The sequence below is a fragment of the Colletotrichum tamarilloi genome (genome assembly GCF_030869305.1).
Source record: "Colletotrichum tamarilloi strain Tom-12 chromosome Unknown Scaffold_94.1, whole genome shotgun sequence".
In the NCBI taxonomy this organism is placed as follows: Eukaryota; Fungi; Ascomycota; class Sordariomycetes; order Glomerellales; family Glomerellaceae; genus Colletotrichum; species Colletotrichum tamarilloi.
In genome coordinates, this window is record NW_026849477.1 from 1 (window position 1) to 68003 (window position 68003).

Below are 68003 nucleotides of genomic sequence, written 5' to 3' on the forward strand. Positions count from 1 at the left end.
TCCTCGAGAGCCTGACGAAGCTGATCTTCGGTATATTGAGGCATTATATATAGAAGAAGACATGTGCAAAAGATGAGCCCATTTGGACGCGAATTGAAAATGTTGTGATAAAAGGAGGTTGGGGGTGGGCATTGGGTTGTGGTGGATTTTCGCGTTTTTGTGGGTGCCAGAAACAGGGGGGTGCCAGGAAGTGGGTATGTTGACTTATGCACAAATTCATTTGAGTTTCGAACTTGCAGATCCCCGTTCCCTGACATCGCACCGCGACTCTTTGCAAGTTCAAGCCTTCCAAGCAGTTTCCAGGATTTCCTTCACAGTCCAAGCCTTAATGTCAGGGAAGATCTGGTTAAGTGTTCTCTTTCCAGCCGGGGGGATATTGAAGCTTCCATTTTCAAACCAGAGACCAAATACCGAGGCCATGCCCTGGTATGCTTCTTTGGGAAAGAATTGATATGCAGGCACTTGGCTGGGAAGTTCTGTCGTCTGGCCAGTCTTGAGTTTCTCAACGCTGTCATACGCAACGTTGAATTTGGTGCCTTTTTGTATCGTCAGTTAGCCTGGGACCGTGCCTCCTTGAGTTGTGCATCCAATATGAAAGTACCTTTGGCAGCTTCCGCAAGCTGAACAAACTGGTTGAAAGTAACCTTGTCGCCAACGATGAAAGTGTCAGGCTCCCACTTGTCCAAGTCCAGTGCAGCCGCTACAAACTTCCCCACATCTTTGGTGTGAGTGAAGGCTGAAGGCGTGTTTCCCGAGCCCGGGATAGCTGCGGCATTGCCTGGAATATCGATAAAGAGTGTAAAAGGGCTCATATACGAGGGGACAATAGGTGTCGCCCAGTAGTCAAGGAAGAAGCCGTTGTGGACGACGGTGTACTCGAGATCCTTGGTCTCTTTCAAGAGAGCGGCGGCGCGAAGTTTGTTGGGCACAGAACCCAGTTGGCTGCCTTGACTTCATTGACAGTTAGTATCAGTGTGCAATTCTGGAACTCTGGATATCATCCGCGTTCGATCTAAACTAACCTCTCGTTGTGAGGGACGCCCCATCCGCTAGAAATCATTCTCTTGGTCGACGCTGATGCGTCGGCGGCGCGAATTAGCTCAAACTCAAGGGGAGTCTCTCCTGGTGGCGGCATCATGTTGATAGCTGAAATGACCGTATGGACATTGTGCTCCTCCAAAATCTTGGTAGTAGCTCCTACATCGGCGTAGTCAACTACGACGATCGAAGCTCCGAGTTTCTTTTCCAACTCGGGGTTTGCCTAATGAAATAAATTAGTACCAATTCTAGTAGAACGACTATCCCTTAGCACTGTGGTCTACCTTTCTTGCGAGAATTTTGACCTCATGCTTGCCAGTGGCCACGATTGCCTCGACCAAAGTTCGGCCCACGTTTCCGGTGCCTCCGGCAACTGCAATGACTGCCATTTTGCGTGTGGTGCTTTCGGAACACAAGACTAGATGCAAGTTTTCACAATAATCATGCGAGTGAGTAAAGGTAGAGTTGCTGTCTAATTAATAGCTCTACGATAATAACCATGGCCGTGGTGGCACTGGCTCTTATAGAGGTCCATCATGTATTCTACGAGCACACAATTGCAGTCCCATCAATACCCCGCTAGTAGTTAGCGGAGTTTGTAGAGGTGTACCCCTATCCATATCCCCTCATTATCCTGGCGGCGGAAGCAAACAAGGTTTTCGGACTTTGCATTCGTAAAGGCGGATTCAATCGACACAGTTGTTAACTTATCGTGGACGTGGTGGAATTAAATATTCGTACTTCGTACCCCGTACTGAATCCCATCCAGATATCCCGGTAACAATTTGCTTCCGTGGAGCCATTGAAGGATCCATAAGTCTAGTGTGCAGACTCCAGAGTGCCCAAAGCGGTTGTGTCCCCATACGGCATAGATTACTTGCGGAAAGTTCCCTTTGCGGCGGTTCAACTGAGTCGGACCTGAGCAGCCTCCTTACCTAACCCTTTAGCACGGATGCATTTTACTTCCGGAAATTACGTGACCGGGCCAATCATGAAACTACTTCCTCTTCCTCTCTCATCTACTGTGAAAGTTTTCCTGCATTTTGTCCGATTCGATCCTGGAGCCTTAGTCGGATTCTCAATCTACTTCTCTTTTGCGGACTGCCGGCTGCTATTCGGAGCCGAGGTGTCGTTAGCATATCGTAACGCGCCGCCTGGCCGAGTGGGTCGCTCAGTCCGGACTCATTCCCGAAACAGCCGTCCGATTCTCAACTGAACCGTCCGGGGTGTTGGCGGTCCGGTATCCCCACACCCCCGCGCACCGGCGTGGCACACCAACATACATGCTTTGCCATGGACGCTATGGATACTGAGTCCGTCCAGAGCGGACGGACCCAAGACAAAGCTTCTCGCATTGCGAAGGTTTGTGAGACCCTGAGAAGTAAGGACGTTCAACGACAGACACTTACACGTGGAAACAAAGGCCTGTCTCCGATGCCAATCGAAGAAGATCAAATGCGATGGAAAGACGCCATCATGTACACCTTGCGTCAATCGCAGTCAGGAGTGCGTGTACCAGCAAGTACAGAGGCGCCGTGGACCTGGTCGAAGGTACGATCATCTCGTAGCCTGCACACTTACATGACTCTTGCCTTTCTCAATTGAATATTGAAATTGACTTGAATATTAAAGCAAAATGTACATCCAAGCTTTAGAGGAACGACTATCCAAAATGGAAGCCGTGCTCAATCAAGCTGGGCTTCCAAGACCAGGAGCACCGCCGACAAGAATATCGCCGTCAGAAACTGATGCCGCCTCCGTCTCCGTGTTTGCAGGCCCGGCCATACCAAACAGCACAGTCCCGATAACGAACCACCGACTTGATGCGCCGCAAGCTGCAGCCAGTCATGTTCCGTCAGATCACCCCATGGGTGATGAAGCGGTATTGTCGGCGCCTAATTCAAGAAGCAGTCAGACACCCGTCCCTCAGCCTCGAGAGATCCCCGAACCGCCGACACAACTTTCGGGGAAGATGCCAGTTTTTGCCGTAATTGCAAGCCGTATGAGAGAGGTCAATTCCGCCTCTTACTGCTCTACATTCAACAGACAAGTCTTCACTCCTCGACTCGAAAGGGAGGAAGCCATCACTATTTTGATGCCTCTCTACGACGACGTCATCAGCAATTACCCGCTTTTGAACTTTCATTACTTCGTGCGTCATTTCGAAACATTACCGGAAGCGGATGACACTTTCAATAGTACGTCGGGATGGGCATACATGAACGCCGTCATCTCTGTAGGGACGCGGTGGAAAACCATCAACAGCGCGTTCCAAGAAGTTTGTCAACTTGCCTGGCCTTTCTTCAAAAATGCATTTTCTGTCCTGACAGAGCTGATGGTGAAGGGTGGCGACTTGCTCTCTGTACAGGCCATTGTCGCCATGGCGGTTTTCATGCAAGGAACTACATGTACCAGAACTGCGACTCTGCTATCTTCTGCGGCAGTGAGACTGTCTCAAAACATCGGACTACATCGGCAGCCTTGTACAATGATGTCCATGTGTGCTCAGGATGTTGAAGCACGGAGTCGGGTGTTCTGGGCGGCCTACATACTGGATAAAGAAACGGGTCTCAACCATGGCCTGGATTCGATACAAGACGATGACGACATTGAGACTGAACTGCCCAGCGGTTGGGGAGAAGGTGTTGACATATTGAACCTCAGAGCGAAGCTTGCGATGGTAGAGTCTTCAATCCGAAGACGATTGTACACGGCGAAAGGACTCCGCCTTACCGACGCCGATCTGGTTAAGGCCATCATTGATTTAGATGCTCTCCTTGAAGAGTGGAGATCAAGTATGCCCGCAAACCTCCAGCCATCATATGAAGCCCCTGCATTGGGGTCAGACATTGCACCAGATATCCTCAACCTGCAGTTGGCATTCTATAGGTGCACAATGATGGTCCACTGGGCGGCTAGACGGCATGACCAATACTCGACTGTAGCTGTCCTCATGGGAACGCCCGCTGGTTTCGAAATGCCCTACATTCAGCTGTCCTTTTCGCAGAAGCGATGCCGCATGGCGGCGCACGCGACCTTGGGATTATTTAGGACCATTTCAACGCCCCAATATGCAGACCTATGGTAAGTCTCCGCGCATGAAGCTGTCACCCTTGGTCTGAGACACTCGACTCACATTTGCAGGCGAATCTTGTGTTACCCCCTTTGCGCAAGCATTACTCTTTTGACGGATGTGCTCGAGACTCCAGGCTCTGCTCGTGCTCGAGGGGACTTAGCAGCAACAAGGAATTTCGCCCATTTCCTTCAAAAGTTTGAAAAATCTGAAGGTTGCGACTTGAAGCGTGTCTTGACGGCGTGCGCCATGATGCAACGGACAGCGCAATATGCCGTCGATGATGCCCAGAATATAATGCGCGCCCAGAATTTGGTCGGCAACAACGGCGGTGGTGTGCCACTCATCCCGGGTTTTAGTCTCGGTGAAGATGCACAGGTGAGACATGATCTGAAGTGCGAGCTTTGAAGCCACGACCACAGACTAACGTTTCTTTTCTTTTGATACTCAGGTTTTGCAATCTTTGCTCGGCACGGCAACACATCCGATGTATCTCGTCCAAGGACTGATGGGGAATTTGCCCAACCGAGACCAGAATCTCACAATGAGGCTTGCGCAACTTCTTGGTACTCCCTTTGAGAGTGGCAAGCCTGGTAGTCCACTCGGATCTCAACCTTTACAACCGGAAACGTACGGTTTTGGGTTCGGTCAAGGCCAGGCTGGTAATGACCCGACGGCCAACTGGTCTTGAGATTGGTAGATTTCGCCCAGCAGACTGAAGCAGACCCATGCTGCACGAGTTTACCACATTGAACAATGGGAATTATCCGGAGCTATACGTGCTCGCTTCGGAAAATGAAAGGTGCCTGAGAGATGCCGAGACACTGTCGCACAACCATCAGGATTTGAGCTGAGCTAGTCTACCGGCGTTCCATCAGGTAAGGGTCCGGAATCTGGGATGGGAATTGAAGCCAAGATGTGGCTGTTATTTTATATACGTCCCGCGCCGCAGACTTGCTTAAGTGTGTGCCCGGGTACGAGCCTAATCTTGATCCTCAGTTGACTTCTAATCAGTACATATTCGCATTTTGCCCTCGAGTTGCGCTTCTTGCGAAACTTGCGACGTAAAGCTCTCAGTAGCTTTCTATTAGACAATGCATTTTATGATCATGTATTACTGCATAATTTGCAACAGTCATTAAGATAGCATGAAAAACAAGTTGACCAAGCCGTCTTAATCTCTTAGATAACCCAAAAGCCAAGTGTCTTGCCAAGTTGCGGGCTGTCGTCAGCCGCCACGGCATCCCAAGGTCGGGGTGTAAGGGCCTCTTCCGGTCAATGTGCGGCGTGCCTTATCGTCGACGGCCCATCATTTCTTCAATATCATACAAAAAGTCTGTCCAAGGCGAGCCAGAGCCCCTTGGCACACGATTTTCTCCTATGAGGAGGCGGATCGGCCACACAATTTCGGCTTCTTGCCGCCTCGGCTTGACTTATTTTAAGCCTAATCGCAGGGCAAACGCCACGTCACCTAAGCTTCGTAGGGAGCAAGCAATTCAGCAAGGAGTATCTGTGAATGAGATAAATTTCACTTTGCCTGATGTCTTGCATGCGTACTGTGTCAATGTCATATCAGACTGATCGCAACCCAGGTTGACTGGTTCGATAAAGAGGCCCCTCTTCTTCATTTCTCCCCATCAAGCGTTTAGTCCAGTTGCGTTATAATTGGCTCGGATTCTTTACACACTCTCTTTACACTTGCCTGGACTCTCGATCATTCCTAACATTCTTTACTCAGCAAGTATCCCGAAATGTCGGTCCTCAAGGATGTAGCATCTGGCATCATGGCGTGGACGAGGACGCCGCGCAACCAGACCTACAGAAAGCTCAACGCCGAGATTGATGCTGAAGCATTACGGTCCCCCAGGTCATATGATAAGCAAAGCTCCTCACATAGACTCCATAGGACGCCCCCTAAGGCTTTGGTAAAGCTTATTGTTCCTGTCATCCTTTTCTCTGGACTACTATTTGCCGTTGTTAGTATCCCTTTGCCTCGCCAGGTGACAGCACAAGCCCTGACACATACAGAGTCACACAGATAATAGATATCACACAATACATACCCGATTCGACCAGAGACACACTGTCATCGTTGCCTCCTGTGGAGAAAGTTGGTCAGCGACGTCTCAGAATCATCGTGCCGGCCGATGGCCCATCTCCAGGATTATGCAAGATGCTCATGTCGGGTATTGCATCCGGCTATCCCAGCTCGGTCATTGTGAACTGGGGCCGCGACTTTCGAAAGTCTCCTGGCTGGTTCGGAGGCTCTCATCTTGGCAAGATCGATGGCACCCTCGAGTTTCTTGATTCAATCACTTCTGAAGAAGCTCCAGACGATGAACGCCTTGGATCAGATGACCTCGTTCTCCTCGTCGACGCCTACGATGTCTGGTTTCAGCTGCCGCCATCCGTCCTCATTCGACGATATATGGCGCAGAATTACGCTGCAGACGAACGCATTCGAAAGGAGTGGATAGGAAGCCCTTCTTGGTTCTCGTCAAACTCAGGAAACAATCTCATACCGCGGCAGACTATCATCATCTCGACCCAGAAGAAATGCTGGCCCGATGCTAGTCTTGGCTCTGACCCCCACTGCGACGATCTTCCCGAGTCTAGTGCACGGGAGGACATGTACGGGACCCATACGGACGAAGATCCCAAGCAAATGCATGACCTCCGCCCACGGTATGTCAACAGCGGCAGTATTATGGGCCCCGTCGGAGATATGAAGCGTATGTTCCGTCGTGCCCAAGAGAAAGTCGATGAAAAACAGTCTGCCGGTGAAGGTATATTCAGCGACCAAGGTATTTTTGCGGAGATCTTCGGCGAGCAAGAGATTTGGCGGACTTCTAAGCGACAAAACCACGATGAATGGGTGAAACTCCAAGCTGATCAGCCTGAAAAGTCTGCTCAGGAACTTCAGCAAAATGACTTCAGTGTCGGTCTAGACTATATCCAAGACCTTTTCACCCCTACCGTTTTCGAAGAAGATGATGGGCTATACATTGCGTCGTCAGATGGTCCTGGACTCCGACAAGCCGCGGCCGATAGAGGCATTGATCCACCAAGGGTAGCTGGCATCCCAGGAGACATGCTTGGTTTACGCAGTCCTATCCAAGAGACTGCCATTGACAAGAATATGGGATGGCAAGATCTTCCGCTTTACACCGATTTCTGGAGTACTTCAGTGCCAGTTGTGGTACACCATAATGCCCATCGTAATGGCTTAAAAGGCCAGAGACTGCGCGATTGGTGGAAGAACAACTGGTTCTTTCCTTATCTCCGAAGTTTACTAGAGCTGCACTCAAAATCACGAGAGGCCCTGGAGCCGCTGCTCAGAGTTCCGGGTCGTAATGGAGTGGAAGACTTGGTTTACACAGCACCGGCATCAGATGCTCAGAAGAGGAAGCCCCGCATCTTCAAGAAACAGGATCTCAAAGAACAAGGGTTGGCAGAAGCAGACTGGGACAGTCTGTGTAAGTCTGAGGGTCATGACGAGTGGTGGAACGACGTTTTGCAGGACGGTGACGGACCTCTCTAGGTCAAAGGGTCGATGTGCTGTACGACATTACTTTCATTCCAATTACATTTTCCGATACAATTTCTTCAACGAATGTACATAGTTCCGAATCATTACACCTTGCTTTAGCATTCAATTGAGTTCGTGCTGTTCTCAGCAATGAATTGATCTGAGGGGGAAGACACATGGACAAGCAGGGATACTCAATCATCTTGATTGCTATTCTCTTACCTCTTCATCTCGTCACAGATATTTCGCCACACTTTCACTCCAATGATCGATGATACCATGTTGACTGACAAGCTGTGGACAACGAGATACACATGACGCCCTGACAGATTCATGTTCTATATGAATTGAGCTGGACTCGGGGAGAGGTTCAGCTTACAAAAATGATATCACGTTTTTGTTTTTCTTTTTTTTTTTTCTTTGCTTCACAGTCTTCAACTTACTTCATTGGCTCCAGTTTGTAATTTCAAATCAATCTCCACGGCATCAGGAGCGTTCCACTCCCATGCACGATTGATACGAGGAAGAAATACGTCTTGGCAGCATGTGTATGGCTTTAGGCTAGACCCGAAACACAGCCTGCATCCTCGGGCCCGAGGCCACGAGCCATGGCAGACCGTTAGAGGCCGCGTCAGCTCTCCCCATCAACAAAGAAATGGATCGATAAAGTAAAGAGCTAGGTCTGTCACTCTGACTTTGATTCTCATACCAGCGGCTAGCCTCTTTCAAGTTTGACAAGGCTACCTCCATCCACTGTCAGAAACTGTGTCTCGTCGAACCCCTTTCATATAGCATTTAAAAACAATGTTCTTACCCCAAACACTACTTGTACGTCTCTGTACTTCCTTGAGTACGTCAGGGTCCACTTTGTTAGACAATGCCTAGTAATCATTGTCACGAGGCCTCATGGCCACGGACCACAGACCCTCAAAAGCATCTCCAACCAGGGTTTTTGAAGTGCGGAGAGCCATATCCCAGGAATTCTGAATCCTCATTGATATCCAAGCCGGTTCAATCCACTAAATCATAGTTCCTGTATGGCTGTGGAACTGAAGACGGATTCGGCGATCGGCAGGGAGGGAACACGAGCTCTGGGTGCTATTTTGAGACGGCCAGGCAGCAGCATTTAGAGCGCTACATTTCCCCGAAGGATTCGACTGCCACAACGGGGAACGGGCTCATAGCAACGAATGAGGCAACTTCTTGGCACAGGTTTATTTTGCTGGCCAACAGTGTCTATTCCACGATGTAATTGGTTCTCAGTGACAATGCTGGACAACATGGCTGGTAGAGCCTTAACAACGACTTACAGCGATGCATTCGGCGATATGCAACTGACGTGTGGCAGACTGCAGATGGCAGGTTCCGTGTTTCATCAAAGGAACTATCACATAGATGCCGTGTTTATTGGTCAACGGGGTTGCTATCCGTTGGTTGCGTTCCATGTTATTCGAGTGTTTGGCCCATATCTATATGAATGCGGTCTTCCCAAGCCCTTAGTAACAACTTCCTCATCAGCTATCTCATCTGATCTCAACATAATACAACATTCGTTTTAGCTATAATCCAGGCATGATCAAAGGTGAATCCGGTAAGTTATGTCACCTCAAAGCGCTTTCCATGACTGTGGCTAATGTGTATCATGAGAAACGATGTCGAACGCTCCCGAAGATTTCAGTATCCGATCTCCAGTTCCTCAATACCAAGCAATGCATACTCCCGCGTCAACTGCCATCGGCAGCCATGATATCGCCGGACCTAATGTCAAATACTGTCACGTTGTCCACTGCAACCATGGCGAATCTCTTGGTGAAGGCTCCCGGGCAAACGTCGTGCCTGTTGCCCTCGTTGAGAGATGGCCTGCCTTGATCGAGTGCCCTGCTTGCAAGGGCGTCACTCCCACTACAACGGACCATACCATTGGCAAAGGAGCGCAGTACGTCGTCCCCATGCCGTGTATCTCATAATTACTCGAAACTTTTGACTGATACTTTTATTTCTGTAGCTGGATGGCCGTCATGCTGTTTTTCACCACTGGTGTTGGCGTATTCGCTCCGTATGCCATGAGGCCTTTCAAGGACGTCGTTCACAGCTGCCAGCGATGCGGACGAAAGGTAGCGACTCGGCGATTCGGCGGTGGCACTAAGGCGCACCTTATGTGAAGTGGAAATCATAAGCAGACGCAGGGACCATGATGCCATTATGTCATATCCTGCTACGACTTTTCCTTTTGTTTGGGCATACGGTGTAAATGAGACACGACTGGTTCGTTAAACACTATCTTCTACCTAAATAAATCTAAGCTTCATTCCATCCCGTTCCAAAGATGGACCCTTGTCATCGTCAAGTCTTAAGCGTCCCAATGAAAGTCCGCCTGGGGATTTATCCCATGCAGCCTTCTTATCGCGAGATGCAGGGTAGTTGACAACTGCCGCACGGCAGAAGGCAGACGAGGTTCTGAATTTGGGTCAGGATGCATTCACACGTTGCATCCTGGTATCAATGAACTGGCGGGGCAAATTCCGTTCGAACATCACTGATAAAGTAGGGTGACTTCAGATGGATGAAGAGTAGCTGATCCTGGTCCAGATTTGTTCAACTTCCTGAAATGGATTATGGGGCACGACCGTTGCAACCGCCCATGGCACCGTCCCGATATTCTGTGAGACTGGTTGCAGAAGATGTCAAGATAAGTTCGTAATCTTTAGGCATAAAAGGCCTAGGTAAGTACAGCATCTGGGTACATCACTTCGTCTCGTCTCAGTGGGTAGCGGACATTGCGGCTTTCATCCTCGGCTTGAGAGATCTAGTTCCAACATCAATACACCGCCAAAATGCATCGCGCAATTTTCGTCCTCCCTCTACTCTTTCTGGCCAATCCAGTATCGGCGGTGACCTGGTATTTCCTCCGTTACTACCCCGCTTCAGGTCAGAAGTTCACCTCTCTCTCGGGCGAGATGGTGATCCCGTCACTACCTCGCGCCGGCGTTTACTACCTCTGGCCGGGCTTGCAACCGACCGATAACAGCGGCGTATACCAAAACGTACTCGACGGCCGTAGCGGAACATGGTGGCTCGGCTCCGGGTGGTGCTGCTCCAACCCGAGTCTCCCTTGGGGCGGAGGCTTCAACACGTACGGCGGGGAGACGATTTCGTTCCAGAACATCCTGAAATCGGACAATTCGGCGTGGACCAGCACTGTGACGAGGCAAACTGGTGGCCAGGTTGTTACCAATGACTTCGCTTTGGGTAAGCCACCATTGGACGATGGGGGAGGCCGTGTAGTAATACTGACTTGAGGTGCCTACTCCAGCCGATAAATCTTTCAATCAAGTGCTCTTTGCCATTGAATTGTGAGCTTCACCCGATGTCAAACAACGGATTTTCGACTAATGTTCTTTAGGTACGACGTCTCATGGGACTTTGGTCCACTAGCATTCGACAACGTTGTAATTGTATGTCCAACTATATCCCAGCGTCAATCAGGGAACCCAATTGACAACCTTCAGACCTCCACTGGCAGTTCAGATTCAAGTTGGTGCACCAGCTTGCCGCAGAATTACAACTCCGCGACCAACTATACCATCACCGGCACGAGTGCAAGTGTCAGCGGCGACACAGTCACTTGCAGTATTCAGTCAGTTGTGCTCAATGCACCGGCGTGAGAGACGAGCCTAGGTATTGCGACCATAATTGGTAATATTATGTTAATCTAGGAGGGACGATCCTCTGCGCTCAACATAAGGGGATATCAAGAAAAACCAGCTCAACGCTACATATCAGCCCGCAGCCTCATCCATCTCTTTCTCTCTCATATCTGTCTTAGTCATGATTAGACGTTAATCAACGAATGTATGTGAATCAAAGGATTGATCTGACGGAAGACCCGCCGCGGTTCACATCATTGCGTGCCCAACAGAAGCAGTAAACGCCCAGTGGGACAAGCAGCGATGAAGCAGCTCAGGGGGCGGGAACCTGGGAGGGGTTCCACCAAGGGTAGAAGCGTTCGCCCTCGGCCAGGGACTTGAGAGTACATGCGGAACCCTCGCAGCCGGCGCCGATCTGAGAGGTGCCCCACCAGTTGACTTCCGCGCCGAGCCACTGCACAGTGAAGAGCATGAGAATGCCCGAAAGTGCAATGCCGGCGGAGAAAGAGGCCGACAGGACAAAGTTATACTTGGACCAGAAGGCCAAGTAACGGGTTCGGACGTAGATCCAGGACAGCCAGGCGATGGGGACGGCGGGCCAGGCGTAGGAGAAGCTGTACGGAGCCCAGTTGATGCCTCCGTAGAAGAGAGCAACAGGGTGGAACTGGCGGAGGTAGCGGTTCTTGGGGTAGAACTTGATGAGGTAGTAGAACAGGACCGGCAGAATGATGCCCAAGGGGAATCCGAGCAGAAGGTAGTTGTACTGTCCCTGGTGACCGAAGACTTTGATGGGCCCAATGGTACCCCAGAGCACGGCAGCGGTGAAGAAGGTGTTGGGACCGGGGCAGAAGAAACGCATGGGCGCATCGGGAGTGCAGACGTTGGGTATGTTGATCTGGAAGTTCATCACACCGGTGCAGACGAACGTGGAGATGAGAGTGGCGACCATCTGGCAGGCAAAGGTTTGACGGGGAGGAATCTTAAGGTAGTGAGCCACCTTTAAGTCGTTGGCGAAGTGGACGGCATGGGCGCATGTCACGTAACTAATCAAACGCTATTAGAATCAGGCGTAATCAAAAGGATTGAGAGACTTTTAGGACTTACCCGAAAGACTTGAAGAAGTTCATGGCCAGAGCATTGCCCTGTACCCACATACCACCGATGAACTCAGCCAGAACATTGAGGGTAACCTCAATACCTGTCATGGCCTTGATGATTCCGATAGGAATGACGAAGATAACAGCTAAGAAGATACCGTAGGGAACAACGCCTGGCGTGGTGTAGGTAGGCCACGCCGCAACACCCGCAAAACCGAAGCCCGCAGCGACGATGAGCGTGCCAAGGTACCACCACTCGGAAACTAGGGAAATAGTCAGTGTTTGCCGCATTTAGTTGCTGTGGGAAGCACTTGCCTTCGGGGTATGCAGCCATGAGACGGTTGTGGACATCCTTGTACTCGCCAGAGTCCTCGCCCTCGGCAACGGTCTTCTTCTGGCGGCGGATGCTCGCCCACATGTTCTTGAAGCCCATCACGATCTCGTAGCGGTGGAAAATCGCAACGTGGGTGACAGCAGCAGCGTATAGGGCAAAGAACGCGCCATAGACCAAGGTGTTGGCGGCTGCGAGGTAGGCAGCTGAGTAGTTCATGTACTTCTCGTGGTCATACATGCCGCGGTCATCGAGAGCGCGCGAGACGTTGTAGAGGTTTCCGAAATGGTCAAAGACACGGTTCGAGTTGATTGGGAGGTACGCGGTGTTCCAGGCGTTCGTGTAGTAGAGACCCATAATCACGAATCCAAGCAGCCACATGCCGAGGGTACGGTTGAAAGTGGAAAAGGCAGGGACCATCTATTCAATATCAGCCAAGTCCTGAGTAAGACGTCTTGAGAGTACAAAATAGCACTTACCAAGGGATCGACACTATCGAAAAGCCTATGCCGAGGGAATCAAGTCAGCGAGAAGTTCATTTGGATAAGAGTAGTGCATGGTGAGCCGAGAAGAGTCCACTCACATGACGTTCCAGTCAAAGGTAGGCCAGGGGTTGAACATTCCCAAGCCATTGCGGAAACCTGTCAAAATCTCCAAGTTGTGGTTGTCGGGCGAGATCCAAGTCATCCAGCTGAAGAAGGTGAGGACTTCAAAGATGTAATTGGGGAACCAGAAGTACACAAACATTGCGGCAAAGGACCACAGGAAGAACTTGTATCGAGTCATCGAGTACAGTCTCTTGAATGGTCCCGGGACCGCAATATTGTTTTCGTTGTGGAGCGCCGAGTTGAGGGCGATGGTGACTAGAGACGCCGGCCACACGCAGTACGAAGGGTACACGATGAACCGACGGGTGAGGCCTGCTCTGCTGTTAGCATAAAATATCCCTTAAAAGTACGCCGTTGCATCACTCACCAGCGAGACCGTAGCCAATGAAGTTTGTAGAGAGCGCAATCAGGATCTGGTAGGCAAAGCTCTTGGCGTACGGCTGGTTGAAGTACTGGGGCAAAACTTGAGTCCACACGATGTACTGGGTGTACGGCAGACTCTTGGCAGTGTTGGCCATAATGGCAATAAGCATGTGCTCCTTCTTATTGAATCGGCCTGGGTTGAGGGGGATCTTGTAGCCGAAGACGCTGAAGATAGTGTTCGGCATGAACTTCTCCCATGCCTTACCGAGGGGGAATGCGAGAAGTTGGGCAACGTTGGATTCGATGCTGATGAGGGGCTGACGGATACTGAATAGCTGTTTCTGTCGTTAGCACTGTGGTGCGGACTGGCGGAGCGGCAACTTACCTGGTTGATGAAGGCCAGGAAGACCGAGAAGAAGACGCCAATGGTCCACGCTCGGATCGTTCCACACGGAAGGGAAGGGTCGTCCTTGTTGTCAACGACGGCTCGCACCTCGGCGTAGGGGCTATTATTTGTGATCAAAGCAGCCTCGAGCTTCATCTCCCAAATCAATTGCTCGTGCTTCTCGGGTCTCTCGAAGACGTCCTGGTTGTCTGCCGCTGTGTCAGTCTCACTGGCGCCGAATGTCGCCATCGTTGCGCGTGCTTTACTCACCAAGGAACTCGTGGATTTTCATGAGAACACTGTGGGGAAAGTTCGGGTCTCGGTTATGGATTCTCAGGACAGTCTCCATCATCTGTGTCCTGTGTCAACGACTTCTTGGTGTTATTTAGGTCGTATCTAGACATACCTTGCGCACTCCCTCCAAGGAGAGGGTGGCAGCAACGGCCTTGGCCTCAATTAGATCGTCTTCTGTGACATTGAGGTGCCTTGAGAATTCGTCAGCTCTAGCTAGTTATGGGGATGATCAAGGCGTTTGTTGGGAAACTCACGATTCAAAGGCTTCTTCCTCGGAATTGAGACGGTGGAGCTCCTCGGTATGTGCGCCCTTCATAAGTTGGTTAACTTAATCCGCACTGTTTCTTGCTATTAGAACTTACAGCAGCAAGTTTCTCGTCAGTCAAGACGCCCTGGTCCCTCCCAATGTCAATGGGAGAGACCGACGAGTCGTTCTTCTCGTCGTTCGCCATCACGCTTTGGGCGGCTGTGAAGTTGGACCTGGGTGTAGAGCAAGAGGCCACGACACAAGACCCAAACCCGGCAGCGTGGGACGCAGCGATAAATAAACATTTTCGAGGAGACTGAAGACGGCCAGGTCGCTTATCAGCGGTACCACATGGTCGGCGCCCAGATGCCAACCGGGTACCTCACACATGATGGGCTGCCAAATCTGGATGATGCGAACAGGTCGGCAGGTGGCAAGGTATCCAAGATGATTTTCGGAGGCAGTCCCAGTCTAGGCCGGCTGGGCAACATCTTGGCTGTCTGGTCGAAAGGATCGACCTTCTCGGTCAGGCAGAGAACCGATGAGATGGGGTGGACAGCAGATATGCAAGAGAACGAGGATTGGTCCGTACCGCCAGACCACTGGTTTCCAGTCGCGAAGACGGCGACCACAAAGTCTCGGCGCGCGGTGCCACCAGACCAGGAGGCAGGGGAAGCATTTGGGTTGCCAGACGACAGCCCAACCATTGGTTCCTTTGATGGAACAGAGGGACAGGGAAGGGTGGTCGCAGAAGAAGCAGGGTCTTGGACGATATCCTTGCACAGTACTGTCGGATACGTGGGGGAGGGTCAAAATTGGTAGGTTAACGACAAGGCTGGTGGTACGCGGTTGTTGCTTGCCACGTTCTGCGCACACGGGGAAGGTAACGGGTCTAACCATGCTCTCGTACTTTGTAACCAAAGAGTGAAAGTGTGTTTAGTGTGACTTGGGCGGAATGTGTTGTTCAATTATAGATTCTTCTCAGAGACTTGCAGCAAGCAGGAGTACCAAAGACTGCATTTGTCGTGGTCAACCTCCGGCATCAACATCAGAAATCGAGGGTCTCTGACGACGGGTCACGGTGATGTTGAGTGAGAACCTGCTATGCCGTCATCATAGCAAAGAATGAGTCCATTCTAATGGGCCCAGTCTGCCTGGCAGAGGCAGAGGAGTAGGTTGACTTAGACGCCCAGTCGGTCGCGCTATCTTTCCTTGCCGAGCTCCAATTGCCCCTTACGTTGAACATTGTAAATAGGGAGGCCTTTGCAAGTCTGATGGTTCCCAGAGGAGCGTGTCAAGGTTCGAAATATGAGAGACGGGAAGGAGCCCAATGTTCAAATGGAGCAGGGATTCAGCCACAAGACGCAGAGAAGTGGTTAGCTCGAAAGGGTGCATGCTTGAAATAAGCTAAATGCAGTTCTGCCCAGCCTTACAAAAGGCCGACGGGTACTTTTGTCTTTCTTGGACAATCATATAAGCCGGAACGATATCCGTAGGTTGGGAGGAAATGGAAGAGAGCACTCACAGCACAATAGAGAAAGAAGAGGGAAAAGGGACGAGAAGCAGCCCCCAAGATGGGCACTGAGCATTGTCACGTGTGGCTGTGTGGGGGAAATTAAGGTTAAATTGGCGCTAGCACGGATCACCTACGAACCGATTCGGCTCTTTTCTGTGGCGTAGTGTTCATATGTGGCTGGTGCAGTCTACGTACCGATTGGTGACAGCCGTCGCCTTTTCCCAGCTGCATCCATCTCTACCTATGTCCACACTGCTCTTCTCCGTCCAGATTCACTGCTTGCGATAACACGACCAACTTGTCGGGATTCCGTCTCGATGCGAGACTTGTCCGCCGACGACGCTAATGATACGATCCTCCTCGCAATCCTCAATTAGGCGCCATGTCGGGAACTTTAGCCAGTCACTCACGAGCTTACTTTATCTAGGGAGGCCTTCCTCGCATCGCAATGACTGTGAAGAGCGGGGAATGAACATTGTATGACAGGCCAGTGCTGTCTTCATGGAAGGCAAGCCGCAAAAGGGTCTCGTTCTCGGTGGTTTTTCTTCTAGCGGCCGTTGCTGGACCCTGCTTCACACCCTGTCTCTCCCACTCCTCGAGACTCCTTGTCGGCAGTGCCCAGATCTCGCTCGGGGCCAGTCGAATCATCTCGTTGCGCGCAAGTTGTCCAGCCGTACCTTCAACGTCCCATTCAGGCAGGAGGATAACACCCGCTTTATATAAGAACGGCACCACCACTCTCTTGGCTTTCCTTGGTTTCTCTTGGAATTTGCTTGGAACAAAGCCACCGTCGGCGATTAATCCTCGTCCACTCTCGCTATCAGCATTTTCTTCGTCCTTGGCTCCTTGGCACGTTCTGCTATCATTCTCCTCTTCGCCAGAAACTCTCCTCTGCGCGATACCCCTCACGACTCACGAGCGGTGCACACGATCCCTCTTCCCACCCACTTCAAAGTCAAACACCATCAGCACCAACGGGAACAGGCACCAACTTGCGCCTCGCAGTTACATCGATCAACATCTCGGATAGCTGACGTCTCCCGTCTTGCCCTGCTGCAAGTGGCGTTTCTTAGCTTCTTCGCAGAAAAAGGAAGGTTTTCTGGAAGAATTCGAGGAGAGAGGCGAGTTCAGCTGACGTCGACCGCGGCTGTTGTATTATTCGTCAATCACCCCGGGCTTATCGCAATCTCTCGCCAAGCAATCAAGACCCCTGATGCTCCAGACTGAGCGGGTTTCTCTTTGTTGGAGTCGTCGTATCCCGGTTCACATTTGCCATAGTACGACCCAACCTCCGATGGCAACGAATTTGCGGTACGGTTGCTGCAGCTGATCTCAGTGGCCCCCTCCTGCTGTTCCACGAGCTTCCTACCTCAGGTAGCTCCATGCAGTCCAATCCTGGCGTCGACTTTGTCAGACTGTGAGCGCCAACTTCGAGAGTGTCGCCCCACATCCCGCGTCCTTGCGTGCCGGTTGAGGACGAATGCTCTTGGGTTCTGAAGCAGATACCTTGTAGATTACGAAAGGACACTTCTTGACCCACGCCAGACGGAGCCAATTCTCACGATGTGGACTGTCGAATTAGCATTTGCCCACCATCATCACAAATTTCGTGTGGACCACCTCTTCTTCTGCAGGCAGGAACATCCGAATAGTCCATTCGAGATGCAAAAGGACAGAGCTGTATTAGCCGACATGCTGTGGATGGTGGCGTCTTGATACCTTTTTCAATATTGCCACATCGATCTTCAATCAAAACGTTACGCGAGACGAAACGGCAATGATGGTATTGGCTGCAGTTGCGTCTACACAGAAGGTCGTCGCTTGAGTAGTCTCGCCGATTTCCACCTTTAAATCGTGTTGCGAACTGGCCAATCCGAACGACCTACCTACACGAGAGACGGGGCAGACTTCCTGTTCTAGCAGTCGTGGGATTCTAGTTCAGAGGCCACATCACGCAGACATTCAGCTGCGCCGCAGGTGCAGCGGTCTGCGTTCAATTTTCTCAACCAACGCTCTTCTCTTTGGACCTCGGTATCGTACAGCTGTACGGTGTCAATGCAGTCTGGTGGTGCCATAGTCAAAATCTACTAACATGTATAGATGATAACAGGATACCGTCGGCTCGAAACGCTCTGCAACACTCGGCCATTTGAATGGCGCCCCCAAGCTGATGCTTACACCAGCCAGCAAAGTCTCCACGGATGATGAACTCCTCATTGGTTGAAACGACAGATGAGACGAAGTCGTTGCCACCAGCTGTGTGGCTCCTTGCTCATGTATCACTGCAACGAGTTTGTGGTATACGAGAGCTCGATAAACGACACATGCTGCTTGGCTTTGATCAGGCGCCATGGCATCAGAGCTGCACGGCGAGTTCTGCCAGCGCCTATCAAGAGACTGTCACTGTCTCCTCTGGAAATGCACCAGCAAAAGAAGGTGAATCCAGGAAAGTAGACCCGGCTGGTTGGTACCATTGTGGCATTGCAGAGACAGACGCACATGACATCCACGTCCCTCCGAACCCCGCAGTCTCTTGCCTTCCTCGACCCTGACATACTGTGCCACTCTTGGATCGGCTCGGGTTACCGATGATAAGAGTGTATTCAGACCCAAACAAGTAGGTGAAGGGGTGGAAAGTCAAGTACGGTAACTAGACCGGTTCCAGAGGAACTTAACCGAGGACACGGGGGGCAAAACTCAAGATTGTCAAAACCGAAACAACCCGATGATTTTCGACGCAGTCCAACCGACTGGCACGATGTTCTTCTTCACGCGCCGAGGCTATGGCAAGTTTGTCTTCGCCGCTGCCTTTCACACAGATATACATGCTGCAGCCCGCAGCTCAATCCCCTTCAAGCCAAGAAGTAGTAGAATCAGTCGCTTACTCCAGTAGATGTGTGGATGCCACTGTCATTGCATGCGCGTCGTACGGTTGCTCTCGGAGATCCGCAATGTCGGAATATCGCTGGCGTTCGTCGTCAAGAATCAGAGACATCTCCCTTTTGTTCCTTATTATAGACGAGCTTGGCTTAGCAGCACACAGGACGGGATATGATATCAGATGTGCCGAGTTGAGCATGATTTCTCATTCTCTCGCCTCACAGCTACTCTCGTTTCAGTCACTTGAATTCTATGGCCGAATGGTAATGTCATCAATTCTAGCGCCACGTTGTCTTCTATCATCTTACTTTGGTGCCAAAATCTTCCGATCATTGATGATTCTTTCCAATATGAGGGTTCTACCAGCTGTACCGGTGGTTCACCTCTCCATGCCGTTCTCACTGACTTGGAAATCAGTCTTGTGTTACGTCTTATTGAACAGCATTTCACTCTATAGTCAGAGATCATTGTTCTAGTACTGTCATTCACTCCTCCGAATCTTCCTCTGCTATCTGACACTCTATTCTCAACTTATGTCAAGGACTATGAGGTCATCGTCTACGATTTCACTTTACGGATGACATTGCCTAGCCGTATGGAAATGAGAGTTTGTTGAGCAGGTCCCCCAAAAAGTACCAAAAGGCCACACTTACCTTCAACTTGAAAGAACAATAACAATATGTGAAATCCTATCTGACGACATTTGATCGCGGTCTCATGTTAACAACTCGCTGTTGCTGACCAGCTTTACGTGGAAATATGTGCAGAGGGCGCCTGGTGAGAGCAACCTCTCAAGTAATTGTCGTCATGCTTGCTTCCCATATCTAAATAGAAGGATGAAGACCCCATTGAGCCACGTCCTCCCTCTCGTCTCGTCTGATTCATTCTTCTCTTGCTAAGAAGTAGACAGAACGTGAGAACGGCTGTGAGGTAGTACCCTTCGAGAGCCATAAGAGTCATTCAACCGAAACGTTGAAAGTTCTACCGGTCGACGATAACTATTGAAGCTCCTTCGAAAGCATTAGCAAGCACTACCGTTTCCAATTGAGACGCATCTCTGCGACTGTCCATCGGGAATCCCGTCAACAAAGAAAGATCAATCACCAGTCTTTCTCTCGATATCATGACGTTGACAGGTCCCCCCAGAGCCCTCTTTAGACCTGCACTGGCCGTCATTGACGAAGTAGTAAGAGAGCTACAGCAGCGCAGCACTTCGCTTCCTCGGCTTGGGCCACGACAGTAACAACGTCACATTACGAATGCTGGCTCTCAGCTTCAGACGACGAGATATATCTGAGTGGCTGATATACTCAACCTTTCAAGGTCTGCCGCATGATGGAGTCAAGATCGCGGCCGTGCCTCATGCTGATGGGCCGATGAGGAGGTCTCGCAGGAATAATATATACTTGATGGGTGAAAGGCTGACTGCTGTCTCCGGCTGGATTTCCGGCGACCGGCGAGAGACGGATCCTTGGAAGGCTGGAGGGCCCGAAGCCACGCTATATGTTCATGGCACAGATGGATCCCTTGGGGGACATCACCATCACAGCGCTGTCGGTTTCCAAGAGAGAATCGGGAAGGAAGGCTTCGAACCCGACGTGGGCTCGACCGTGTGGCACGGAGTGGCAGACTTCGGGCTCATCTTACTCAGTCTCTGCACGCAGTCCTGGCTGTGATTGCCGAAATGCTTGCCTGATCAGAAGCTGAGGACCACAATAGCGTAAGGTGTTCCTGCCGGTCCCGCCCACCTGGGCGGGTTTCCGTAATGAGATGTAGTCTCATCGTACCTTGAAGGCCCGGACTTTGTCCTATCATTCTCGTCTCTGAAACCCGCTGTCTCAGTCTTTACCAGTAATAGACCTGACAGCCCTGCCGCCCTCCTTGCTGCATTGTATATTCAGAGACGGAGCAATTTCCGATGGGTGTAGTATTAGCAGAGCACAGTAGACATGGGGAAGCAAACAGGTGCCCAGGACATTCATCATCCAGTTGGAGTGACGATTATCTGGTCAACTACCAATTGATTCATGCTCTGTCACATCTAGAGAGAAGAGGTTCGGATCAGCTGAAGAGGAGGATGGCCAGGATCTCGCCGAGGAGGCCGTTTCGTATAACATTGACGAGGCACATGGTATTCGCACTCGCAAAGGATGTTGAGAAATGATGATGGGCCCATAGTACTCGGGGGCAGATCAAGAGCATACGACCGATGTAAGTGGTGTATGTGTCATGAGGGTTTACATCGTGTCATTGATTGACCAAACACTGCAATTCGGAAAGCTCGTCACGAACCTGAAGTACTTCTTCAGCCGGTACTCACCCTTCCAATGATGAGTGAAGTTACACACATAATATTCCGACAAGCTGAAGGCGCTTCTTGAATGCTGCGAGACCTAACTGCGATTAAGCTTGAAATCATTCCGTCCGTTGTACGCGCCGTGTGTTCCCAACTGCTGTGCTCCCACAGCTATGAGAAATGCCATTCATGTGAGTCTGTCTCAGCCCTTTCTTCATTCACGTTTCAGCGGTGGTTACGGTGTTGAGATCTTTGTCCTTGTAAAACCCTCATCTTTCACCAGCGCTGGGTGTTAGATGCCCCTGGAGATGTCGTCAAGTAGCCCATGTCGATAATTGAGGCTGCGCACGCCAGATCTCGTGACTGTCGCGAAGGGATGTGGCTGAGTTTCTTGTGTCACAGAGAAGTGTTTGAATACACACACCCGCGAGACAGTGACCATAGATTTTCCGGTGTCGCCGGGAACATGGACTTTGAGATTTGGGTGGATTGAATATAGGAACCCCCTTCCATTAGACTGCACACCTGAATCACGACCACGGATATGGTGGAGGAGCGCACACACACCACACACATCTGTCGCTCGGCCCAGTTCGTCCCGCAGATCGTCATCAAGGTCAGGGTCCCGGCCAACTAAGCTAGATCTCAAAAGTATTTTGTCGCACAGAATTCTTCAGTAGAAATAAATGACCTTTTGATTCAGATCTGCTGAATTCGTTCTCTGACTGGTGAGACACATGCATCAATTGGGAGAGTTGCCTTGTGAACCGGCTAGCTCAGGGCATGGGGAATGCAATATCTGGTTATTAATAGCATTGTATAAAAAAGAAGGAAGAATGAGAATGAGGCGCCTAAATTGATTGTTGTGCCATCCGCCAACCTAATCTTGCTCGACTTGCTTCCGCGACTTGTATGGAATGTTGGCCAGGCATGTCTCATATTCGATGTCATTATTGTCATTATCACCTGAGGAGAGCCGCACCTGAGAGGTTCTGGCAGTGCCGGTAGTACCATTCACTGTGGCCCTGGCGACGATGTCGCGACAGCTGACTGATAGCCTGACAATGTGACCAACACTGCGAGCTAGGATTGATGTCTAGATAACGTTAAACATCATTACTGGGTACGGCCATGAAGTAGGTCATCGACCAGGGCCAATAGTTATCAATGCTGATGCTGCGGGATACTCTGAAACACTTCAAACTGCTCTGGAATATGGCGAAGATGTAGGCTGATTCGTTGTTCACCAGAAACATAAGAGATGGGTTGAATTCCTCAACGAAGGCGCCGCTTCCTGCCAATGCAAGTTTCGGTGGCCGACTCTGACAGCTCGTGGTGATGTGTCTAGCCCATTGCCCTGCATGCATCAGCAACGTCACGGAGGACAGCTGGCATATGCAGCGAACGTGTCCCGCTAGTCGTTAGAGACGCCTTGAAATTCGCGTCTTGGGAGCTCGGTCGGTAGTGGTTTTCAGCCACCGCAATGCGAGAGACTTGAGAAACCAACACAATTTTCTTTTAAGCCTGATGGGGAAGCGCGATGCCGGCAGCTCTAGCGGCGATTTCCATAGAACCAAGTACGGATAAGCGCTGGCGGTCTGCAGTAACCCTTTCAACGGCGTTGCGCCTGGCTCGGGTTGGTGCAGCGCTTATCGACACCATTGAAGGCACTTGCCGAGAAGCTTGGGTACTGTCAGCATAGGTAGCTTTCATTCAACTGTTTCTGAGGAGGCTGGGGCCAGAACCCAGGAACTTCTGGAGCTTCAGAAACGTTGGTGTTGATGATGACCCCGAGGTCGCCGACAGCCATGTTCGCGGGTCTTCTCAGCATGTGCTAGGCCGTGCTTCATAATGTTTTGACCCTACGTTACCAAGAAAAGATAAGGGCGGGTGAGGATGACTCGGGTCATGAAGATGGGATGAAGGTGCTGCGGCTGGCTGGACGTCATTGTGCCCGGGACAGATGGCAAGAATAATCATGTGCCATTGCTTCGGATGACCAGAGCCAAGTGCACTGACACTGCAAAGATATACTGGAAGAGGTTGAGGACGAGAAGTTACCTTAACGAGAGTGAGCCGAGGAAATGATGCCGTCATGGCGATTGGTCGTGTTTGGTGCAGGCGCTTACTGAGGTCATCGCGGCGGTTACTTTATGCCCAAGGTCGTATCAGACGCGAATGAGTAGTCGATCCAGATGGACGATACCGATGGTGAGGGCAACCTACGTCTCGCGTTGCGGACTCACTGTTCGGATGAGATGAAATGCGGCAGCATTGAACAATTGTGAGAGGAAGAAGAAAAGAGGCGTGTTCGAGGAACCGTCACATCACAGGATAAGGTTAGTTGGATGATGTGCAATGACGGCAGGCCTCCAAAGTCCTCAGCGCAAGAAACAATCAGAAACGGCCGGGGCGTTTCAATTGACATGCCCTCCAGTTCGTGGTGAGTCTGACGGTGCTCGACCATCGTCTGAGGTTTTGTTAGGTAAGCACCCGAGAAGGGAGGAAGACGTGCATGAACTCAGTGTCATGTCACAGAGGTGTGGACTGTGAGTGACATGAGTGTGCGTGTGGCAGTGGCCAGTGAGTGAGAGTGTGGATGGGAGCGGCACTTGCGACGTGAGAGTAAGCAGTCACTCAGAGTCTCAGGTGCAGTGAGAGTGAGTGAGGGGACGGGAAATGACACTGGAGACGGGAGGAGAGTGGATCGGACCTCCGATGGGTCCGAGTGAGGCAGTGAGCGGGCGGTCGATAGTAAACCCGGGCCTGGTTCGACGCCGGGCCGTTGATCTCAGCTGAAGTGTGGTGACAATCACAGCTGGACAGGCGGCGATGGGCAGGGCGAGCAGGCAGGAACCCGACAGCTTTTTTGACGGTCGAGAGACTTGTGGGTGCCGTAAATGCGTTGTTACTGGTGCAAATGGTGTGCGTCTTGTCGCCTCTGGCGAGTGACTGAGTCGCGAGAGGTGGAGGTACACGGGGGGAGGTATCCTTGCGGACCCGAGCCAGATTGACGTGGGTGGAGTCCCCGGTGGGCGGTACTTGCGATCTTGTACCTAAGCGAGAATTACATCTGCAGCTGTGGGCGGATTTGGAGGTCTCGACTCATCTGGCCACTGTCTACGGAGTATAGCATTTCCTTTCCATTTCCTTTTGATTGTTGCCCTCTGCAGAGTGCAGACCGACAGTTGGATTGACGGCCTGCGCACAGCTGGCCAATTTTGGCAGTGCATATTCTCTCAATGTCAGAAGCTCGATCTCTCAGAGCTCACTCGAGTAAGGTAATCCTGGACGTCGGGCCAGACCACGGCTGCCGTCTGCATGCTGATATTTGACAATGTCCGGGTGGATCAAGGACATTGTCTCCCCGTTGCCATGGCGGCCTCTGAGTGGTTCAAGGTCCAGGATTAACCTCCCACCCTCCCATGCAACTTCACAGTGAGGTCGAGTGCTGGTGCGTGACTGTGTGTGTGTGTGTCCCCTGGCGGTGCCATGTTTCGCGCGAGGTTCTGCAGCCAGAGAGCCTGTTCTTTTCTTCGGTTTCCCAGCTGGATGGCTGCAGTGATGATCCAGGGCCAGCACACCCACTTTGACACAGCCTGCATTCGTCCAATCTGCCGCCTGCATAAACTGAGATCATGATTGCAACTCTTGTTTATCACGCTGGTGGGAGTCAGGATTTCTGGGATTCATGGAAGGAGTATTCTCTCATAGAACATGTTAGTGTTGTGTACATGCACCACGGACATTGCGCTCTGCAGTCGTTGTGACCACTAGCAGAGTACGTACCCGATGTGGAAATAGAACCTGTCGAGATACCTCACAGACAGTACCTCAAGGTAAGTACCTGCCGTACACAATACCTGGAAGGAGAGACCTTTGCATTACGGGAAGTGAGGAAGGAAGGGGGAGAAAAGGTACGTCCCCTCCAGGTACCGCCGACATCTCCGCCCCCAATCAGAAAGGGGAAGAAAATCTTCTCCACGTCCACCTCTCAGGCTCTCCCTCAACCGCGAGTCTCCGTGTCTCTTCAAACTCCTCCCATCCATGATCCCTATCCCGTCCCTCACTCTCTCTCTCTCCTTGATTCTTCCCCATTGGCATCTGCATCGGATCCTGTTTTCCCTCCCCCCCTTTTGCCCCGTTTTGCCCTGGTTTTTTCTTCGACAACACCGCCGGAAGGTTGTTCGTCCTGTCTCGTCCGCTGTCTTCCCTGTCCCTGCTCACTTCACTCTTGTCTGCTGTATGCATAGCTCAACTCATCGTTGATTTGCCGCTCATTTGCTTGCTCTCTCCAATCTGCCGTCATTTCGGCTCTACCCAATTGCCCATTGCGTCCTCACCCCTCCTCATCTCCCGTCATCTGTTTTTTTTTCCTCTCACTATCCTTTGCCATTTCGAAAGTCTTGGACTCGGCTCGTCATCTACCTACCTCGAGTCTCCTCTGGCATCCCATCCATCATCCCACGCTCGCTACTTTTACCTTGCCTTAGTATTCTTTTGCATCCCTTTCGTTTCACTCCCCTCCAGCCCTATCCCGTCCGTGCCTATCAATTGACACCTCTGCATTATTGTCTGGGTCTTCATACACTATTACATGCCGTCGCTCGCTACCTCACCTTGCCAACAACGCATCCATACCTTAGATTTCGACATACCGCACCAGTAACTGTTACCGCTCTTCTTACCGCTAGATTGTCGCCGTTCACGGACTTTACATCGCTGTTTCCTCTATCCGTATCCGTACATTCGTTCACTCGCCCGCACCGCACCAACAATCGCCAACACGCACATTCTTCCATCACGTATCATACTATACAACAAGTCCCGTATAATATCAATAACCGGACCCGAGGTCAACGCTTTCAGCTGCCATCATCCCATTTTGTCCTGATTAACGACGCATACTCTCATCACTGCGTGCTGTCCATACAACACGTCCTGTGACCTTGACAACCGGCCACCCCGCCGTCACTATCCCAGCCATTTCGAGACACTTCACCTGGGCTTTCGTACACGCTGAGCATCAAGGGGTCCCTCCCCACAGACAGTCTGCCTTCGTCTCGTCTCATCATCCCTCGTCAGAAAGACAAGACGACCAAGCACCAGCCAAGCCCTGAGCCAGGGATTGCCCGCTACGCATAATTGCGCCTTGCGAACCACCCGCGCAACCCGCAACCACTCTCCCACCTCAAGGTTCCAACGCCCAGATCCCAGCAATCATTACAGCATAGCCTGGTCCATTTCCCTTGCTCCACCAACCCGCACCCAGACCCAGGTCCCGACTCCCAAGCAACCTGCCCAAGGGGCCCTCCACCATCCACCCTATTCTGGACTGTTGCCCCGTCCTTCCAAGGCCTGGCCACGACAATCTCGACCAGAGATACCGCCAAACAAGCTTTTTGTCTTGTTTTCTCTTCCTCCCTTTCGTTTCCTTCCTTTTCCTTCTCCTCGATACTCGGCGATGCAATGATGATATACGGGCATCAAGACGTTGATCTCGCGGGTCCCAGTCCAGGTTCACCGCCAGGTATGACGTCCTCAAAGTCGTCAAAGTCCTCTTCCTTCAAGTCCTTCCATTCCGACGACAATAGCGTCCTGGACGACGTTAGCCATTTTGAAGAAATCGGTCTAGATGACGATGCTTCTCATTACGAGACACAACGCGTTCGCGAGTCCCATTCGAAGCCCTCTCAACCTTACTCGAGATCCTACGCCAACGACTTCCGCCCTCCGTCATGGAAACCACCCCATTCCCGCTCTCCGCCGGTGACACGAGACCTCGCGAAGCCTAGAAGCTCAGGTCCCACGGCAGACCTCGCTCCCCACTCTCGCGGTTCCTCTCGACCCCCTTTCTTGAGCTTGAAGACCGACAGCCACGTTCTCAACCGCCGCAGCCCAAGCGCTGGCCGCCTTCCCGATCCCCGTCGAAGCCCGGTGAACCCGGTAAACCCTCGAGGTTTCGCGAGCCACTCGACGACTTCCCTTCAATTCCCTCGCAAGAACCGCAGCCCGAGCCCGAACTTCTCGCTATTGCCGAGAGACCCCAATGTACCCCTGAAACCGCGTCGGGGCAGCTGGCAGTCGAACCAAGACAGAAAATCCACATTTGAGTTGGAAAAAGAGTGCGACGAGGATGACACGGACGACATTCCCGACGGCCTTATTCTCGACAATGTTCCCATCTCTCCTCGACCCAAGCTTGAGCGCACGCCGAGCAGGCCAACTTCCTCTGGAGCATCTCCTAACCGGCCGCCAAAGGAACGTGTTCGCAGTGTTGGCAACGGAACATCTCCAATCCCAGTTGAGACGGGATGCCTGCGTTCACCGTCGTGGAAGTCCGACACTGCTCTGTCCTCGATTGGCGAACGTGGCCCTGAACCACTCAAGACTCGGGCAAGAAGCTGGAATCTCGCACTGGCAGAACTCAATGCCGATGCCAAGGACTTGACGGAGAAGCTCGAGGAGCACTCGGATTATGTGCGTGAAAAGGCCGCTGAAAATGCCAACCCTACAGGACGTCACACATGGAATGGCAAATCTCTCGAACAACACGCTCAGAAGCCCCGCGTCAAGTCCGCTCTTCCCGAACTTCCTTCACTCCGGAGTCAAACCAACATTATGATCGACCCACTCCCAGTTTCCAAGGAAAAGGAGGCTGTGCTCAGTCGCACCAGACCATCATGGCTTCCTCCCAAGGATCCCGCGGAAGAGAAGCGTCATCTGCGTGAATATAAGAAGATGATGGCACGCAGCGCCGAGGCAGATCGCCGCCGTGAGGCTTCGCGTCTCGCGCGGAAATCTTCACGCGATCTGAAGGTCGACAGCTTGATGCATATTTGGGAGGACGACATCATTCCGAGATGGACCGACGCAATCCGCGAACGTCGCACCCGTGAGCTGTGGTGGAAGGGAATTGCTCCGCGCAGCAGAGGTCAGGTCTGGTCCAGGGCCATTGGCAACGAACTTGGCCTGTCGGAAAAGTCCTACAAGGCCGCCCTCGGCCGGTCCCAGGAGCTTGAGGAGCGAGTCAAGGCTGGCAAGGGCGATTCGGAGGATATCCAGAGAGCCGCATGGCTGTCAGCTATCCGCAAAGACGTGGCCGAACACACATGGCAGGATCTTCGAATTTTCCAAGTCGGCGGGCCACTTCACCAGAGCCTCGTTGACGTCCTGTTCGCCTATGCGCTGTACCGGAGCGATATCGGCTACGTCAAGGGCTGCAACGTAAGTCCATCTCAAGTCTCACAAACATCGTTTGGAGTGCTATCATGAACTAACTCCCTTCGCAGACCGTCGCCGCCCTTCTGTTACTGAACCTTCCCTCGCCGTCCGCAACATTTATCGCCCTGGCCAACGTCCTAAATCGCCCGTTGCCTCTGAGCTTTTACTCAGAAGATCCCGGTGCGAAGGCTTCAGCCTACAACCTCGTGATGCAGACTTTGAGCGTCAAGGCTCCACGTCTTCACGAGCACCTGACCAAAGATATTTCCGAGGGTGACGCAGATTTCTACCTCGGCAACTTCTTCATGGGACTCGGAACCACACATCTGGCTATGGACGAAGCCGCTCGCCTGTGGGACGTCTACGTCTTTGAGGGCGATGCGGTCTTGGTGCGAGCAGCTGTGGCCACGCTCATGCGTCACGAAATGGCACTCCTTGGCGCCAAGTCGGCTGGAGAAGCCAAGAAGCTGGTCGAAAGCAGCGCCAACAAGGATGGCCGTAAGGCTGTAGTTGGCGACGATGGTGCCGAAGACCAGTGGATGCGATCCGTTCGGGAAGCGGGCAAAGCCTAGTCTGTTCCGAACGGTCTCGTATTGAAAAGTCCTTTTACGCTTGATGAATATTTCGGCTTTGGAAAAATACGACATGATCCTAACTGTTTATATCTAATCTCCTGGGCCGGTGTCGTACCGGCCCTTCCATCGGAGGCAATCGCACATACAACGGAAAACCAACAGCACTCAACTCAGCTCGCATAAGGCAGTCGGCTGCAAGCTGTCTACTAGTGGGCGTGTATAAAGAGCAACCGGCGTCTGCGGCGCGATGGACATTACCTGTGGGAGCTGGTTTTTTGTAGCAACCCTTTTTTTTTTTTTTCGTCTCTTTACCTGTACGGGATATATACTATTCTCATCTGTCGCCTGGAAGTTTCGCAGTGCGCGAGCATCCTCATAGGCAAAGACAGACATTCTTATTGTGGCATGTAGATATACAGACGCTGGGCGCCGAGGAACTTGACCATGCGGAACGTGGCAGGCCCGGCTTTCCCTGCGGATAAAACAATGTTCATGTTTCTCCTGGGACGAGAGACGATCCCGGATAGAGGATGTAACCTGTATTGGTTCTACACCGGCGTCGTGTAGGGGCGCGTCGTTTACCCCGTAAGACAGACGACCCAGGGGTTGGATTTTAGCATCAAACATTTTCTGGCGTCGCTAGCGATCCGCATCTTGCTTTATTTTCTTGAACCGGGCGGGGTTCATGGCTTTATTTTTTCCCCCAGAGGTGTCGATCACCTCTTTGATATCCCATTCGTATCATAGTCGTATTGTAGAAGAACCCATGTGTGCTAGTATTACAACTTAAATCTGCGTCTATGGTCCATCATGACAGTGAGACAATCAATCGTGACAACTACTGTGACGTAGCTTTACACTATCAAGGTCTGTCGCAAGGCAAATATGACTTGTCAAAGACTTCATCTGAGCTAAGATCTACTTCGATGTTATGTGACGTTCGATTACCATTGGCTCTACAAGAGTATCGTCCATCTCGCATATCAAGCAGGATACCTTGGGCTGTATCGTCGTGTATGCCATCACCGAGATACCCCCAAGCATTTAGTCACGATAGACATCATGAACAGCTTGACTTCAGCTGCACTCACGAGCGTCATGCAATACGTGTGTCTTCAAATCCGTGAATTAACCTTCCTGTGCAGATGCCTCAACCTCACCTAACCGCCCAAATGGGAAAACAACTGGGAAAGGCTTGTTGTGACGGGCCCCCTTTAGACTTTTCACTCCTCATCATGGCCCCCTTTTTGGCTACTTTTTCCAGGAACTGCGACGACAACTTGTGGGCGGACGATGGCTGGTTTGCTTCCGTCCTCATCTAAAAAACACAACGAAAAAAATCACCCAACCTCTTCATGTGTCATCTCTTGCCTTAACTAACCCTTTTAGTTGACAATCTCCTCCGTCTCCTCGAGAACCTCCTCCACAATCTCCTCAATGATCTGCTCCTCGCCCTCGCTGGCCTGCGTCTTCTGGGAGAGGAGGTAGGCGACAATGTCCAAGGGCAGGCCGAGGTCCTTGCGCTCCTCGGCGACCTCCTCCTCGATGGACTCGCGCCAGGCGACCCACTCGGCGAGCTGGCGACGGCGGGCCTCGACGACCTCGCGGTCGGCAGAGGCGCCACGGTCCATATCCTCCTGCTCGAAGACGCGACTGTACTCGCGCAGGTTCTTGCGGATCTGCTTCTGCTCCTCCTTGGTGAGCAGCGTCGGGGGGCGAGGGCGCCACGCGAGCTGCTTGAACTTCTCGACGGGCTCCTCGCGGAGAGCCTCACCCTTGAAGTCGTAGATGTGGTATCCGTTTTCCATCTATAGTCCGTTTCGTTAGTACTTGCGTTCATTCGGTCAGGGAAAAAGCATGACCACATACAGAGTGCTTCCAGGCGGAGGCCCAGGTGGCGACGAAACGTCCTGAGGGGTCCCACTCAATGTCGGTGACACCGTAGTGGTCGCCGGTGTTCATGAGCTGGAGGTTGGCGGTCAGATCCTTGTCTGACTCGGGCTTCTCACCCTCAAAGTCGAGGTCGAAGAAGTCAAGGTCGGAGCTCTGCTGGTTGTGGACGGTGGCGATCACGACGAATCTACCGCGGGGGGACCAGTAGATGGCGTTGCTGTTCTTCTTCTCCAGGGTGCGGAGGTGCTTGAAGTTACCAACGACGTTGCCCTTGGCCTTCTCGGGGCAGAAGAAGGAGACGGAGGTCTTGGGGGCGACGGCGACAGCGCCGACGGGCTCCGTTGTCGTGATGATGACGAATCTGTCACCCTTGGGCTCCCAGGCAAAGTTAATGACTGTGTCCTTGATGGTGTCGACAACCTCGACGGGAACGCCCTTCTCCTTGATGCGGAAGATCTCGAGAGTGGTGGCCTGGGACTTCTTGGACTTGGAGTGACGATCGACCTTGACGCAGAGGTATGAGGCATCGGATTGCCAGTGGAGCTTAGCGTCAGAGACGCTGAAGAGGGGCAGTTGACGGACAACCTCCTTGCTGGGGATGCTCATAAGACCAACCTTGGCGGGGTTGCTGCCAATCTCGGGTGTCCAGTAGGTAAGAAGCTGCTCATATGTCTTGATACCATCTCTTTGGACGCTAGCCGGGGCCCAGTCGAACTCCATGATACCCTCGATCTTGATGGAAGTCTTGTCGAGGAGGTTCATGCGGGGGAGCTCGTAGACGGAGATACCGGTCTGGTAGTTGAGACGCGCGACGTACTTGTCATCGGCGGACCACTTGAAAGCGGGCCAGAGCAGCTTGCGCTGCTTCGCCTCGTCCATACCCTCCATATCCAGGTTGGCGAAGGAACGAATGGGCTTGCCAGACTCGACACTCCAGATAACGTAGTTCTTGCCATCATCATCGACAGACAAGGCCGGGTGGCCCTCGTCGGGGATGGAGATGGGGCGAGCAGACCATGTCACCAGGTACTTCTCGGAAGGAGACCAGTCGACAAAGGTGACAAAGGGGTGAGGGAAACGCTTCTGCCTTGACCATGACGGGCCACCCCAAGTCTGAACACCCTGGGCGTGGACCGAGGTGAGGTAGGTTCCCTGTGGTGACCAGCGGATGAAGCTGTCTGTCCAGTTTTGACGGTCAACAACGTTCTCGGGGACGTCCTTCTCGTTGTTCCAGAAGACGCCAACGGTGTCGCCGCGGTACATGGCGAACTGGTCTCTTCCACGTCCGCTAGGGTCCTTCATGAATGATCTCAGGTGCTCGGTCTCGGTGAACTCCTCAATGTGAGGCGGGGTGTACTCCTCGTGGACCTTGCCTTCGCGGCCGTAGCGGTCGACATCGGTGAGCTTGTTGACGCGGAGGGTGTGCTTCTTGTCGAGAGGGACCTGGTCGAGTCCACGAACGGCAGCGGCGGCTTCGCTGGGGGAGGAGTACTCGACAAAGGCAAATCTGAGCGGTCATCGTCAGCATCGCTGTCTTGTCTCGAGCGCGATCTCCATCTCTCTGGGTCAGATCCGAGACGGGGATCCACTAGACCAAACGTACCTCAGCGACTTTCCATTGTCGCCCATGGGCATGTAAATCAGATCCTCTCTCGTCTTTCCAACAGAGTTCAGCTTCTTCAGCAAGAACTTGACCAGCTTGGGCTTCTGGTCCTCATTGACTTCGGGAAGGCCATCGATGACCACGAAGGTGTCGTATCCCTGCTCCAGCTGAACCTCGTACTTCTCGCGCAGGTCGGAGATGTCGATCTCCTCCTCATCGTACTCGTCGTCGTCGAGATCTGCCTCGCGCAGATGGTCGAAAGAAGGCGCCATGATTGCGACGACTGGATCAGTCAACAGTCGAGGTGTGGCGGTTGTGAATTCTTCGGATCGGGGGACGGAAGGGGAAGGGGGTGCGTGTCTCTCGGCGAGGAAGCGTTGCGATGGCCTTTCTGTGGTGGGAAGGAAAAAAAGAGGTGCCAAATAGAGTGGGGTTGGGGTGGCTTTCCAGTGGTTGAAAAGTGCCCCGCGATTTTCTCGGTTTTTTTGTGAGGGTTTGCGGCTTGCGGAGCGCTTCAATGTGGCTCTGGGTGCAGGGCAAATTCGGTGCAAACTCTACGAAACGGCTCTGGAGATTTGGATGCTAGCGGCTTATCGACTGAATGGATTTCACGTCTTGAAGGGGAGTTCTACAGGGGTTGGTAAAGGGGACCAAACAACTATCGCGCACACAATTTGGACCTCGTTTTGGAAAGTTTTTGGTGATATGGCACATTCGTGTGTGCTGGATTATTCGGTTGTTCCGGTCCCGAGAAAGCCCCTCGCTACTGCCTGGGGCCTTGGGTAAGGTACTTCGATACCTCGTCGCAACGGCCATCTCTAGGAGAGTCACGTGTGGATTCTGCCGACCGTCACCGTCAGGTACACTTTCCCAATCGGACTGCTTCAGGGTCACGTCTCTCACCGCCCAGAGAAGCTCCCGCCATAAGATGTACCCCGCCAGGTGCCCAATTGCTGCCATGAGTGCGCACTGACCACTAGTAATTGCTACAGTGGAGGATGGACGTCTGTAGAAACACCACAGCAGCTCTGCTTCGCTGACCACACTGCCTGGAAGCTCCTGCCCAGCACACCCCACTTCGCCAGGCTGAACCCCCCCAAATTTTCTACGACGATTTTCTCGGTGAAGCTCTCCCAAGGCTGAGGATTGTACAACCCAGATACCTTTGCTTTCCCCCCACCCACCCAGTCACCGATTCGACTTTCGATACAGAGTGTCTGCATAATACACATTCACCATGGTTCGTCTCAAACACCCATACCCCCTTGGATGTGGCCCAAGATGCTAACAAATGGGTGCCCCTCCAGTCGTCCTTCAGCCCGACACAAATCTTCGAGGACGGAACTACCGAGGAGAAGGGAGAGAATGCCCGTCTCTCCGCCTTCGTTGGCGCCATCGCCGTCGGTGACCTCGTCAAGAGCACTCTCGGCCCCAAGGGTATGGACAAGATTCTGCAGTCTGCGTATGTTGAACCCCGCCAAATTCAATAACCCCCCATCTACCGCCTTGATCCACTGACATGGCTGACAAACGTCCAGATCGACTGGCGAGATCATGGTCACGAACGACGGCGCTACCATTCTGAAGTCCATTGCCCTCGACAACGCGGCGGCCAAGGTGCTGGTCAACATCTCCAAGGTCCAGGACGATGAAGTCGGTGATGGTACCACCTCCGTTGCCGTCCTTGCGGCGGAGCTTCTGCGCGAAGCTGAGAAGCTCGTCGACAAGAAGATCCACCCCCAGACCATTATCGAGGGATACCGGATAGCAAGCCAGGCCGCCCTCAAGGCCCTGAAGGAGTCAGCCGTCGACCGCAGCAACACTCCCGAGGCATTCAGAAAAGACCTACAGGCCATTGCCCGCACAACCCTCAGCTCCAAGGTCCTGGCCCAGGACCGCGACCATTTCTCCAAGCTCGCCTGCGATGCCGTGCTGCGACTCAAGAACTCCTCCGACCTGAGCCATATCCAAATCATCAAGAAGGCCGGTGGCAAGTTGAGCGACTCGTACCTCGACGAGGGTTTCATTCTCGACAAGAAAATTGGTGTCAACCAGCCCAAGCGCCTCGAGAAGGCCAAGATCCTGGTCGCCAACACCTCTATGGACACAGACAAGATCAAGATCTTTGGCGCTCGCGTCAAGGTGTCAACGACGAGCAAGCTGGCCGACCTCGAGAAGGCCGAGAAGGAGAAGATGAAGGCAAAGGTGGAGAAGATTAAGTCGCACGGCATCAACTGCTTCATCAACAGACAACTCATCTACAACTGGCCCGAGCAGCTTTTCACGGACGCCGGCATCATGTCTATCGAGCACGCCGATTTTGATGGCATTGAGAGATTGGCGTTGGTGACGGGCGGTGAGATTGCCTCAACTTTTGACCACCCCGACCAGGTCAAGTTGGGACAATGCGAGCTTATTGAGGAGGTCATCATTGGCGAGGACACCTTGATCAAGTTCTCTGGTGTCGCTGCTGGCGAGGCATGCACCATTGTGCTGCGTGGTGCCACAGATCAGCTTCTGGACGAGGCAGAGCGCAGTCTGCACGACGCGCTTGCCGTCCTGTCACAGACGGTGAAGGAGCCATGGACCACTCTGGGTGGTGGATGTGCTGAGATGGTTATGGCCAAGGCTGTCGAGGGTGCCGCCACTCGCGTTGAGGGCAAGAAGCAGATGGCTGTCAGCAGCTTTGCGACTGCGCTGCGCCAGCTGCCCACCATTTTGGCCGACAACGCAGGTCTCGACTCTGGCGAGCTTGTGGCCCGTCTGAGAAAGGCGATTTACGACGGCATGACGAATTATGGTTTGGACCTGCTGTCGCCCGGTGGTGGTATCACCGACATGCGCGACTTGGGTGTCGTTGAGAGTTACAAGCTGAAGAGAGCGGTTGTTTCGTCTGCCAGTGAGGCAGCAGAGGTACGTGCCATACCCGCCTAGCAACGCCTTTGGTGTTGATTGAGAGATGATGTCTGGGATGAATGACTAACACACAGTAGCTTCTTCTCCGCGTAGACGACATCATTCGCGCTGCTCCTAGACAACGGCAGCGCGCTTAAATGACATGCCAGTGATGGCAGCACATGAGGGTTTTCTCGGCAGGAATGGGAGGTCAAGAGAGAGCAAGAAAAAAGTCATATTTGCATGTTGACGTTGGGTCAAAAGACAAAAAGTGAATACCATAGACCGGAGGGGATCAATCTTGGGCTGAATGAATCAATGGCAGTGTCATGAATGATTTGAGCGTCCATTGGTGGATTTCGATGATTGCAGCGTGACTTGACAGGATGTCGACACTATTTGTGATGGCCGAATAAGGTGGTATTCACAGATTTGATGCTCCCGATGAGAGCAAGAGACCGGCATGGGACAAGACGAGGTCAGGAGCTGACATGTGGCTGAAATGTGAGGCTTCCTTCGTCTTACCGTATCGGACGGTAAGGTATGGTGTATATCTCACATGGGAAAGATGCGGCTTAGAATTGGACGACAATAAGCTTTGCGGTGCCGTTGGCTGGCGAGGAAGAGGAAGGTTTCCTTGTGCATGATCGACGCGGAAAGCCGATGACAGCTAGGGGTACCACGGTAATTGAAATAGGCAGAAGGATTAATGACTTGATTTCTCCGCACGACATTGGTTGAGAAGTTGAGTTTCTGGGTGTCCGTGCAAGTTGCAAAAGTACCAGGAACTCGTGTTTGTATCAGCAAATGAATGGTGAGTTCTTGGAGTTTCGTCCTTCCATCCTTTGCGCTCATGACATCCGAACTCTGGCCAACGTCGTTCATCTCAATCTTGCCAGCCGTACTAGCATTCCTTTCCGTCTCTTGTATTCTCCCGAAACTACGGCTCCGGATTTCTGGTCCAAAAAAGATGAGAAAAAGATGGCAGCATTAGAGGTCAGGTCCACCGGGCCCGCAGATCGGAATGTCGAGGGATGGAGCCGGAGGGCAAGCATTGTCCATGAGTCGCATTGATTCCGTTCTTTTTTCTCCACACACAACCACAGCCGCTTTCACCAAGGACCAATATGTGCGGTACGAGGTACACGTACGACTGTGGCCGTGCAGAAAGCATCCCTCCGGATCGAAGTCAGGAGTAAGGCGTACGAAGTAAGGATTCGACTCCTATTCCTATTCTCTCTGCCGGTTCCAATTACTTGGGCATGGCTTGATGAACCCGTCAGCTAAGGTAAGGTACGGACCTAAGTACTTACGCATCCCGTTCCCGGGAAAGCCACATCAACCGTTACAGAAAGCTGCGCCCATGACGCCATGCTTTCGTCTGTTTGTGTTTCCCGTTTTTTCCCCCTGGTACTCCATACTCCGTACGACTTCTTCGTGTTCTTCAACCCCAGTATACAAAGGGCCCCGTTTGTACGCAGTCTCTGTAGCGAAGCGACAACACAGGTCCAGGCCCAGGCCCAGGCCAAGGCCCATAAGCATCCCAACCCGTCGCGTCCAACGCCACGTTCCTTGGACGACCATTGACCATGGACCAGTGTCCAACACGATACGGGCCAGAGAGTCGGAGAGACTACTACCTACTCCGTACCAGACGGGGATTTGCAGCTTCCAACCAAGGTTCTTGGTGCACCCTCGTGTGTGGACCGGCTGTACGGCACAATGACGGTAGAATGCTACGCCGTACTGGACGGGAGGCCCGCTAGAACATGATTGGCCCGTACCTTGGTCAGAGATAGAAAGAAGGCACAGCAAACGCTGGATGGACTCTCCCAGCCCCTCCAAGTTCCCCGAGTTCTAACTAAAGGGTGGGAAAGAGGAAAGGTTTGGCACTTGGCAGTCGTCGTTGGTGCCATGGTGGTTGCTTGCTTCCCTTCCCGTCTGCTTGTTTGCCTCGTGTTACCTACCTTACCTACCTCTCTGTAATTACCTTACACAGCAATCATAGCAAGTAAGTGCCTCATTCGATACGTCTTGGGTGTGTGTAGCGACAGTAGCGACTGCAGCCAAGCAGGCCCCCCATTGCCCCAAGATACCAGATACCTTAGTATTACCTGATAGTCTCCGTATCGAAGTATCCCATCGGGTGGACGTCTCTGTTTGTCACTCGTGTGTGTGTCGGGCGTACGCTAGCCATTCTTCAGAAAGCACTATCCTCGAGCCGGCCTTGTCTTGCATGTTTCTTCTATTCCTTCTTCCCCCATTCCCCCCCGTCTTTGTCCTTGTTCCCTCTCTTCCATTTCTCTATTTCTGATCTTGGCTTGGTTCAGCTTTGACCTTGCTTTAGCCTTAAATCCCTCCGTCAGCTTACCTACCTACAAGTACTTACCTCCCCTTGGGTTGTCTTGTCACCTTGCCTGCCGCTTCCATCCTTTTCATAGGCGCGCGCCGCGACACCACACTAAAGCAAAGTCCTGTTTGCCTCGGAGTGTAGGGTGTAGACCAAGGAACGTCATGGTCGCATTGGACTTTGCTTACCTCACAGTAGCATGATCCTTTTGGTATTCTTCTTTGGTTCTTCTTCGCGCATCCCAGATCACTTCCCCGTCATCAATTTATCCCGTTACATCTGGAGTCGACGTCTCTCTGCTTGCCAAGCCGGCGCTGGGTAGGGCAAGTTGACAAAGGCCGATGGCGGCCCCGCTGAAGAGACATGGCATCTTGGCGGCTTGGTGAGTAAACGCCCTCATTCCTTGCTGCACTATGTGTACCTTCTACCTGCTATGCGGTCTCAGATGGCATCAGAAAAAGTCTCAAAACCTGCAGCTTTTTGACACAATTTCTCCCATGTCTCGCCTAATTGTATTTGGATTTGCGCCAGTGACATTGCTGACATTAACTCCGTTCCAAGTATTCTACTACTCGCATGCACAGCATGGATATCCTCACGGTTTAACAGCAGCGCTGCTTTTGGTCAGTAAACCCACGGACTCTCTCTACCTCGCCTTGCTTACAGATTGCGACATAACCATTGCATGGACGACAATTACTAACACCAAGCAGAGCGGCCAATACACTTCTCCATCTTGACGCTCCTCGAGTCCGGTCTACTCATTGCGATATGGTGCAGACAGATCTCGCCCTGGAAAAGTGCAACCAGCAGCGGGTATCAACTGGCAACCTTTTCAACCTCAAAAAATGACTGGCGAAAACGACTCCAAGCTGGCATCGATGTCGCGCGCAACCCTCGGTTCTTGTTGTCGCCCTATTTCTTCCTAGGATGCGCTATCGTACTGCGATCGCTGCTCTTTTGGCGCACTATCCGCACGATTCACTGCTCTTGGGAGAGCTTCGAGGTTCGTAGACCGAGAGCTGTTGCAATGCTGAAGAATTCCCATGGCCGCGAAGAACTAACACGCCGCGCACAGGTATTCCTCCCAGCTCTTGTCGTCCTTTACACAACGTTTTCTCCCTCCACCATACGACTCCAACAACACAACGGTGACCAAGCTCGATCTCGACGCTGCTGTAATGTTGCTCACTTGCGCTACTTCGTCATCGCCATCGCTTGGGCCTGCGCCACGAGGGCCACTCTCGCCCTGTCAACACAGTCGGCCGGCGCAATATGTCCAGCAGGCTTTCTTCGGTGGGAGAGACAGATCCCCATAGCCCAGGTCGTTACTGTCATTTTGGATGCGCTGCTGCTGTTTTACCTGTGGAAATGGCGGCAGGACACTGTGGATGATGCACCGCAGGCTTGGGGATTCGTGTCAAAACTGTTTCTAGGGTCCGCAGGTGTTCTGGCTTTGCTTGCCTGTTTCTCCCTCCATAACGCTCGAAACACCCGTTGGGCGTTTGGACTTCACTTTGTCGAAATCAGAGATCTACTGACGGACAGCACAGTGGCGTCGCTGGGGCTGATATTGGGATTTTATGTCATGAGTGACATGCATCCTAGCACGTTGGGCATGATTGTCACTGCTTCAGGCGTTTATGCCCATCAGCTCGTCCGCATGCTGCAAACCGCGCTACCCATGGACGGCTCTCTGCCCTACATGATAGCTAGTGGTCTTACGATAGTCGGCGTCGGCCTCCTTTTGCGATACGAGAAGGATATCGCCAGCGCTTCTGGATCTTCGTCGGGAGATCCACGGCTCATTAGGTTTCTCTTGATGTGGTACGTCGTCCTGGTTGGCGTCCTCTGCGGAACCTACCTTATCTTTTACCCGGACTTTAACTCCACCGATACTCTATCCTTCCCTGATCTTCTCTCTGCGGCCAATACCAAATCCGACGCCTGGATCGCGAGAGCGAATCAGAGCTCCACCCTCGAGGTCGCGGCGAAAGAATATCAACAGCGTTATGGTGTGGCACCACCTCCCAACTTTGATAAGTGGTACGAGTACGCTGTCGCCAACGGTTCGCCCATCATCGACGATTTCAGCCAGATAAACGACGATTTACTCCCGTTTTGGGGCGTTGAGCCGAAGGTCCTGCGAGATCGTACCAAGCATTCCTTGGAGATACCGTGGCTTGGCATTGGAGGCATTCGGATTCGTGGGGGAAAGGTCAACGTGGCTCCCGGTACGCCTGGATCCCACATGTGGATGATGACCTCTATGAAGAACATGATTGAGGACTTTGCCGAGCATCTCCCCGACATGGACCTTGCCATCAACCTGAACGACGAGCCTCGCGTGGCGATCCCTTTCGAAGACATGTCTGGACTTCACGGCGTTGGCTTGGAATCGAGGACGAAGCTCCTCAATTCGGAGGATCGAAAGACGTTTGACAGATCCAAGTCAGCAGTTTGGGGTGATGACGATGCTGTTAAGGGACCTGAGCAGCGGTCACCCTTCTTCGAAGACCGCATTCGAGATCAAAACTACTACGACTTTGTTGCTCCAACCTGTCCGCCCGACTCGGCCGCCCGGAACACGAGATGGTGGAGTCGTAAAGAGGCGTGCCGTGGATGTCTCCTGCCGCATGCTATCCGCGTCTTTGAGGCGCTCGAGAACCCCGTTGTGTCGAACTGGACCTCAGCTACAGACCTCTGCCACCAACCAGACTTGGCATACCTTCACGGATTTCTATTGTCTCCGGCGCCGGCCCTTTTCACCAGAGATGCGTTTCCCGTATTCAGTCAAAGCAGGACGTCAGGGTTTGCTGATATATTGGTGCCTTCGCCTTGGAATTACGACGACAAGGCCGCGTACGATGAGAACGAGGACATGGAATGGAGCAAGAAGAAGAACACCATGTTCTGGAGGGGGTCATCCTCGGATGGGTATGCAGCCTGGGGCTCGTGGCAGGGTTTCCTCAGGGCTCGGTTCGTCCAAGCTGCAAATTCGATTATGAGGGTTACGAAACTCCAACAGGATGGTCGGACACTGGTCTTGGGACCGGATGATCTGCCAAATTTTGATGTTGGCTTCGTGAGCAGATGGACCAAGTGTCACCGAGAGGACTGCCAAAGCGAAAAGGATACCTTCTGGGGCATCGGCCAGGACTCACCCGACAAGTCCCAGGTCCCCTTCACCGACCATTGGAAGTACGCACACCTGATGGACCTCGACGGCGCGGGATTCAGCGGGCGATTCATCCCCTTCCTCCGCAGCAAGAGTCTCGTATACCGCTCCGGCCTCTTCCGGACTTGGTTCAACGAGAGGGTCCACGGGTGGCGTCACTACGTCCCGGTCGATGTGCGACTCCACGAGCTGTGGGATCTCCTTTCCTACTTTGGAATTGACACGGAAGGCAAGAGGCGAGCAGAGGCCATTGCGGAAGAAGGCAGGGCGTGGAGCCGCAAAGCGCTCCGGAGAGAAGACATGCGTATCTACATGTTTCGGCTACTACTGGAATGGGGACGACTTGTGGACGATGAGCGAGATCAACTTGGTTTTGCGGTTTGATGAAATACCCCTTTTTTCTTGATCTTCATTGCAACACCGGTTCGATAGCATTGGATGCATGGCGTAACTTGGATAAGAACTGGGCATCCGGCGTTGGGTTGATCAGAAGGCTGGCTCATGCTTGACATCCCGTTGATAGAGCATCTAGGGATAACGAGGAACGAACACGATTACAGGTAGCGGCTTTTGGCCACCTTAGGTACATAAATGAGGACATCGCTGTCATGTGGCACTTCAAGTTGGTTCTGTTCAGATTCATCATTGTAAACTGCTAAGGTCTTCTCATCAGAGTTGTTATAATCGGCTTTCGCATTAATTCATTGTGCTGTGTATACCCACTTCAAGTATCGATAATAACCTCCCGGCCATCGATTCGCGACTATGAGTTTCGACTAAGCCATTCTCCGTGCACTCAGGCCGAGATACCGCTCATTCTATCCGCTGACATCCATCAACAAAACATATCTAATCTTCAGTGTGTCTCTAAGTTCTGATCGGAAGGTTAGGCTTGCCGCATCTGCAGGAGTGACAGGATAAGCGCCTGCCTTCACAATCTGCTTGGGCTTACCTTACTCCCATTGGCACCTTGCATTGAGGCAACCGCCGCAGCAGGCAAGAGGCTCGGCCGGCTCTTGACCGTATTCAATCATGCAACAGGCTGGTGTAATGACATAACCGCGACCCCAAAATGGCAAGTTACTGATTTCTCATCCACCGCGAAACTGCCTGATCACATTTTCTGGTCATCACCCTCAGGACGAGGCTCCTCCAGTGCTGCATGCCCTTGCCTCTTGTTCTGCCTTTTCAATCATGGGCAATAATCGCTAGTATCCTCGTTCCTCAAGTCTACCAAGTCTTCCGAAAACAACGACGGTCGCTCAGATTCTGGCACCGACTTTCGAAATGATAGTCCATCCTCCAAGGACACTGCAGGAACAGCAGACGACAAATTCTATGGCAATCTGGACGCGCCTGCGAGGGAAGAAACGACCTCCTCACGAAAGACAGGTAAATCTATTGCACGTACCGCTACAAAGAAACCAAATGCATCTCCTCACGGCATCAAGATCCTAGTCCCGCAACTGTCGGACAAGAGAGGCTGCTTAGACGTTGTGGCCATTCACGGGCTCAACGGTCATCGCGAAGAGACATGGACGGACTCCGAAACGGGATTGCAGTGGCTGAGCGACCCTTCATGTCTGCCGAAAGACATGCCCACGGCACGAGTGTTGACGTTTGGCTATAACTCCAAGACCTACTTTAGTCGATCTGAATCAGATATACCGGATTTTGCCTCAGACTTACTCTGGGCACTGAAAACCCAGCGTACAAGCGAAGAAGAACAAAAACGCCCCATTGTCTTCATTTGCCATAGTCTTGGGGGCCTGGTTTTTAAACAGGTACGCGCAGTGCCCTCTATTCCTGCTCATTTTCCTGCCTTGTCCTCTTTTCGCGTTTCCTCTGCAATCTTCCGCAGGACTTCGCTGCTTTGTGAAGCCACGAGGTACTTCTTGCTGACAGAGAGTCAGGCCGTAATCATGGCCCATGTGCAGGATCGCCACTACTCCTGTATCTTGGACCGTATTCACGGTGTGGTTTTCTTCGGCACCCCGCATCGTGGCTCAAGCCTAGCTACGTGAGACGAAATCGGCACTCGCATTGTCAAAGCTACTACACTCGGATACGCGACCAATAGCAAATTATCGAGCAACCTGAAAGTCGATTCAAAGTTTCTAAAAAGTATATCAGAGTCTTTCGCAGCCCGTGGGGAAGAGTTTGAAGTTAGAAGCTTCTATGAGACTGAGCGGATGAAGGGTCTAAATTGCAAGGCACCGTGGTCAGCTAGGCATTAGGATCCTCCTGAGCCATGTAGTATGTGTGGAAACTGACAACTAAAACTCCAGGTCGTCGAGAAAGAATCGGCCACGTTGAACTGGCCTAAAGAACTACCCATTGCCTCGAACGCCAACCACTCAGCCATCTGCAAGTTTCCGTCACCAGAAGACTCAAGATACCAGGCTGCTTCTCTAGCCATCCGCGAGGCGGTGGGAAAATTGGGATCAAGAAGTGATATTCGTGAGTAGAAGTAATGGCAAACGCTAGTGACCATCGACATTTCGACTAATGGGCCCCGGGGGTTCGATCCGGCGGCAATGGCTTGTCTAAGGGAATTAAACTCAGAATACGAATACCATCTTGACCAGATCGACGACCCGATACCCAAGACTTGCCAGTGGGTTACATCACATGAGATATGGACTCTATGGGACTCGGTACCAGGCTCAGCCCTCCTATGGATCTCAGCCGATGCTGGCTGTGGAAAGTCGGTAGTAGCGAAGTATCTCGTCGACTTTTTCCAGAAACGAACCTTCGGCGCACATCTCCACACCCATGTCTGCTACTTCTTCTTTAAGGAAGGACTAGAAAACCAGGACAATGCTTCGTCAGCCGTTTCGGCGGTCCTTCACCAGCTACTCTCCAAGCAAAGTCAGGTCATGCATCATGCCATGGCCAAATACCTCAGCATGCCGAAGAGTAGTCTCAATCGCTTTCCCACACTTTGGTCTATTCTACTAGCGACAATGGATGATAGAAACACAAAAAGCATGGTGTTTATACTAGATGGTCTAGATGAGTGCGAAGAGAAGTCCTTGGATGAGCTCGTCAAAGCTCTGGCGGACTTCTTCCAGTCTCGCAAAGAATTAACCGCCGAATCGAGACCAGCCTGTAAAATCGTTCTCCTAAGCCGACCGCTCAACTCAGTCGAACGCAGGTTTGGACTCCGGTCGGGTAATGGTAAGCTTAACATTGGCTCACAGGACAGGAAGAATGGTCGCAGTTTCAGGCTTAGTGCCGAAGAAGAGAGTGTCTCCGTTGCGAAGGATATCGCTCAATTCGTGATATCAAAAGTTTCGGATCTTGGTCAGCAATCAGAATTGTCTACCGAAATTCTTGATCGGCTGAAAAAACGGCTTATCAGCAATGCTGATTACACTTTCCTCTGGGTGTCTTTGGTCTTGAACATCGTAAAAGAAGCTGAAGTTGACGGAATTTCAATGGATCAGATCGAAGCCATCTTGGCCACTACCAAGCTCGAAGACGTTTACGAAAAGCTTTTGTCCGGTCGAGCATCACCTTTGAAGACCAGGAAGGTTTTACTACTCATCCTTGCCGCCGTTCGCCCATTAACTTTAGATGAATTATGCGGAACTGTGGAAGTCAATCAAGACTACCACCAACAGCCAGATGAAAAAGAGTCAAAACGAGCTTTGAACCACTCAGAATTGAGACTCTCTGAGGAACATCTCGGTAAGCAGACGAAGGTGTCAGAGCTCGAGGCCTTCCAAAAGCCCAGAACTGCCAGGGCCACGACGGTCTTATCACCAAACTCCTCATCTTCCGCAGTCAGACCAGTGAAGAAGAATACGGAACGAAGAGTCATCACTAGAAACGGAAGCATAATGGGATCAACAAACCTTACGCCGAAGCTGAGAAATATCGAAAGACGAGGTATGACGGCTGCTTCCCTCCGGCCTAAGGCGAATTATGGTACCATCAATCGACAGCCAGCAACGCAGATGCGAACGGTTTCTAATCTGCAAGAGCTGCAAAGTTTTGTGCACAGGCCGTTCATAAATCATCTACGCCAAATTTGCGGCCATTTTGTCAGGATTCGCAATCAGAGAATATATCTAGTCCACCAGACAGCTCGCCAATTCCTTCTGGATAGAGACAGCGAGCTGGACTTCAGGATGGTTTTTCGATGGAAAAGGTATTCTCTAGCCACAGACCAAGACAGGCAGAAACCAGGAAGCTCGGAGCTTGTCTCGCAATGGCAACATTCAATTAATCTGGCGGATGCAAACATGTACATGCTTCAACTTTGCGCTGATTACATCAATTTGATCCAGTCAGCGGAGCCATTCAATAAGACTGTCTTGGACCACCACGAAGCGAGCGTTTATCTCAAAGACTGTCGCAGCGATCCTCGTCGGGCATTTCTAAGATACGTTTCACGTCACTGGCTAGACCATTATCGACCTGTACGGGAAGATCTGAAGCGCCCCTACGACTACCTCCTTCAACCAAACACTTCTCACTTCAACGCATGGATTATCTCCCATGATTCTTGGGTGCCGGAAGAGCAACGGAGAGGTCTAGAAGCATCGGGTCTCTCCTACCAGACGGGCCTTGGCAGAGTCGAACTACGTCAGGATGATGCCAACGCCAGCCCTTCGGAGGAGAGAGAACGGGAACTCCAAGCGGCTCTGCAACATTTCAATCTCATGGGCAACGAGATTGATTTGTACGATGAAGAGTATATTCATGGGAAACGATACTGGAAAGCAAAGGACTACATGGATTCAGGCGATGCCAGCACCTCAGACGAAGATGAGGAACTTGACAAGGACGTGAAGGAATCGAAGGCAACAATTCCTGATCGTATGCAGTACTATCGCCAACAGCAGAGTCAGCGGGTGGTCGAAAGCATTGCTGAGGGTCGACGCGCAACCTCGGCTTCCATGGCAAACCCGACTTCGTCTCGATCCTGGCTGAGGTGACGATTCCATCGAACTCGGATGCTCACCACCAGACCAGTCGTGAATTAGCTGTAGATATTCAAGCTACTAGACGATGAATTAAGAGACATGACTTCTTCAAGTCAAAACTGATCATTCCGACGGCCGAACTCAAGCTGATGCCAGTTTACGAAACGTCGTAGGGAAGTTGTGAGGTAGGTGAAAGGATACGAGCAGATGAACGAAGGCGGTTCAGACACTCGTGATGCTCGCCATTTCCACACATGAACCAAGTCGTGATAGGATCAATGGAATGATTCATTATAGAGCACATTCATCACTCACGGCTGCGAATATGAATTTCACTTCATTAAGAGGCTGAGAGTACCTTTACAATCCATCTTTTGTTCAACTTTTGCCTGCAAAATATCACGACCTACGTGCGATACGTACCGTCTACCACAACAGCTCTGCTTCAATCGGGGTTGTACTCAACGGCTTTCCACCTGCCTACTTCAGAGCAACGCCTCCCGAGCTGCACATCTATCTCCCAGCGCCGGCAGTCATACGGAAGCACGGGGAGCTACACATGAACAGCAACTCCGCCTAACCCAGCACAAGGAGTGGAATACTACAACGCCCCAAGAGGTCCAAGATACCTTCACTTCCTGTCAGGCTCTCCTCTGTGACTCGGGGATGGCGTCTCTGAGACGCGGGGTCGGATTGTTGGGTGTCTCAGCCGCGACGGATGGGGCTGGCGCTGTCTGACAGGAGGCGCGACTCTGGGCGCTTCTGATAGGTAGGTGTACCGGTGACGCCTTGCAGAGGGTGTCAGGTAAGGTGGTAAGCCACAGATCGCAGTCCGGACCTGTGCTGAGGTCTCGTCTGCAGAAAGCCATGCAAATCTGGGTACTTGCGGAGCAAGCCGGGAGATATCAAGCGTATTGCAGCACCTGACGATGAAGCTGTTGAGAACGGCGGCATGTCAGGGTGACACGAGTGACATCAGAAACGTGATATTCGGGCATTTTTGGGGGAGGGAAGTGTATTTTCACATGTCTTTGATATGATCTGCGTTTCTTTCGAGAGGTAAGGCAGCCAAACAGCAACGCAGGTTAGTCGGGTACCGTGACATTGAGCCTGCGCTGGGTATCGTTCTGCAGGCTGTCACGAGGCCCTGGACGACAGGTATTCTTGATAAGGATATGAATGATAATAGGTGTCAAAGAGGGGCTTGTTTGTTATGCAGCAGGCTGTCTGGGTGAGAAATGGTATTCGTGTATCGTGTGATTGGCGGTCAGGGAAGCGTTGTTCCACGTCTCGGGACTGAGGCGGTGAATAGGAGGCCAAATATGGACCTGACTGAGACTTGGGGGGATCCTTCGTAGTGGTAATCTGTGACACGATTCGCTGTGATTTTGAACCGGTTTCAACAAGTTCGATTACCTACTTCAAGTGAAGACAGCATGTGAGTAATTAGTGGTAGGCAAGACTGAGAGAAGTATGAGTAAGGTAGGTATGCTCGAGGCTGTGGCTCTCGCGGATGTCTCATCGAAAACTCGCAACTCGTAAACTCTCCTCGAGTGACATGCTGGAGCTAGAGCTGTCAGTCATCCGGACTAGTACTGGGGTAACCGAGACAAAAGTGTCGTCAGCTGAAAGCCCTACGAGACATGGTCATCTATAACCGCAAGAAGCCAAATCTTTCATAAGCTACTGTTGATTGGTGCTACTACGAATCTTCTCCTCTTCTTCCTCGAAGAGACGATGCGAAGCAGATACGGAGTAGGTACACAACCCTGAATTTCCTCCAAAAAAAAGCTAGGGTGAGTAAACCTGCTTGAGCGTTAGCCCTCCGCGGCCAGACGGGACGAAGGGAATGTTCCGCCTCCAGCCAGTGGCACTGCTAGGCAAACGATCTCTCGCCTCCGAGTCGTGCTTGGTCCGTCAACTCGCAGGACACTTTGCCGAGATGGGGAGGTATCAGCAGAGTGCCAATACCATCGTTCCCTGATTCCTCTGCAAAGCTAACGGAACGGATAGAAGTGCTAGCAAGGGGTGAAAAGAAATGTCGTGACCTTTGGAGTAGGTTGTGGCGCCTGTCAGTGGTCACTGCCGCCTCTTCTCGCTATCCTATGGAGGGGAGCAAATCACATGTGAAGGAGGTCGACCCTGTGGTTCGTGAAAAAGGGCCCGGCCTCGGGTTCGTTAGGAATGAGAAGCGGACGGCACCACACCACAAGTCCACGACAGTAGGCGACGGTGGGCCCGACTTGCACGAGTGCCACGATGAGCAGTGCAGATTGCAGAAGCGTCGTGCGAATAGCCGTTGTCTGTGGGCCGTAGCCTCTGAGTGATGGATTGAGGAGGCATACTTTTGCCCCTGGCGTGCTCTTCGTCTACTGCCAGAACGGATATCATTCCAGGCTGGGCGGGAGACGGAGCAGGATCAATATCGAACAATTACCATGTGATAATTGAAATTTGGCTGTAAGCAGCAGAGAGACCTTACCAACAAGCTACTTGCCAGCTTGTCCCAATCCTTGTCCCCCGTGTAATTGAGTATGTTGGGATTGGTCCTTGGGGATCTCGATGGCCTCAGCGTTAGGTGGAACTGAAACCTCGATAGAAGGTCTCCACGATAATCGGGATTCTGAAAAGGCGATGGAGCATTGTTTCTCAATCCACTGAATATCATAATGGCCGGCATTGCTGTGTGCTTTCACCGCAAGGTATCCATCGGATGTGAAGATTCAAGGCTCAAGAAGGAATCAAGACTGGCGTGTGCTAAAGTTCCCGAGGTACGTATCCCTAGGAAGAGAGCAGGAAGTCACGACTTGTGAGAGCAAAGACCGGGGATTCATCCATCTGAGTGGGGTTCTGTCAGTACGTACCAATGAAGCTCTGCCATCGCGACAAGGCCCTGCCCTGGACTGCAACCATCTCAACAAATTTGAACCCCAACAGAAAATTTCAAGGGCAGCAAATGAAAAATAAAAATAAAAGAGTAATAGAGGGGGGGAAAGGGAGTGACTGATCTTCACAGCGCTACCTACAGAAGCGAAGCAGGCAAAAACCGGACCCTGGAATGCCATGATGCTTCCAGAAAACGGCGTTCCCACCCTTGTTTCAGGGTCTTTACGTCCTGTTCAAGCTGTGAGCTGTGGAGGTCGTCGAGCGACTCGATCCTGGGTCGTTTCATCCTCTGTCTCGCGGGTTTGCCCGAGGCAAGTCGAGTAGAGTCCAGTCCAATTGCCGTAGTGTCTATCATCGGTCTCCCCTTGTGAATTGCAAAATTCCGGTGTGGAATTTGGATGCCATGCGAAGCGATTCAGAAATGTTGCCAGCTGGTGAGAGGCTCATCTTTGGCCACTTTCTTTCCTTGGACGTCGTCGACGAAAGCGAGGGCGTCAATTCAAGATTCAAATCCCTTTCCCAGCTGCGGGCCCTTGATTGGCTAGCCGCGTCAGCAACTTGCTCTACTCCCGATTGGCTGGAGCAGGCTGAAGACGTTGCTGGCCAATCGTGAGGCTCCAGTCTGTCGCGTCTTCCCAGTCCGCTCTGCTTTCCGCTGCTTCGTTCGTGGGGTTGGAAGAATGGGAACAGAAAACATGGAGGACCACTTCCTTGCGTGGAGAGGTACGTATACTTTGCTCATCCCTGTCATCCCACCAAGAAGCGTGGGGAACCCGGGTACGTACTGCCGTCCCTGAAGGCTGAACGACGGCGGGCACCTTTTATCGATCGTATCCCCAATGATGCCTGGATCCTGTCAACATTTCGAAATCCAGCATGTTGGCCCTGGCCTACTGCGACGCAAGAGGAGTCTCCGCCGTGTACTTATATCAAGTCTCGCCCCAGAGACATCCCACAATGAAGTAAAATCTCCTGATCGCGAATTAGTTGGAGGAAGTCGGCGGAAAGGACTTCTCAACGCACGGCAACCAATGTACAGAGTGACTGCTGCGGTGCGGTTTTCAGGCATGTGGTGAGATCAAAACGGACCAGAATTGCTGTCGCTGGTCGAATGGTGCAGGGTCGGGGGCGGTTGTTGATCTGACTCGATATTGGCTAAGCTGCCACACCACCGCCGTCTACGACTGGAGGATTTTCCGATCTGAATCTTGCCCCGAACAAGCGCCATCTTCACATGCACGGACGAACGCCGGTTTGTGCCAAACGTAGGCGACATTTGCGTGGGTGACTGGTGGGCGCGCGGTGACTGCACCACCTTCAAGAACAAGGCCAATCGACAGTCTGCGTGTTGCATGTTTGCTACGAGACAAGACGTCAGAGAGCGCAAGTATGACCCGGGAGGAGGCATAACGGGAGCGGCAGGACGCCTGATGCATTTTGGGCGGCAAATCAGCTTCAACTTACATGGTTGTGTCTTGGATACTGCCAGCCCGTAGGTTGAAGGCCTGGGTACCACAGCAGTGACAGCATAGGCTGTCTTGCGCAAGATATGTCCAACTCGGGTCTCCAAAAGAGGCTGTCCTAGGATCTGCAGGCCTCCGATGGAAACGGTAGATACAGTAGGTATTGTGGTTGAGTCCGACGTCAAACTATCGAGGCCATCCGGGACCATTTGAGGGATCTGGCATTCTGGTGATGAACCAAATCGACTTTGCCACAGTCTGGCTCTGATCTGCCTCTCAAGCTCCAGAGTTCAGCCGGCTAGCTCGAAGGGCGGTGAAGTTGGAGCATGGCCAGAGTGGGCCACAGGTAAGGGTGCATCAGCATGAGCCAGGCGGTAGTGAAGCACGAGGAGGCAAGCCGCAAAGTGCCAGAGTGCTTGAGAAACGGAGGGCTGAGGGGGAGGCATGGGGCGAAGAGATACGGTTCAAAGTCTCGGTACTCCTAACCCCGTCGAGGTATGTCGGTGCCGAAAGGTACGGGTACCTGGTAAGAGCTTCAGAAGAGAGCTCCAAAGTCCAGACACCAGTGACCAAAGAGACAGCGGATATGGTGCCTGTCTCGCGTTGCAATGGAGCGGTCGATGTGTTGCCCTGCCAGGCATGAATTCGCCTCCCAATAGGGGTAGATTTGCTGCCGGGAGCTGGAACATGACCCAGATGCAAACAGTGGCAATGGCGGGGACGGCGAGAGGATCTAGACTGATGCAAATACCGTCGCGTGTCAATAGCGGCTCCAAGAGGAAGGGGAAGAGAAAGAGGGCGAAATTCAGCACGGTCAATGGAAGACTCAGAATGCCTTGCCTCGAGTCTGTGCGGTAAATGCAGCATTGCAGCGTGGGTGAGGAACGGTCAGTCAAAGGCACTTTTCCATTGCTTCAGGTCTCCAAGTACCTTACCGTACCTCGCTGCAAGCTGCGTCTGATGCAGGTGGACTGCATAGGTTGGGTTAGAAGGTAGCGGCTACAATGTGTCTAGGCAAAGGAAAGTCAGAATCTGGGCGGGAAGAATCTTGGTGGATGTAGATGTACATCAAAGCACGACTGATGCATTCCCAACTCCCATTCCTTCCTTCCTTTTCGCCTTATACTAGAGCCGGGTACGTACCGAACCAAGACCCTTCAGACCGCCGACTTCGTCCCAAAAATTCTTTTTCAGCCGATCTTTTGCCTTCCCCTCTGGCGCGGAAAGAGAAAAAAAAAAGGTGTGCCTTCTCCAAAAAGGTTTGGGAAAGCTGCAAGAATTTTGTTCGGCATCGCCAAGCTATTTATCCACCAAAAAAACGGTACGCCGGGTTTTGGCTTGTGAGTGTCGAGTTGTTGCTGCTGTGGGGAGGCGAGCAACTCCCGTTATCAAGAATAGCCGAGGAAGAGGAAGTATCTCACAAAGTATGCTGTGATCCATCGATATAATGAGTACTTGAATAAGGTAAGGTATTCAATGGCATTTGGCATAACCAAAGCCCGGTGTCTAAATGTCTGAACGCCGTCTAGATGCGCCCCTCCTGCCTTCTAGTGATATGAACTGCAATGCCTTCCTTACCTAATGATACTCCGTATGGGAAGGAATAGATCCAAATACTTGACCAGGCACAGCTTCCAGCTTCGGTCTTTCCTTCCGTCCGGCCTCTCATGGGATTCGGAAAGGCTACCTGAGGTAAGGTAAGGTGGTCGCATAGATGGAAGGTAGTGACTTTACGGAGTACCTTAGCCCATAGACGGAAGGAGGTGGAGAGGAAATATACCTCCCAACACATGATAATTGGTGCAACAATCTTGTATCTCGCCCAAATAGTGGATGTACGGGTTACTTGACTTAGGTTTCTTGCCTCCTCCCTCCACATCGTCCTCCTTTGGTGGGTAACTCAATCAACATCAAGGCCCAGCAGAAAAATCCAACAGCAATTGGGATTGGAAAGGAAGGAGAGCAACCGACCACCACACGGCACGACTTGACACGAACACATTTCGTTGCTTTCACACCCCCCGGTGCCTCGGTGGCCCCCCATCCCTCGTTCCCTGCCACGCATTTCGTCCCTCCCGTCCCTGGTCCTGCTCTTTCTCCCCTTGCACCGTGCCCTGCAAATCCCCGCAGGCCACAAGCAACGGAGCTACCTCTCTTTCCCTCTCCAGTTCGTCCCCAACAAAAACGGAACCGAGGCCAGACAGACAGCACACAGCGTACCTTACACGGTAAGGTAGAGCACAGAACACCACCACTACTCCGTACGGATACCAAGCAGACCTCACCTCAGTTTATTACAGATGGTCCAATTTACCTGCACACCACTCACTCCTCCGAAAAAAAGTCACAGGGATCTCCTTTCGCTCCATCCGTTACGGTACCTGACCGGCCACTTGTTACTACTCGGTACTAGCGAGCCAAGGCCCTGGAGAGACACAGTCGACAACGGGCCCCGTCCCGACCCATCGTTTGCTAACTATTTTGTCTTTTCGCCTCCGCCACGACCCGATACCGACCTGAGGTTTTTCCCAGAGTGCCTTCATTTATTACTCCCCTCCCTTCCTCCTTTTTCCCGCTTGTGATTCTTGATTCCTGTTCCCTCCCCGCGACCCAATTGGTATCCCTCTCTCTTCTCCCAAGGGCCATTGGAACTTGTCAACCGTTCCTCTGAGTGTATTGATCCAATACCGAGGCAACATCACCCAAGCTGCTCTCATAGTCCCTCTTCTCTTCCCTAGCAGCAGCAGCACAATAATACCAGCCGCTATGGCTTCTACCACTTCGTCTGCGCCGGCCGGCCAGAACCCCGTTCTCCGCCGCACCGTCACCAGTAACACCGCCGAGACCGACGCTTCGGTTCCTTCTACTGCCATGGCTTCGCCCGTGGATTCGCCCCGTCCTTCTGCTTCGTCGACGTCCTTGTCGTCTATGGCTTCTGACGATGCCGTCCTCGAAAAGAAGGCCAACTACACCAAGCTGTACGACACCTACGGCAACGAGTTCACCCCTCCCGATTTCACCATCAAGGACATCCACAACGCTATCCCCAAGCACTGCTTCGAGCGTTCTGCTCTCAAGGGATACGCCTATATCGCCCGCGATATCCTCTGCCTCACCACCACCTTCTTGATCTTCCACAACTTCGCTACCCCCGACTACGTGCCTTCCAAGGCTGCTCGTGTCGTTCTCTGGGCCGTCTACACCATTCTCCAGGGTCTCTTCGGAACCGGTCTTTGGGTCATTGCCCACGAGTGCGGTCACCAGGCCTTCTCTCCCTCCAAGACCATCAACCACGCCACCGGCTGGGTTCTTCACTCTGCTCTGCTCGTTCCCTACTTCAGCTGGCAGATCTCCCACAGCAAGCACCACAAGGCCACTGGCCATATGGAGCGTGACATGGTTTTCGTGCCCCGCACTCGCGAGCAGCAGGCCACCCGTGCTGGCCGCTTGGCCCACGAAGTCGGCGAGCTGGCTGAGGAGACCCCCATCTACACCCTCCTGATGCTTATCGCCCAGCAGCTCGTTGGCTGGCCCAACTACCTTATGACCAATGTCACCGGCCACAACTTCCACGAGCGCCAGCGTGAGGGCCGCGGCAAGGGCAAGCACAACGGTGCCGGCGGTGGTGTCAACCACTTCGACCCCAGCAGTCCCATCTTCGAGGCCAAGGACGCCAAGCTCATCATCGCTTCTGACATTGGTGTCGGCATCACCATGACCGTTCTCGCTCTCCTCGGCAACAAGTTCGGCTGGTCCAACCTTCTGGTCTGGTACTTCATTCCCTACCTCTGGGTTAACCACTGGCTCGGTAAGTGTCAAAAGGCTCGTTTCGATTCTGTGACTGTCAGCTAATTTTTCTTTTCAGTCGCCATCACCTTCCTCCAGCATACCGACCCTACTCTTCCTCACTACACCGCTGGTGAGTGGAACTTCGTCCGTGGCGCCGCTGCCACCATCGACCGCGAGATGGGCTTCATCGGACGCCACCTCCTCCACGGCATTATCGAGACCCACGTCCTTCATCACTACATCAGCACCATTCCCTTCTACAACGCCGACGAGGCCTCTGACGCCATCAAGCCCGTTATGGGCAAGCACTACCGTGCTGACGTCAAGGATGGCCCGGTTGGCTTCATCAAGGCCTTGTACAAGTCTGCGCGTATGTGCCAGTGGGTTGAGCCCAGTGCTGATGCCCAGGGCGAGGGCAAGGGTGTCTTGTTCTTCCGCAACCACAACGGTCTCGGTACCGCGCCTATCAAGGGTGCGGTGAACTAAGTTACGGAGTTGAGCGACTGGTGAAAAAAAGAAAGAAAGGTCGTGTCTTCTCATGAGCTGGTCCATGATGGCCCTCTCTACATATGCTAGTGTAGGATTTTGGTGATTCGTATCGCTGAGTGCTTCTGGCTCTGGGCCAGGCCGTCGAGTCCCCGTTTAATGTGCGATCTTCGAGGACGCCGTGGTAATGTCGAATCGAGCATGGGAGCTTAGGGTGGCCTGGAGACGGTACAGAAGATATAGTGCACATAACTGGCAAGGCGTTAGCATTTTAATACCTGCACCAAATGGATAGATCCATAGACACAGAAGTCAAAGAGAGAGAACAAGCAATAGAATGATAGCTTCCGAGCATTCCGATCACACCGCCACCTCTTGACAAGCGTGTCCAACGTGATGAGCATGGCAGCCGCATTCAGCGCCATCAACCGGGAGAAAGTCTAATCCGCGATCACTTCGTCTGTCACGAATCCTTGTGCCGGTGTTCTGCTGCTTTGGGGTTGCTTCTTCGAGGTGATGTGAATCTGGGAAATAGCCCAGGAGCTAAGAGAACACGCAAGGTTCGGTTCATTTCATCCTGATCGTGGAGAGAATGCGGGGTGCACACGCGACCTTGCGGACGCTGGGACGCCGGACGCCCTCAAACCCGGACGGACCAATGAGTGACCACCCGATGGTAACAAAAGGCAGGCAGACAAGACCTGGGGTCCCAGGCGGGAGGATGGTGCTCGTGGCTTGGGGGAGGAAGGGAATAGGGACCATGACCGCGCGTCTACGCGGTACTCGGCGTTAGTGCGCATGCGTGTAACTCGTGGAGATTTGCTAACCGAGATGACATTGTACCTCTGCCGTACTGCCGTTCCGACCGCTCCGGGTCGCGCGGATCCGAAGGTGGAGAGAAAAGAGGGGGCCGGAGTGCCGTTTAAGGATCCGAGGCCGGTGGTATGGGGGTGTTGTTATCTTGACGTCTTGCTTGACTTTTTGGCGTGCGCCGTATGTTTGCCGTTGTATTGGTACCGGCTTTGGGTAAAATCTGTTTCACGTATCGAATATGATGTATTGGTGTGATCAGTTTAGTTGTCGAGGCTCTTTGGGTGAATGTATGCACTACCCGTCACCTCGATGCTTGTATCTACCTACCTTATTAGCCTGAAAGTGCTCTTTGAGATTTAGACACCTTGATTATATGAAACGCTGCAGCAAAACTTAGAAACGCAGTCTATGCCGATCCACCTGAAGGAATGACATAAACTCGTTCCAGAGTGGAAAGGTTTCCATCTCGACATTTTATTCAAGAAGACGGTGCTTTGCTCGCGAGGGCCGGCATGGAACATTTTCGTAATAACTTGCCTCTCGCTACTTCATAGATCGGTCAATGTGAAGTCAAGATATGAGGCACCTTAGGCTTCAGTCGACTTTGCCGTGTCACGCGGTTTCAAGGTACAGGGGAACTTCCACAGTCCCGACTACCTTTCCCACATAGGGAGCACACATTGCATATGAATCACCGAGCATGGCTTCTCTCTCTGCTTTAGTAGTCTTCCTACCACTCATTTGCCCCCCGAGGCCCCTGAGCTCTAATCTTACGACGCCGACCTCTGATTCCACTCTGAATGCCCAATAACCCATCCTAAGGGCGATTTTTGCAAATTTCAACGCCGGTCTATTGATTGTATTACTTCAGCCGATGTGAATATACGTCAGTAGTCCCCCAATCATCTTGCCTCAAGCAGTGCATTCGTGACGGTACTAAACTGCCACAATGCGAGACAACGTCAGCTACCTTGATGAACAAGTCCTCTGCGATAATGGTCTCAAGACTGCATACAGAACACCAATATATGGAAGAATGTTCTTGAATATCGGAAGAGTACTGACATCCTACTTTACGTTTAATACTGAGAAACAGGTCAGCCTTGAAATCTGGATACGATATCTGAGTTGATCCCCTCGGTAATACTTGTCGTGGTTTCAAGATAGTATTTCGCAGCTGAGACTGAGATTGACTTGTTTCTGATAGCTGAGGATACGTTTAGACTTATAAGGCTATTGTGACTCTTCGCTTTGACAACATCAAGCAAGATTGGGAAGTTAAGAGAGGGGGCACAATCATTGTAGGTGGAGATATTGCTTCAGCAGAGGAAAGCTTTACGTGTATGAGCATTCGGCGCGAAACTTCAAGAGGTAATTCGAAGATTGAGAGGCTTGAAGACCGCTGGTCTGGTCTGGTCGTGATGGTGTGTGATCTGAACCTAGGTCTTGCAGGGCATTGATACTAATGGGTTCCGCGCTATCGTAACAGGTTCTACTAGATGCGACCGTAATAGTAATTGAGTGCTCGACTAGAAAAGGATACTGCAAAGAGACAAGTTCGAAGGAGACTAGGGGCTAGTTGGACGTACACCTGATAAATTTGAAATATACTGTAGTGCTAGTTACATTGAGTTGCTAACCGTCACACCTGACGAAAACAACCTGCAGCAAGACCTTGGACTCTCTGTTTAAACCCGCTACTCCACAAACTAGTGAACCCCGACTTCAAGCACATATCAAATGTAAGCAAGAGACTTCGTCATCAATGTTCTCGACTCTGGTCTGCGTGGTGTCTCAGTCACGGCAGTTGAAGCTGTGGACCGCGTGGACTTGTGCTGGAAGAAATTCTCCGTCTTCAACGATGCTCGTGGTCCTTTTGCGTGGGTCTAGCCTCGGAGCGCCGTGAACGTGGAAGACGCGTGAACGTGTTTGATGGATGCGGAAAGAGAGTACGTCTTGGGACAGCAGATCGTTTTTCTTTTCTAAAGTAACGGCCCTACTCTAGGGATGGGGCCAACGCCCGTCAAATCCACGGCACGTCGGAGTGGGTTCCGAATTCTCCAGGGTCCGGACCTACGTTCGACCTCTCTAGTCTGTGGAACCGTGATGGTCTTTTGATCAGTATTGAAGGGGGATGAAGGACACATTTGAACTGCATGCGGAAGTTGTAAAAGCCATGCTTACGACCCTCATGGCAGCAGAGAAAGAGGATGCCATTCGGAGAAAGCGTTTTCTCACGAGGGACTAACGTGGTCCACACGAGGCGGGACCGAGTCTCGACCGTCCCATTGCTGACAGCGATGTGGCGAGAAGAGCCAGGGCTCTTTGGTATTAGCAGTCTACCAACAGAAGAGAACGGCGGATGGGCAGTGTGGGCGGGGGCATGAACGACAGCACCGAGACATTGGGGCCGGCGGGCTTCCAGTCTCGAGGCCGCCGATTTGTTAGATTGGCCGCTTTGTCCGAAGAGGCAACGTCTCTACGGGCTCTAAATGTTCGGTAGTTGTTTGGCGCCTTGTTGATATTGCCTCTACAGGTGCTAAAGTCGACTACTGGAGTGTTGTCGTCCACGATCCACGGGAATCGGAGCGGGATACCTAGTTGTTGGCGGTGATCTGAGACTATCTTCCCGTCCACCCCGGGCATCGGCTGATGTGACTTAGATTGAAGCCGAAATCCTGCTCCCGAGAGTCGGCAAGGAGAGGAAGGACAAGATGAAGGGCACACGGGCGCGAGGACTCTAGCCCAGCCTCAAAGAAGAGAAATGGGGTTAGGTACCTCCCGATCCTAGAAGAGTTAGAGCTAGCTAGTCCGAACACGGCATATTCCTCTGAGACATCCTGACTTGGACGTTTCCTATGCTTACTTACACAGGCCCTTCCGGAACAATGTGATTTGCCTCGTCGTCACATTCAGCTGGTCGGCCAGGTTCCCCCGTAGACCATGCCCAGGCCACGTTTTCGAGACACGTTATTTTTGACGTTTGCAAAGAAGCTCTCGCGTGACAGGGTGCCTGGATTTGACAAACGGACGTATGATTAGGACCAGGTCACGATAGGAATGTCATACTGAATCAGATAGGGAGGAAGGAGGAGGTGAATCGACAGTTTGCAATAGTTTGACAGGTGGTGTAACGAGGAAACGAGAAAATATCGATTTCGTGTGACTTGACTAACTTGTCGAGATGTCCTAACCAATCGTGACATCGATCGTCTCACTTTCAAATTCACCCGTCAAGACCCCTTCGCCAAACTGCAACTTCTCGAGCGTTGCCTGGCTAAGCTTGTCCGCCGTCGTGGGCCAAACAACCTGCCACTTGCCCTTGACAGCCACCCGTGCCGTCTTGCCGAGCGAATCGAGCGCCACGATGGGCTCCTTGAGGACAATCTCCTGCTCCTGGCTCTCACCGGGCTGGAGGGTGACGAGGTCCTCTGGGCGCGGCGGCATGATCCGGCGGAGCTGAACAGTGTGGACCTCGATAGGCTCGCTCTTACCCTCGGGCGTGATGGAGACGAGGCCTACCTGGATGGCGAGGGGGTCGAGGGGCGTGTTCCAACGGAGGATGGTCAGCGGGGCGTCGTGCTTGTTTTCCACGGAGAAGGATAGGGTGGGAGGTTTTTCCGACGTCTGACGGATGCGGAGGGCGAGCTTGGATAGCGCGCCGGCGTGCTGGTTCTCTTCCGCCATGGTGTCTCGGGAGGAACCGCTGCGATTCCAGGTTGAGAGTACGAAGATGAGGGCTACGATGAGGACGATGGGCCGAAAGAGCGAGCGGGCTTGGAGGTTACTCATCGATCTTGGCGGCTGGCTGGTGAGATGGTGTAGAAGATGGCGGTAAGATGGCGGTAGGTGAAGGCGTGAGCGAGTATCGGGGGTTTGTTGCAAGGACTTTTTCTTTTCTCTCAAAAGGTGTGTTATGTGGGATGGAGAGAAATAAGGCTACCCTTCCCAAGGCAGGCGAAGTGGACGTGGTCAGCAGGATGCGCCTGAAGCGGAACAGCTTCCTAAGGCGGGCAAGTGGCATGGAAGATTCCGGCTGACGTCAATTGATCAAATGCGGCCGCCTACCGGTGCCGCTGGGAGGATGGCTTTTGTTGTTTGAATGTCTGGTAAAACCAAGAGGCAACGTGGGTGAATTGGAATTGGTTTTGTCGCGAGAACGCGCGCACTAAGCTTGAAATAGGAGAAGAAGCCGTCTGCCGAGGAATGCCCAGCGGCTTCAGCCACGCAAGTTTGGTTCCGTTCCTTTGGGACGGACGAAATGCCACGCTTGCCACGATCCATGGCTTGAAGCTACGAATTGCCATAGCCTTCTTGCGATGGTGTCAGCGGCGTAGTTGAAGTGTTCTACGGGAGAGTTCCGATGTAGGCGGCGATGCGATTCATGGTGGACCAAGCTCCCATCTAGAGAACCCGGCAGATCGGGTTTGCGCTTCTATCCGCGACGGAGGCTACCCTATCGCCAGCTAAACTTGCCTACTTGCGATGGACTACCTTAACTAGATGACAGATTCGGCCGGACGGCGGGAGACCCCGCACTCTGCAGGGTATCGAAGGAAGAGATGCGCCTTACTATCCCCTGCTCTTACACCCCTCTTAGAGACCACCTACCTAGACTCTAAATCGGTTAAGCTGGCGGCACAACTTCAGACGACGCTACATTGGCATGATGGATACGCAATCCTTCAGCTCCAAGCTTGGTGCAGGAAAAACTTCGCGCTGGTCTACGGACGAAAGAGGAAGGTCGCCAAAATGCTGCAGGTAAGCAGTGATACGGGGACACGGCGCCGGTGACCCATAATTTCGGCAGACCCACTCCGAACGGCAGTTGCCTGCGCGACCACCGGTCTCAGGGTCGAGACTCTTCGGTGATGTTTCCGTTCTGCTGCCGACGTCATCTCGAACGAGGAAAACGTGAAGACCGTTTCTAGACTCCAACCCATCACAGCTTGTCTCAGTTGATTTGCCGGCATTTCGGGACACACTTCAATTGATAAGAGTAGGTACTTTGCTTGCTGCTAGGTCGGTGGACTGCCCCCCGGGCACGGAGAATTCCTGTCTTACTCGTCAGCCAGCCCCTGTCTCGCAGCGGCCTAGGGCAAACCTTTGGTGCCAGCCATGTCTCACTCTCGCTCCTTGTCTCTAGGAGACATACAGTAAGGTGCGGTGCGGTTAGCATCTACAGAATAGGCTACGGCTCCCCGGGCTCCTTGCACGGGTCTTTATCCCCACGATCCCGGAGGCCGTTTGCGGATAGTGGAACTGCTGGCCTGGACAGAGACTCATGGAGCCCGCTTCGACCGCAGGATTGGGTCTGCTGGAAATCTTTCATCCAAGGGGCACGGCAGTTGAAGACTCGTGGTCCTCGTGGCGACTTGCTGATCACTTGCTGATCGGCAAGAGCGTGTCTTTGCTCGGTCGTTAGGTCTCCTCCCCTCCTGGTCTCCTAGCACAATCACACGCGTGGTGCTTTCACCAACTTCCAAAGAAATTGGAAGACAACATAGCACACATGTCTAGTGGCGCCAGATGTCTCGTCCATCACCTCAATGAAGTTTCCGCATCTGCTCTTCGTGGCTTACACCAGCCAGGCTTACCCATCGAGTTGGAACCCATAGGTTTCCTCTGCTAGACCGCTTGAGTCCGACGCCTTTGCCGATTCTAGGCACTGCCCAACTTGTCGTGGAGGATGTAGGTCCGCAGCCTCGCTCCAGCCTGCTATGCTTTGGGATCATGATACACTCACCCTCCTTCTTGGGGTTCTCCTGTTGATCACAACTCAGGTGTGTCTGTCAATTCTTTAGCTCCTACAATGGGCAGAAGCGCCTCCCGCCCCATGGACTCTTCTTAGCCATCGGACCATCCTCTGGAGCCTCCAATTCCTTCTAGACAGCGATTCTCCGTGGCTTGAACCACGGCCGCTCTGCTCCCTAGACCGGATCGGGAAGAGAAGTCCAGGTTTCATGTCACCTCGGAGTGACATCGTGGGCTGAACGGTGAGATCCGTTGAAGCCTTGATTTCCTGTATAAAGACGATGAGAATTCCATCGACTGAATGGCTTTCTGTTTTGGATCATCACTCTCAACTCCAAACAGCCCTCTCTCAACTTCTCGACTCCTCAGCTTCAACAACCGAGACTCTCTCCACTTTGCAAAAGTCAAGATGAAGTTCTTCACCGGTCTCACTCTCCTGGCCTCCCTCGTGAGCGCCTCTCCCATCGAGCTCGCACAGAGGGACACTGCGACTCCGCTACAAGCCAACATCACCAAGAACGGCAACACAGCAGTCAAGATCGCCTTGAAGAACATTGGCAAGACCGATCTCAAGCTCTTCACTCCGGGTACCGTTTTGGACACGGCAGCCGTTGAGAAAGTCGCCGTCTTCAATGGAGGTGAGTAGTAGTACTCTCCCACAATTCAATATCAAAGTGCTGACTCAACCTACAAGACGACCGCCTCCCCTTCGATGGCGTCCGCCTGCGCATGGCACCTCAAAACCTCCTCACCGACGCCTCCTTCCGAACAATCAAGGCCGGCGAGACAATCGAATCGGCAGTCGACTTTGCCGAGCTGCACGACCTGGGTGAGGCCGACGCCTTCAAAGTGAGAGTCAACGGCGGCATCCCCTACGCCCAGGCCGGCTCGACCACCATTGCCGGCGTCTTCAGCATCGCCAGCAACACGCTCAACATCAACAACGTCAACGTCACAAAGGCCGCCATCGTCCGCACCTCGTACAAGCAGATGATCAAGCGCACCATTGTCCAGTCCGACTGCAAGGGCACCCAGAACACCACCGTCACCAACGCCCTCGCCAGCTGCTCCAAGCTCGCCCGCGCCGCCGCCGACTACGTCTCCAAGGACGACAAGCGCCTGAACGAGTACTTCAAGTCGACGACCGCCGCCAGCAAGAAGATTGTCGTCGACACCTTCAACAAGGTCGCTTCCGAATGCGGTAGCCGCAACACGGGCGTCTCCAAGCAGTACTGCAGCGACGTCTACAAGTCTTGCTCGCCTGGTGTCTTGGCTTACACCGTCCCGGCTTACAAGTACATGGTTAACTGCCCCTTGTACTTCACCGCGCTTCCTCTGCTCACCACTGGTTGCCACAACCAGGACCAGTCGACCACCACTCTTGTAAGTACAGCACTTTACTGAAGATCATCGAGTTTGAGCTAATCAGTTGGACTTTTTCAGCACGAGATGACCCACTTGCTCGAGGTCAAGGGAACACTGGATTATGGCATCTACGGCTACACTGCCTTGAAGACTCTCACGAGCGCTCAGAACCTCAACCACGCTGACACCTATGCGGTCTATGCCAATGGTAAGTCGATTCAACTCTCAAGACACAATAAGGAAAGCCATGGCTAACAATGAGATTTCCAGCTGTCAACCAGGGCAAGACTTGCTAGTCGCAATAAGGAGTTGAGAGTTTTCGTACATATCCACCACAAAGACTATCCAGTTCTTCTGTGCATATTCAACGGGACCGACTACGCTAGGAGTTTACACTGCTCCATGTATGGGCGCCGGTTCCTCTTAATGGTTAATTACTAGTATCACGGTTTGGGATCGCGAATTAGAGGGCATTTAGATCTGCCATTTTCAATCTTTTCCATAGAAACGAAATCACGATTCATTCAGCTTTAACAAGTGCCCGATTAAATGATTAATGATTCCAATGCGATAGGGATTATTGAAAGACTCTGTAACTATTCGCAGATGGCCTCAAATTGAAGCAGAAGAGCTAGGCAGGGCGTTTGTTTGCTCTAAAGCCTCCCAAGGCGACACAAGATAGTTTCGTTTTACGAAGCAATGCGGACCGAAAGGTCTGTGGCTCATTCTTTGCAGTACACACATAATAGACATTATCTTATCAGGGACTCTATACTAACCATAAACGAGGTTGATGAATCGTTTAAACAAGGTCTTTGGAGAAGAGTAGTAGGAATAGAGCTACACACAACAAGACCACCGATTAGTGCCTGTCTGGATTTCTCCGTCAGTTACGTTCCATGTAAACCGTTCCGTTGGGGAAGGAAACGAGCAGAGACAAGTCTTTGCCAGAGACATGTAAGCCGGTATATACTTAGGTGTTGCACCAAACATGACTGACCATGGTCTCACTTGGTAACTCGCTGTGTTGCATTCCAAAGTCCCAACGTTCAACCAACGACAAGTCTGACACACAGCCCTGGGCCCTCGTACCCGTTGGAACCGAGACCTTTAGCGACCCAGGGGGTGCCCATCCGATTTTGGGGGTTAGGGGCGGCACTTGGACACAGATAACACGTCCGACAGGGCAGAGACAGTGACGTGCAGAACGACCCGATCCTCGCCTGTTGGGAATGGAAGCTTTGGAAGCTCGTCCCTGTTTGTGAGCCGCAGTTTTTGCAAATTCCAACCGGGGGGCCGGCTCTACAGGATGCTCCGGGCGGCGGTCGGGTTGGGCATACGTGTAGTCCCCGGGCGCTAACGGCAAGGCGCAGTAGCACAGTAGATGCAAGCTTGACATTTGTTGTAAGATGTCTTCTTCTACGGAAGTACGGATACCTTAGAATGAGATGAAGTCCCGTTCTTAGCTCCTCAATTTTGAATATCAAAGGCGGGCCCGGCCTTGGGGGCCGAGAGGGGCGAAGCTCAATAATTCACTCGACAATTTCACATGGAATTGAATAATTGGAAACAAGCTCGGAGTCCGGGCTGGAAACTCGCAAAGACTCGAAATAACATCGTATCAATCCCGACCCGCTGGGACATTGGACCGGGGGTCGCCGGAGCCAGCCGTTGGCCTGAACCTGAGATCCAAATCACACAATATTGAGCCCCGCTGAGTGGGATCGTCGACCGTTTGTTCGCACTCGGGCCCATCAGCGGGTGCCGGCAATCGAACCTTCGAATGACTCCTCAATGCTCACAGTGTCGCACTTTGTACTCAGGAATCCGTAAGTGGATATTGCGAGATGCGTACGCATCGATCTATGGGCATTCGGGTGCCACTACTGTTTGCTCTGCTCGCCTTGGATGCGCAAAAGCCACAGACGCAAGATAGGTACGAGGTCTGCAGACTTAAGGCTGTCGTCGTGGGGGTCTTTTGATACGTGCTAGTCCTGCAGGACGAAAAGTATGCCGAGTCGTGGGCTGCATCTTGTCCGTGCATTATTACACGCGCGGGCGTCAGAGCCTCGAAAGGTGAAGGAGCAGAGGCAAGGTTTGCTGGAATGTTCCGTGAGCCTGTTTGGTCTTTTTGGTGCGTTTGGTACAATCCCTTTTATTAGGTATCATTGCGGCGGACCGAGGAACGGCGCAGGGCACCCGCGTAGAGTTTTGGGCCGTTCGGACTGGGAAAAGTGTAAAGCTTGCGAAGAAAGCACCGAAGCAAGGGATATGGGATGAGCTTGCGTTGCAGGTCGGCACGTTGCGAAGGGAGACGGTCGCAGTGGGAGGAAGGGCCAAGACGAAAGGGATGGCGGGATGTCTGGGATGTCGCGTCTTGTCACTTGTCAAGTTCCAGATGGAGGAAAGATTCCGTACGAAGGCGAAGGCTGAGGGGTTGATCAAATTTGGGAAGATTTCGTCGGCTGAAAGTGAGAGAGCATGACAGTTCTTGTCGCGATTTGAGCCCAAATACCAGCAGAAAAGATGGTTACAGATGTTCAAGCCATCAAGACTCGACAATCCATCCAGTCAGTCTCTGTATCCATACTGTATGCCGTGCAAAACACCTTGGGGGATAGCAACATGTTTGTTTGCGTGCGTTCTTGTCGTGATTTGGGAGGTGGGCTGTGGACAAGTATCAGGGGGTGGCGAGTTACGTAGTGGGGTGGTCTTCCATGTGCCGACAGGATATATCTTCTTGTGTGTCTTGCGAAAAAGGTACGAATGAATGCTGTAGCTCTGGGGCGATGCCGACACAGTGTGATAGGGCCGGTTCGGCTATTCTCCCGTGGCATGCCGCACCGAATTCTGGGTGTCCGTCGTCGTCGCTTGCTTCCCGCACCTCCATCCGCTCCTATTTTGCCAACCAGTGACGACAAAGCTGCAGGAACAGCCGGCGTCGAATGACGACGATCAGATAGCGGCGGTGCTAAAGAGAAGCATCCCTTGAGGACACTGTGTCTGACACACCTGATCTGCTGGATCAGCGATTCCGTCAATCAAGAATCCAAGATGGTCCTCCGCATCGACAGACTCGGCGAGTGATCCGTTGCTCGACGGGCTCGACGGGCTTGAGGGCGGCGTTGGATAGGTTCCGATTCGGCAGCCAACCATGGAAACGAATGGGGGAAACCCACCACTGACCTCAGACAGCCACGATCTCCCCAAGACACTGAAGACAGTGACGGGACCACCTGGCGCCGTGTACACTGGAGACCGGGCCTTTGAGTGTCTGTGCTGCGTGGTGCGTGTGTACTATGTATTCGTATGCAGCACAGTGGACAGCAGCAGGTTGGCCAGCAGCTAGCTCCCGGGAGCGGTGGAGAGTCGAGGTCGCAGTCCAGTCGGGTCTTGTGGATCGTCGTCTTCAAGAACGCAGGTCCAGCCACATTCGCAGGCTCGCAACCCGTCACAGAAGTTCCCCGGTGGTAAGGTACGGCGTAATGGTGGAGGACTCGATGGCGACGGGCATTTTTGCTTGGTGAGGAAGTGTGGAATGCCGGTACTGAGTATCCGTACGGAGTTCAGCAGTGCACTGTGCTGAGCTGACCTCATCCCTTTGCAGCGAGCGGGCGAAACCTTGTAACAGAAAGCCTGGCAACTGCAGGATTGCGACACCGGCCACTAGGCAACTCGGGTCAAGACCGGAAAGCCATGTCGATTCGGACTGGGCCGCGGCTAGGGGGGCTGGCACAAGGGTTCGGAACGCGGAGCCCTAACAAGGACCCTGAATTCTCTGTGTTGAATATCGGGAGGTTATGGTAGCATTGGTGGTATTGGTGATGGCTGAATCTAGGTATGTAGTCAAAGGCTCGAAGCTACACTGCGTGTCTGGTTAGTAGATGGGGCGGTAGCACAGAGACTAAGGTAAGGTATGGAGGTTTGTTGGACGAACCTGATCACCAAGCCGGTGTTCCGCTTTTCCACCGGTTGTTATGGAGTTTGGCAGATCATGCTGTTTGGGTTAGAAAACTTGGGAAATCCCCGCGATTTCAGTTTGCCACGGTTTGAGGCTTCCAAGGGGTGGTTCTGGTGTCGCGAGAGTCTACCACGAAGTATTCGTAGCGGGAGGAGGAGAAGTTAGGTGGATGTACGTACTCCGTACTCCGTCGAGGAATACAAGTGGTGGTGGTGGTGGTGGCAGGTGAAGGCAGTGGTGCAGTGGTACGCTCTTTCCCCTCCCTTTTGAAACTGGGGGAGAAGTTGCGAGCCCTGAGTGGCTGAGGTGAGGCGATGGGTGGGGCTCGCTTGACGGGAATGGCGGGGCTGGACAGTGCCAAAGCCCTTCAACGTGTCTAGCACAGTATACATGGCATCTCCGGTGGTTTGTCTGCCCAGTGCTGTGCGAGTAGCCCGTGGTGTTTCCTCTCTCTCATCTCCTGGCCTTGCACAAGCCTGCAAAGGCCCCAAGGCCCCCCTTTCGGTCAAAGGTGATCCCAGTCAGCCGGGCGCTGCCCTGGTCGTACGACGGACGCCCACAAACTGTTTCTGTACTGCACTGTGTGCTTGCAATACCCCCAAGAGCTTCCCTTGCCTTCCATCTAGAACCCGCCTGTCGCCAGTTCGACCGGGTCTTTCTGACTTCCCATTCATTGGCATGGGGCAAGGTACGGATTGCGGGCACTGGGCTGACTGACAGAGACCCCAACTTCCTCCCTCCTTCCTCGAGGAACCGACCTTCGAGACTCAAAGTGACTTCCATACTTGGCTTACCCCCGGTGCGTGTGCGTGTACCTTTGCTTCACCCCCCCCAAAAACCCAAAGCTGACAGGGTCAAAAAAAGAAGAGAAGGTGAGCAAGAGCATTCAAACCATCTGCTCCTGCTCCCTCTTCCCGAACGAACCACCACTTCTTCCCCCCATCTTCAACTCCATCTTCATCTTCATCTTCACTTCCGTCCAACGAATTCTCCCATTCATCAACAAACCTTTGGTTGATACCCCAGACGCATCCACCGCTGCATTCATCCCACTTGTTGTGTGTGTACCTACTCTTCCTCGTTGTGGGCTCCGATTTACTTCGCTAGCCCAACCCACATTCACATGGTCCTCTGCCGCCGTCGGACCATCGACACCACCATCTCGAACACGACCTCGCCGACGCCCTCAGCTGCTCCTATGTCTCGCCTGCTCTGTAAACAACACTGGGAAGCGTTGATGTAAATCCCTTCCGCATAAAACACACACAGATCATGCTGCGACGGCCTCCAGGCGACGGGAGGCGCGTTGCTCGTCAGCGAACCTACCTCCTTGCTCTCGCTGTACTCGCCATCTCATGCCTCCCACTCGCCGATGCTCAACAACAGCAAAAACCCATCGAGCCGGTAGCCCAGATACATAGAATCCATCAACACCAAACCCCTGCTGGAAGCAGTCAACACGAAGCTGTTCGTGATGCCCTCCCCGACGCTGCCGCCCGCAACTGGGCCGCTACCAACATCAAGGCCGAC

At 52.5% G+C, this 68003-nt stretch overlaps 18 protein-coding genes across 18 annotated transcripts in view; 11 read left to right on the forward strand and 7 right to left on the reverse strand.

The window, feature by feature from the left end:
- Window positions 1-279: 279 nt before the first annotated feature.
- On the reverse strand, window positions 280-1427 carry CTAM01_13365 (uncharacterized protein; the record flags this gene model as incomplete). The annotated part of the gene is made up of 4 exons (XM_060529369.1): window positions 280-536; window positions 602-951; window positions 1023-1261; window positions 1323-1427. 4 exons carry the CDS (start codon window positions 1425-1427, stop codon window positions 280-282), a joined length of 951 nt encoding a protein of 316 aa, XP_060376014.1.
- Window positions 1428-2710: 1283 nt separating this feature from the next.
- Window positions 2711-4802, forward strand: CTAM01_13366 (uncharacterized protein; the record flags this gene model as incomplete). Its single annotated transcript, XM_060529370.1, has 3 exons — window positions 2711-4122; window positions 4183-4489; window positions 4563-4802. The coding sequence occupies 3 exons, from the start codon at window positions 2711-2713 to the stop codon at window positions 4800-4802; spliced, it is 1959 nt and encodes a 652-aa protein (XP_060376015.1).
- A 1060-nt stretch (window positions 4803-5862) lies between these two features.
- Window positions 5863-7652, forward strand: CTAM01_13367 (uncharacterized protein; the record flags this gene model as incomplete). Its single annotated transcript, XM_060529371.1, has 2 exons — window positions 5863-6036; window positions 6150-7652. 2 exons carry the CDS (start codon window positions 5863-5865, stop codon window positions 7650-7652), a joined length of 1677 nt encoding a protein of 558 aa, XP_060376016.1.
- A 1640-nt stretch (window positions 7653-9292) lies between these two features.
- CTAM01_13368 (uncharacterized protein) lies at window positions 9293-9802 on the forward strand (the record flags this gene model as incomplete). The annotated part of the gene is made up of 2 exons (XM_060529372.1): window positions 9293-9576; window positions 9646-9802. The coding sequence occupies 2 exons, from the start codon at window positions 9293-9295 to the stop codon at window positions 9800-9802; spliced, it is 441 nt and encodes a 146-aa protein (XP_060376017.1).
- Window positions 9803-10474: 672 nt separating this feature from the next.
- CTAM01_13369 (uncharacterized protein) lies at window positions 10475-11305 on the forward strand (the record flags this gene model as incomplete). The annotated part of the gene is made up of 4 exons (XM_060529373.1): window positions 10475-10889; window positions 10954-10993; window positions 11044-11095; window positions 11150-11305. 4 exons carry the CDS (start codon window positions 10475-10477, stop codon window positions 11303-11305), a joined length of 663 nt encoding a protein of 220 aa, XP_060376018.1.
- A 295-nt stretch (window positions 11306-11600) lies between these two features.
- Window positions 11601-14817, reverse strand: CTAM01_13370 (OPT oligopeptide transporter; the record flags this gene model as incomplete). Its single annotated transcript, XM_060529374.1, has 11 exons — window positions 11601-12330; window positions 12392-12647; window positions 12724-13135; window positions 13195-13219; window positions 13299-13635; window positions 13691-14021; window positions 14072-14280; window positions 14342-14423; window positions 14478-14556; window positions 14620-14675; window positions 14728-14817. The coding sequence occupies 11 exons, from the start codon at window positions 14815-14817 to the stop codon at window positions 11601-11603; spliced, it is 2607 nt and encodes an 868-aa protein (XP_060376019.1).
- Window positions 14818-26776: 11959 nt separating this feature from the next.
- On the forward strand, window positions 26777-29100 carry CTAM01_13371 (TBC domain-containing protein; the record flags this gene model as incomplete). Its single annotated transcript, XM_060529375.1, has 2 exons — window positions 26777-28531; window positions 28597-29100. 2 exons carry the CDS (start codon window positions 26777-26779, stop codon window positions 29098-29100), a joined length of 2259 nt encoding a protein of 752 aa, XP_060376020.1.
- A 1388-nt stretch (window positions 29101-30488) lies between these two features.
- Window positions 30489-32871, reverse strand: CTAM01_13372 (eukaryotic translation initiation factor eIF2A; the record flags this gene model as incomplete). Its single annotated transcript, XM_060529376.1, has 3 exons — window positions 30489-30911; window positions 30973-32503; window positions 32600-32871. The coding sequence occupies 3 exons, from the start codon at window positions 32869-32871 to the stop codon at window positions 30489-30491; spliced, it is 2226 nt and encodes a 741-aa protein (XP_060376021.1).
- Window positions 32872-33657: 786 nt separating this feature from the next.
- CTAM01_13373 (T-complex protein 1) lies at window positions 33658-35652 on the forward strand (the record flags this gene model as incomplete). Its single annotated transcript, XM_060529377.1, has 3 exons — window positions 33658-34061; window positions 34138-35512; window positions 35593-35652. Coding segments are annotated over 3 exons (1839 nt in total), but the record flags the coding sequence as incomplete, so codon positions are not given.
- A 1205-nt stretch (window positions 35653-36857) lies between these two features.
- On the forward strand, window positions 36858-37220 carry CTAM01_13374 (uncharacterized protein; the record flags this gene model as incomplete). The annotated part of the gene is made up of 1 exon (XM_060529378.1): window positions 36858-37220. The coding sequence occupies one exon, from the start codon at window positions 36858-36860 to the stop codon at window positions 37218-37220; it is 363 nt and encodes a 120-aa protein (XP_060376023.1).
- A 965-nt stretch (window positions 37221-38185) lies between these two features.
- CTAM01_13375 (uncharacterized protein) lies at window positions 38186-45968 on the forward strand (the record flags this gene model as incomplete). Its single annotated transcript, XM_060529379.1, has 8 exons — window positions 38186-38226; window positions 38406-38467; window positions 38558-38850; window positions 38923-41392; window positions 42235-42806; window positions 43311-43482; window positions 43588-44916; window positions 45436-45968. 8 exons carry the CDS (start codon window positions 38186-38188, stop codon window positions 45966-45968), a joined length of 5472 nt encoding a protein of 1823 aa, XP_060376024.1.
- Window positions 45969-49920: 3952 nt separating this feature from the next.
- Window positions 49921-50514, reverse strand: CTAM01_13376 (uncharacterized protein; the record flags this gene model as incomplete). Its single annotated transcript, XM_060529380.1, has 2 exons — window positions 49921-50201; window positions 50307-50514. The coding sequence occupies 2 exons, from the start codon at window positions 50512-50514 to the stop codon at window positions 49921-49923; spliced, it is 489 nt and encodes a 162-aa protein (XP_060376025.1).
- A 148-nt stretch (window positions 50515-50662) lies between these two features.
- On the reverse strand, window positions 50663-51172 carry CTAM01_13377 (uncharacterized protein; the record flags this gene model as incomplete). Its single annotated transcript, XM_060529381.1, has 1 exon — window positions 50663-51172. The coding sequence occupies one exon, from the start codon at window positions 51170-51172 to the stop codon at window positions 50663-50665; it is 510 nt and encodes a 169-aa protein (XP_060376026.1).
- A 1899-nt stretch (window positions 51173-53071) lies between these two features.
- CTAM01_13378 (fatty acid desaturase) lies at window positions 53072-54580 on the forward strand (the record flags this gene model as incomplete). The annotated part of the gene is made up of 2 exons (XM_060529382.1): window positions 53072-54113; window positions 54171-54580. 2 exons carry the CDS (start codon window positions 53072-53074, stop codon window positions 54578-54580), a joined length of 1452 nt encoding a protein of 483 aa, XP_060376027.1.
- A 4002-nt stretch (window positions 54581-58582) lies between these two features.
- CTAM01_13379 (uncharacterized protein) lies at window positions 58583-59185 on the reverse strand (the record flags this gene model as incomplete). The annotated part of the gene is made up of 1 exon (XM_060529383.1): window positions 58583-59185. The coding sequence occupies one exon, from the start codon at window positions 59183-59185 to the stop codon at window positions 58583-58585; it is 603 nt and encodes a 200-aa protein (XP_060376028.1).
- A 2371-nt stretch (window positions 59186-61556) lies between these two features.
- CTAM01_13380 (deuterolysin metalloprotease) lies at window positions 61557-62808 on the forward strand (the record flags this gene model as incomplete). The annotated part of the gene is made up of 4 exons (XM_060529384.1): window positions 61557-61785; window positions 61842-62530; window positions 62591-62720; window positions 62783-62808. 4 exons carry the CDS (start codon window positions 61557-61559, stop codon window positions 62806-62808), a joined length of 1074 nt encoding a protein of 357 aa, XP_060376029.1.
- Window positions 62809-65467: 2659 nt separating this feature from the next.
- Window positions 65468-65668, reverse strand: CTAM01_13381 (uncharacterized protein; the record flags this gene model as incomplete). The annotated part of the gene is made up of 1 exon (XM_060529385.1): window positions 65468-65668. The coding sequence occupies one exon, from the start codon at window positions 65666-65668 to the stop codon at window positions 65468-65470; it is 201 nt and encodes a 66-aa protein (XP_060376030.1).
- A 2077-nt stretch (window positions 65669-67745) lies between these two features.
- Window positions 67746-68003, forward strand: part of CTAM01_13382 (uncharacterized protein) — a gene marked incomplete at both ends in the record, with an annotated part of 3733 nt that continues 3475 nt past the window's right edge. The window contains one exon of the mRNA XM_060529386.1: window positions 67746-68003. This exon is cut by the window's right edge and continues 2284 nt beyond it. Coding sequence (XP_060376031.1) covers window positions 67746-68003 — 258 coding nt within the window.